Source organism: Crocodylus siamensis, chromosome 3 (genome assembly GCF_052110815.1).
Source record: "Crocodylus siamensis isolate JL-2025a chromosome 3, ASM5211081v1, whole genome shotgun sequence".
NCBI classification, from domain to species: Eukaryota; Metazoa; Chordata; order Crocodylia; family Crocodylidae; genus Crocodylus; species Crocodylus siamensis.
The window spans coordinates 35,018,848-35,090,936 of NC_143397.1; the positions used below are offsets into that span (position 1 = coordinate 35,018,848).

The following is a 72,089-nucleotide window of genomic DNA, read 5'->3' on the forward strand; positions in this document are numbered from 1 at the left end:
TAGATTAAGAGTGTCAAGATTCCTAAATTCAATTTCTAATTCTTTCACAGATTCACTCTGTAACCTTTTAACTTCTGTTAAACCTTCAAAGTGCAATCTCAAAAATGCAAAGTTTAAATCTTTAAGTTCATTGTGAACTGATACATTTAATGGCATGAACACACATAATAACACTTAGACTAGTTTTAAATGCAGTTTAACCCAGAAGCAGATAGACTTACAAACCTATTAAACTAGTTTAAAGCTTCCTGGAATGGCTTAGAAGCATACCTGGAAAATCAAGAAGTCTTTTGAATCCGTTCACTGTGACACCAGGCATTCTGTGACAGGGATCTGGTCGGTCCTCCAGGCATCCCACACCATGGCAAACTGGTGCCTCCTGAGTCAGGGGGGCCGAGCACCAGACTGCCAATGGCAGGGGGGTCCCCCAGCAGCCAATCACCAAGCCAGCGGCAAAACCAGGAGTGCCAGGAGTGCACTTCCAGTTTTGTGGCTGGCGCTTCCAGGGGATGCACTGCCGATCTCAGGAGGTGCACATGCACCTGCATGAACCCCCTATGCATCACCAGTGTCCCACACCTCATTGCTCCTCCTACCTACTGCAACTGACCACTCTGGTATTCAGTTAGAACTCTACTGCCTCCTTTTTTCCCCTCTTTTGTTGACCCTTTTTATTGATAAGCCCCTCTGCGCTGCTTCTTCAACAATAGCTATCTTTTTTTTACAAGCAACTTTGTCCTTATTCCTTACTTGACTGTGGCCTGGCATCATGCCTCTCTCCCCCCCAGCCCCTGGGACCCTAAAAACTTAGGTCCAATTACCCTCCTCTCCACCCCCAGGTCAGGGGAGCACAATGCAGACATTGGTTAATTGCAGGTTATTGAAGTTTATTGAACTCATGTTTAGGAGAGTCAAGGGAAAGCAGAAAAGTGAAAACACCCCCAGCCACAAGTTACCCACCCCTTGGGACTCCCAAAGCATGGATACAAGCAGCCCCCCAGCTCACCCACTGTGTGGCATGCTGGGCTGGGTGTGCTCACTTCCACTTCCTGGTGTCAGAGCCACAGCCCTTCACACAATTTTGAACTGGTTCCTACCAAGGACATTTAAGAATGGTTCAGTCATTGTTGTGTCCACACCCTAAGTGATCAGCAAAAGGTTAACATTCTGTACTTTATTGCTCTTGTTTATTTATTTTTTTAAAAAAATAAAAGTAAAATACTACTTGGCCTGGTGGAGCTACACTTTAATTAACATCTGAAAAAAAGTTGAGATCTTCAGATAAAAGGTGTTAAGTATGTAAGTGCTAAGTATTAGTATACTATGAAAATGGAAGAAAATAAAGAAAATTGTAGATTCTAAATTAGAATACACAGGCAGTAAATAAAGGAAAACAAAAACCCCTATTGAAAGAAAATTCCCTACTGCACACATTTCTCTCCCTGGGGAGACAATATGACAGATGTTAGTCACATCGCTTATTGCACTACTGTAAGGGGCTTAGAGACTAGATTGATAAGCACAATGACGACTGTTATAGGACAAAACAAATCAGAGCAGTCTGCACTTAAACATAGTCAAGAATTCCCAGGATCAGTTTTTGAGGCGTAGGAACTCTTTTCTACTTCCATGCTCTTGGAGCTATCAAAAGGTCACTATCACCTCCTATAGCAGATTTGGGGGAGGAGGTTTTCATAGTTTTTGAGGCAAAGAAGTTGGGTGGTATGTTTATAGAATCTGACCTCAGTTTCAGAATTCAAAGGCATTCCTCTCAGGCTGTGCATCAGAGAGATATTTCCTTTGAGTCAAAAGTTTTATCCTATAGCAACAGGACCTGCAAAGAATTGTTTTATTATTAGAAGGACAGGGAGCAAAAATAGGTGCTTTATTTAAGTAGCAAGCAGTTAGTTGCAGATAAGACAGACCCTTTCTTATCCATATTTTCAGCTAATGAATGAGCATGGGAAATTAGAGCAAGATCAAAGTTGCTTTATGACAAAATTGCTGACATTCTTGAAATAGCTCAGAGTTCCTCTATTCCTACTAAGTATGAATCAAGTTCACTGACATATAAAGAGAACCCACAATGAAACCTTCAATTCTATTGTTACCTTGATTCTCAGCTTCTTGCCCTGTTTGACCTTCACTTAAGCAGTTAAAAAATGATCGCTTCTTCATCCATTGTTCACTTCCCTATAAAGATGTCAGAGGTTAAGATGCATAATCACAAAAAGGCAAACATACAAACTGGACTTTACAATGCAAGTTACAATATTAAGTTTGCTGTCAATTGATATGTTTCAATGAAATCAAAAAAAACCTTGAAGACTTCCAAATTCCACGAGTCCTTTAGATTTCTAACATATGTTGACCATAAAGAAGAATGTTGTAAGGTTTTTCAGTGCTGAAATTGAATGCTGTTACTATTATTTTATATTACAGTGCTCTGTAAGGGTGCGCCTGTGTTTGCACAGGCATTTGTGCAGGGCGGGTGCACAGAAGGAGACAAGAAGGAGCACCCAGCAGGAGAGCAATGAGGACTTGTAACTCTGCAGCTAAGCTAAGCACAGGGTGCTGCTGCCAGGGACCCTGCCCTGATGGTGCCACCCACCCACGGCTCCTCAGAGGTCTCCACCCAAATGGAGCCCTGTCTGCTGGGCTGGCCTGGCAGGGACCCTGCCATCAGGGGAGAGGGGGAGCCCCCTCACCTGTCCCTCATGTGTCCACCTTTAGGCCTCGGAGGAGCAGGTGGGGGAACACCAGGAGGCAGTGAACAGGATGAGGGGGATCAGGGAGGATGAGGCTGTGATTGATGGGTATTTCCATTCCTTACAGCCCCTGATGCCTACGGGTGAAACCCCATGAGAGGAATCTGCAGCAGAGGAGTGGAAGACTGTCACCTCTGGACCCAGGCAGTAGGAGCCAGCGTCTGCTTTCCCATTGCGTCTGGGGAACAGATACGGGGCCCTGGCAGTGGAGGAACATTCTCCAGCAGGAGGATATAGAGGAGGTGGTCCCTGCAACCCCTGCTGGGCAGGCTGGGGGACCATTGCCCAGGCAGAAGAAGAAACTCCGAGTTATTGTGGTGGGCAACTCAATCCTGAGAGGCACGGAGGGGCCGATCTGCTAACCAGTTCCTATGGTGAGAAAGGTCTCCTGCATGCCTGGAGCAAAGATCAGTGACATCACTGAAAAGATTCCTGAACTCATCAAGCCCTCTGATGATTACCCCATGGTCCTTGTCCATGTGAGCACTAACGATGTGGCTGGGAGTAGTCCTGACCACATCGTGAAGGACTTCCATGAGCTGGGGGCTGGGCTCAGGAAGTCAGGGGCACAGGTGGTATTCTCCTCCATCCTTCCAGTTGGCAGCAGCCAGAGGCGCCAGGATGCCTGCATCAGGGTAGTCAACTGGCAGCTTCAGAGATGATGTCTTCAGTAGGGCTTTGGATTCTACAACCATGACCAGCACTTCCAGGGAGGAGGTTTCCTGGCACAGGACAATCTTCATCTCTCTCCTAGAGGTAAGCATCTGTTCTCCTTCAGGTTGGCTGATCACCTCTGAAGAGCTTTAATCTAGGTTTGATGGGGGATGGGGAACCAGTGGTCAATGAGAACCATGGGTTGGAAAGCCACAAACAAGGCCAGACATAACCAGGTAAGCATTAACACAAACAATCAAGGCAAAGGGGCACCAAGAGCACCCACTGGGGAGCTAAATTGTCTTTACATAAATGCCAGGAGTATGGAGAATAAGCAGGAGGAGCTCATACTCTTACTTGCTAGCACACAGTATGATTTAGTTGGCTTAACTGAAACATAGTGGGATTCTACACACGACTGGGCGGTAGGCATTGAGGGGTACAGGTTGTATAGGCGTGACAGAGTGGAAAAAAAGGCAGGGATGTCGCTCTCTATGTTAAGGAGCAGTACACATCTTCCATCATCAAGGTGGGGGTACAGGAGGGGAATACCAAGGCACTGTAGGTCAGGATCCAGGGGGGGCCAGGGGAAAAGGACTTGGTAGTGGGGGTCTACGATAGACCTCCTCACCAGGATGACGATCTAGATGAGATATTCTCTAGGCAGCTCTCAGATGCCATACAGGCAAGAGAGGCAGTGGTCAGGGGGATCTAAATTACCTGGATATTTGCCGGGAGGAACAAACAGCCAAAACAAGCTGCTCATGGAGGTTCTTACACTGTGTGCAGGATCTCCACCTAACCCAGTCTCACCGGGGTAGCGCCTTGCTAGACCTGGTCTTAGCAACAGGGGATGATCTCGTGGGGAACCTGCGAATACATAGTAACCTAGGAGATAGTGACCATCACTTGGTAGAGTTCACTATCCAGTGAAGGGTGAGAAAAATATCCAGTGAGGCTAAAGTGTTAGACTTCAGAAGGGCCAACTTTAGTTAACTTAGAAGGCTAGTTAGTGAGGTGGCAGAACTCAAGAGAATTGAGCAAATGGAGATCCAAAAGGGTTGGCTGAACAGGGAACTCCAGGAAAGACTGGGGGCAAAGAAAGAGATTTATAGGCAGTGGAAGCAGGGGCAGCCACCAAGGAGGCATACACCTCCCTGGTGTGCTATTGCAGGGAATCAGTTAGGCAGGCCAAGGCAGGACTGGAGCTTAGGCTGGCTACAACAATTAAGGACAATAAAAAGTCCTTCTACAGATACATAGCGAGCAAAAGGAAAGCGCAGAGTAACATAGGGCCCCTGCAGGACAAATCAGGACAGTTGGTGGTTGACGCAGGGAAAAAGGCAGAGCTCTTCAATGAGTTCTTTGCTTCAGTATTCCTAAGTACTGACCAAGACAATTTCCCCACCTTGAGCATAGACAGATGTCCAAAAGGCACCAGACTGCCAAAGGTTAGTGCTGACTTAGTTAAGGAGCACTTGGAAGGGCTGGATGGGTACAAGTCAGCAGGCCGGATGACCTCCATCCACGGGTGCTGAAGGAATTGGCCAGTGTCATAGCTGAGCCACTGGCATGGCTGTTTGAGCACTCATGGTGCTCCAGCCAGGTCCCTGAGGACTGGAAAAGGGCCAATGTGGTGCCCATTTTTAAGAAGGGGAGAAGGGATGAGCCGGGTAACTTTAGGCCAGTCAGTCTTACCTCTATCCCTGGGAAAATACTGGAAAAAATAATCAAAGAGTGCATTTGTGAAGGCCCAGCAGGGGAAATGATGCTGAAAGGAAACCAGCATGGGTTCATCACAGGTAGATCCTGCCTGACAAACCTTATAGCCTTTTATGACCAGGTAACACACTGCCTTGACACAGGAGCTGAGGCTGATGTCATCTACCTGGATTTTAGGAAGGCCTTCAACACAGTTTCACATCCTATTCTCATAGGAAGCTAGCAGGCTGTGGAGTGGATGCCTACACAGTCAGGTGGGTGGCCAACTGGCTTAGGGACTGCACCCAGAGAGTGGTGGTGGATGGGTTGTTCTTAGCCTGGAAGGAGGTGGGCAGTGGGGTCCCACAGGGTTCAGTCCTTGGACCGGTGTTATTTAATATCTTCATCAGCGATTTGGATGAGGGTGTGGAGAGCACCCTGTCCAAGTTTGCAGATGACACCAAGTTATGGGGCAAAGTTAACACACCAGAGGGCAGGGAGCAGATACAGGCCAATCTGGACAGGTTGGATCAATGGGCAGAATGAAATAGGATGCAATTCAACAAAGATAAATGTAAGGTACTCCACCTAGGAAGGAGGAATCCCCAGCACACCTATAGGTTGGGGGGATGACCTCCTCAGCAGCTCAGCAGCTGAAAGAGATCTTGGAGTCATAGTTGACTCCAAGATGAACATGAGCTGGCAGTGTAATGAGGCCATCAACAAGGCCAATCGCACCTTGTCATGTATTAGCAGATGCATGACCAACAGATCAAGGGAGGTGATGCTCCCCCTCTATGCGGCATTGGTCAGGCCACAGTTGGAGTACTGTGTCCAGTTTTGGGTGCTGCACTTCAAGAGGGACATGGAGAATCTGGAGAGGGTTCAGAGGAGGGCCACTCACATGATTAGTGGCCTCTGTGAAAGACCCTATGAGGGGAGGTTGAGAGATCTGGATCTCTTCAGCCTTCACAAGAGATGTCTGAGGGGAGACCTTGTAGCTGCCTATAAGTTTATCAAGGGAGGACAACAGGGAATTGGAGATGCGCTATTTACCAGAGCACCCCAGGGAGTAACTAGGAATAATGGGTGCAAACTAGTGGAGAGTAGATTTAGGTTAGACATTAGGAAGAAATTTTTTACAGTAAGGGTGGCCAGAATCTGGAATGGGCTTCCAAGAGAGGTGGTACTATCACCTAACTTGGAGTCTTCAAGAGGAGGCTTGATAGTCACCTGGCTGGGGTCATCTGACCTCGGTCCTCTTTCCTGCCAGGGGCAGGGGGTCGGACAGAATGATCCATTGTGGTCCCTTCTGACTTTACAATCTATGAACCTATGAACTTAAATAAACCCAGGTAAGTTGAGATAGCAATACCATAGATGTACACAGGCAACAATACAGGTAAGTACTGATAATAGGCAATAAACACATATAGGCAATGGAGACAGATAAACCTATATAAGCTCCCTTAAGGAGTACTCATAACTATATTAACCTCTATAGTATGAAACAAGAACAATCACAAATTATGGGAGTGCACTCAGCACCCCACGGGGTGGGCCCTGGAACCCCTCCCCTTTGAGGCCTTGGGATGTGGACATGCCCCCTTCCACAATGGAGGAGCCCGCCTCCCCTGCGGGACCCGCTTCCACAGCAACTCATGCTCTCACTCTGAAGCAGCCAAGGCTCGTCCCCTGGTGGCCAGTCCCACGAGGGCCTCTCTCTGGCAGTGCCTCCAGCTCCTCTAAATGGCCTGGTGCCCCATGCTGGGCACCCAGGGCACTCCCACGAGAGCTGAGCTTTTACTGGCTTTGGTTCCCCAGCCTCATGCCAGGGGTCCCTCCCTTTCCTGGGCCCTGTATGGGCACCAGGGCTCTTTTAGTTTAATGTGGAGCCACAGTGCAGAGCTCTGGTTACTCAGCCTAGAGCTGGGGCTAACCTGAGCAGCCTCAAGCTGCTCCCAGGGCCGGCTCTCTGTGCACCAGTCCATGCGTCACCTACCCAGCCACTTGCCAGGTTCACAGGCTCAAGCTGCCTTGAGAGGCTTCTAGATCCTGATCACTGTGTGCCAATCCACACACCGTCAAGGCTCAGGCAGGGCCCCAAGGACAGTTGTCTGCAGAGATTTTCTCTCCTTGCTGCCCCTTACTGAGTCTCTCTCCCCCCCAGCATGCTAAGCATGCTCTCCTTTTATATGCTTCAGGGGCTCCTCCCCCAAAGTTCTCCAGACCCGGCAGGATGCAGCCTTAAACCAGGTCCGGACTGCTCCTTGCCCCTTCCCTTTGGGGAAAGGGCGTGGCTTTGCTTACCCTGGCTTGCTTCTGATTGGTGGATGGGCTCCACCAATCAAAATTGCAGAATCTCAAGCCCAGGATTCAGCCTGAGCTCAAAAGGTAAGTCTGCTACAATAGTAAACATTTAAAACTATAGAGATTTTTAAAGATTGATTCTGTTTTCTGAAAAAATGGGAAAAAGAAATTCATGCCAGGAATTCATAGTGGCCTGGCTTTGGATTCTGATCTAGTCTATCCAAGAAGCTGATACATAGCACAGTTGAAGTACTGTCTTATATTACTCCACAGCAACTCATCTCTTACTTGCTCTGGTAAAATAAGAAGTTGTAAATAAATCCCAAAGGAGTCACCAGCTACAAAGATAATGGAAACAAGCAATGTGGCCAGTTCTCCTTTAATATTGCAGTAAATCAAGAATAACTCAAGAAAATCAATTGAGTGACACCGATGTTGAATTAGTATACATAAGACTAGAGTCTGGCTCAAAAACCTGGAAGGAAAAATAATAGCTGCTGGTGAGGAAGGCAACTGGAAATAGTTTGAACTCTGACAGGAATATGGAGAATCTTCACTACCAAACATAAGAGAATATTGAAAAATGCATGTAAACATCTTCTTTTCTGAGACCAAACTGTGTCATGTATCTGCCTCTTGTAGCAAGACCTCCTCCTCCTGAGCTGCCATGAAATCTACTCCTCCTGGCTTGAAGTGGGTTCATAATTTTATAAAGGGGGTTGGGAGAACAATGACCAGTGCTGCAGGGGTGGCTGCATCCCTGGCTCCTATCTTCCTCACTCCTCTTCCCCCCACTGGGGTGGGCAGACCTCACCATAGGACCAGCAGCTGGAAACTTTAAGTCCTGAAGGTAAACATTCCCTGCCTTCCTTCCCCTCCCTGCTCAGAGGCACATCTCTTCCCCTCCCACCCCTTTCCCCACCTCTACTACCAATATCCTCACTATCAGCATTGGCCAGGGAGAAGAGCTCGACCAGGAATTCTTAGGTCAGCTCACAGAGGCAGTGAGGGCTAAGGATGTGGTCATCATGGGGGACCTGAACTTCCCAGACATCTGCTGGGAGGAGCAGTCAGCCAAGTCTGATCGCTCACGTCGGTTCTTAGCCAGAGTGCAGGACCTCCATCTAACCCAGGAGGTGCACAGTCCCACCAGGGGAGACGCCTTGTTGGACCTGGTGCTGGCCACGGGTGATGACCTGGTGAGGGGGCTGCGGGTGATGGGCCACCTGGGAGACAGTGATCATCGCTTGCTGGAATTCACCATCCAGCGTAAGGTGGCAAAGGGCTGCAGCAAGGCAACAGCCCTAGACTTTAGGAGGGCTGACTTCAACAAGCTAAGGAGGATTGTTGGGGAAGCGCTGAGGACCCAGAGGGGAAGGGAATCAGATGTCGAAGGGGAGTGGTTGCTCCTTAAGGAGACGATCCTCCATGCCCAAAGGGAGGTAATCCCAACAAGGGTCAAAGGGAGCAGGAGGGCACATAAACCCCCATGGCTCACTAAGAGCATCCGGGAATGTCTCCTTGCTAAAAGGGAGGCATACACCCAATGGAGAGATGGGGTCATCACCAAGAAGGACTATGTTACAGTCGCCCGAGGATGTAGGGGGGCAGTCAGGAGGGCCAAGGCAGAGATGGAGATAGGACTAGCTTCCCGGATTGGGGACAATAAGAAGTCCTTCTTCAAATACATAGGGGGTAAAAAGAGGGTCCCGGGTAATGTGGGGCCCCTGCAGGACACGATGGGCAACTTAGTCATCACGCCAGATGACAAAGCTAACATATTTAACGATTTCTTTGCCTCTGTCTTCCTAAGTAGGGACCAGTTCAGCCACCTCCCTGCTGGGCGCCCCTCGGGCCCCGGGAGAGACACGCCTGGGCCAGGGGTTAGCGAGGAGTTAGTTAGGGTACTTCTGGAGAGGCTGGATGTGTTCAAGTCCGCTGGTCCGGACGATCTTCACCCTAGGGTTCTACAGGAACTGGCCGAGGTCATTGCGGGACCCCTGGCGCGGCTCTATGAGCACTCGTGGTGCTCTGGTGAGGTGCCGGAGGACTGGAAGAGGGCCAATGTGGTCCCTATCTTCAAAAAGGGAAAAAAAGAGGACCCGGGAAATTACAGGCCAGTTAGTCTTACCTCAATCCCGGGTAAGCTCTTTGAAAAAATTATCCTGGCACACATCCAGGAGGGCCTTGCGGGGGAATGCATGCTCAGGGGCAACCAACATGGGTTCATCCGTGGCAGGTCTTGTCAGACCAACCTGGTGGCCTTTTACGATCAGGTCACCAAATCATTAGACGCAGGGGTTGCTGTGGATGTAGTCTTTCTGGACTTCCGGAAGGCTTTCGACACTGTCTCTCACCCTGTCCTCATCAAAAAGCTGGGAGACTGTGGTGTCGATGCCCACACGGTCAAATGGGTCGCCAACTGGTTGGAGGGCCGCACCCAGAGGGTGGTAGTGGATGGGTTCTTCTCGACCTGGAAGGACGTGGGCAGTGGGGTTCCGCAGGGCTCGGTCCTCGGGCCCGCACTGTTCAACATCTTCATCAGTGACTTGGATGACGGGGTAGAAAGCACCCTGTTCAAGTTTGCTGATGACACTAAGATGTGGGGGGATGTGGGTGCACTAGAAGGGTGCAATAGGCTACAAGCTGACCTTGACAGGTTGCAACGGTGGGCGGAGGAGAATAGGATGGGGTTTAACACTGATAAGTGCAAGGTGTTGCACATGGGGAGGAAGAACCGGCACCACACTTACAGGTTGGGGAACTCCCCTCTTGCCAGCACGGAGACGGAAAAGGATCTTGGAGTCGTCATTGACTCCACGATGAACATGGGCCGGCAGTGTGGGGAGGCAGTCAAGAAGGCCAACCGTACCCTGTCATGCATCCACAGATGCATCTCGAGCCGGTCCAGGGAGGTGATCCTCCCCCTCTATGCGGCACTGGTCAGGCCGCAGCTGGAGTACTGCGTCCAGTTCTGGGCGCCACACTTCAAGAGGGATGTGGACGATATGGAAAGAGTCCAGAGGAGGGCCACTCGTATGATCAGGGGTCAGCAGGGCAGGCCTTATGAGGAGAGGCTACGGGACCTGAACCTGTTTAGCCTCCACAAGAGAAGGTTAAGGGGGGACCTTGTGGCCTGCTACAAACTGGTCAGGGGGGATCAGCGGGTATTGGGGGAGTCCCTGTTCCCCTGTGCGCTGCCAGGAGTGACCAGGAATAACGGTCACAAGCTGGCGGAGGGTAAGTTTAGATTAGATATTAGGAGGCGCTACTTCACAGTCAGGGCGGCCAGGGCCTGGAACCGGCTTCCAGGGGAAGTGGTGCAGGCTCCTAGCCTGGGGGTTTTTAAAAGGATGTTAGATAAGCACCTTGCCGGGGTCATCTGACCCCGGTGCTCTTTCCTGCCAAGGCAGTGGGTCGGACTAGATGATCTACCTAGGTCCCTTCCGACTCTAGCCACTATGATACTATAAGGGAAATCCCTGTTCCACTCCAGCTGGGTTGCACAGGGATTGGGCTCAGCCTGGGATGGCAGTGGTGGTGGTGATGGGAGAACAGGTTCCTCTTCCTCATTCCTACACTCAGGGGGAGCAGGCATGGAAGAGAAACCCCTTCCCACCTGTTGTCCCTACTACAGGTGTCCAAGGCGGAGCCCAGCCCCCGCACAGCCTGGCTGGCATGGAATAGGAGCTGCCCTGATGCCCAGAAACAGCAATGGCAGTGGCAGGTGGAGCAGGGGAGAAGGGTGGAGAAGTGGGGGACATGTTTCTGAGCACAGCAGGGAGGGAGAGGTGAATATTTACATTTTTCAGGCTGCTGCTTCTGCTGCATGGTCAGAGAAAGGGACACAGTCATGCCATTGCACCCTCTCTGGATCCATCTCTGCTTCTGTGGCCACAAAATCTGTCCTGACCAAGAGGAAAGGAGAAGGAGAAAAATCACACTTAACAGATTCAGCACACTCTCCTTTGCTCGCGGATGATTGCTCAGGAGATTCATTCCATGCAGCTAAAATGGGTCTTTCTTCCTGGATTAATTACTGCACATCTAGTAGCTTGGAAGAATAAATTATAATTACTGTTTTTGCTTTGAAGAGTTTCAGTCTGGCCTCAGAAACGAGCATGGACTAGTAGGAGAGGATTGTGCTTAAAAACTGAGATGATTGGGAGTGGCTGCAGACCCTCAGGTTAACAAGAGATGCTTTCCTCAGGATGTGCCTGATGCTTGCCAAGAGACATAAAGGCAGCATACCAGTTTGAGAGTTTTCTTATTGATTTGGATACATTCATTCATTGACAGCTGGAAGCACACCATGCTCAGTTACTCAGGTAGTACACTAATTTTGTGTGAGTTGGTCAGTTGAGCTGGGAAGGTTACTCATGGCTTTACATACATGAGTCATGCCAGTCTTTCATTGGTCCACTGGATGGAATCCATCTTCCCACAAACGCTGAATACATACGTATGGGCCCGATGGCCCTAGCCGCCTCAGGAAGAAGATAGGGTAACCACCCATCCCTAATTGGGCATGACAGTCCCATCAAGTTCTGGTCCCAGTCCCAGGCTACATGGCTCCAGGACAGCATTTGTCTTAGATTCCCATTATTGTGTACCCAGGCTTTCTGTTCACTGTGGAAAAACATGGGAAATGGCAGGTTTCCCTTTGCAGGCTAGCTGCAAGGAACTGTGGGGAGTGGGGCACAGGAGATGCCATGTGCATCCACATGGCCAAGAATACAGCCCCAGGCAGTGGTGGAGAGCAGCTCTCCCAGTTGCCTGCAGATAAATTTATGGAGTGGGGGGCAGATTAAGGCCTGTATGGTGAGGGGGGAGTGGGGCTGGGGGCACTTCCCAGCCAGAGCAGTACATAGGGCCTGGGGCTAGGGCAGCAAGTGGGACAGAGTCATAGGCAACTTGTCCAGGGGTGGGAGGAGGCAGCTCCCTTTCACAGTGCACACTCCTGGGGAGGGGATTGTGTGGGGTGCAAAACCCCCCCTCAGATTTGTGCATGGGGAAGGGATGGATATGGGATGCCTGCTGTGACCTCCGGGCTCCCCACCTTACTACTCTCCACCTGGGAGCCCACACTGCCATAGCAAGGCACCCCCTCCCCACCTTCCCCTCACCCCCGGCACCAGTGGGGGCAGCAGTATGGAGTTGTGTCCCCCTGCTTTTGCCAGGCAGGTAGGGGGTGCCTCGCCATGGTGACATGGCTGGTGAGGGGCTCCCAGGGTAAGGGCAGCAAGGTGGGGAGGGGCTCCCAGGCCGTGAGGCCCCAGCTTGCCTTCATGCCTGACCTGCCTTGGGCTCTGCTCAGCTCTGCTCTGGCCATATTGCTGGAGGGGGCAGGAAACAGTCATCATCTTAGGCCTCCCTCTCACCCCCAGCAAAAATTAAAGTCAGCACCTATGCATCTTCCTCTTCAATCAGGCTAGGGATTTCATAAGTAGAGGTCTATATATACAAAAAAAGGGTACTTCTGCAGTGCTTGGTTGACTGTTATGGCTTAGTTGACTATTATGGATGATTCAGGCTGGGGGTGGGTCTTGAAAAATTGATGATAGCTGTATTTTCAGAAACTCTCACCTGTTTTGTCATATTAAAAGAAACGGTGATATGCCAGTGCAGTTAACATAGACATTCAGCATATCAGTGTTCCTCCTTTTACCCCTGAAGACCACTGGGATTGGCAAAGCCTTTCATTGGGCATCTGGATCACAGAAAAGAACTGTTTAATGGTTGCTTAGGCAGTTGAGGGATTTAGCTTGACACAACAGGAGGTAGGTGTTAAGTGGAAGGCTTGAGGTACCTGAGCATTACCTGCCTCACGTTCAAACCTGCCTGCTGTGTGTGGGACAACATCAGGGACAGACAGGGAGGGGGGAGCTTGCCATGGACTAAATGATAAGTCCCAGAGCCACCCTATCTGAAGTACCTGTTAAACCTTTTTGAGGAAAAGGCCTTTAGGGTTTGATATGCTAATTGTAGGTTTCCGACTCTGGAGTGCTGCTCTTCCACGTCCTGGTTGTCTTCATGCAGTACCTGTCAGTCAGCTGTGAGGTGGTTTCTGCGTGACAGACTTGTGGTGTCTGTTGGGCATGCCTGCTGTGCTTTCATGAATTTTAAAAATTGCGTATCTTAAACTCTTAGCACATGGTCTACATGAATGCTTGGGCCTGCAGGTCTAGGCAGGCCTGTTGTCTACATGCAGGGTCTGTTACACACTGTGGCAGGACAGCCCCTAGGGGTGCTGTGACCTCCCCTAGTGTCCTTGCCTACCATGCCAAGCCTGGGTCTTTAACACATCCTCCATCTCGCCCACCACGTCTTTGATCTTAGTATTGTCAGTGGAGGAGGCTGCCTTCCTACCCTTCTTGGCACGGGGCCGGTCTTACGATGCCGGACTTTTCTCCGAGTCCCGGTGCTGGTCCTCTCCCCGGGCCAACTCAATACATGCGCCCCCTCCCGGGCTTCATATCTCACAGGCAGCACCCCACTTGGGACTGCCTCCCTTATATTCCGCAGCCACTCGCGTCCTGACCTGCGCCCCGCGCTCCCCATGCCCGCACTCGAGCCTGTGGTCACCTCTCAAGCTCCACTGCCCGCACTCGGGCCTTCTATGCCCACTCTGGGGCCCTACGCCGCGCCTCTCGTGCCCGCTGCCCACTCTGGGGCCCTACGCCGCGCCTCTCGTGCCCGCTGCCCACTCTGGGGCCCTACGCCGCGCCTCTCGTGCCCGCTGCCCACTCTGGGGCCCGTCTATGCCCAACTTGGGCCTGTGGCCACGCCTCGTGTGCTCCCCACCCGCACTCGGGCCCATCTACGCCCAACTTGGGCCTATGCCCCACGCCTCGTGTGCTCCCCGCCCGCACTCGGGCCCATCTACGCCCAACTTGGGCCTATGCCCCACGCCTCGTGTGCTCCCCGCCCGCACTCGGGCCCATCTACGCCCAACTTGGGCCTACGCCCCACGCCTCGTGTGCTCCCCGCCCGCACTCGGGCCCGTCTATGCCCAACTTGGGCCTACACCCCACTAGGGCTCTTCCCAGTTGTGGCTTCCAATTGGGGCCTGTCCCGGTAATGGCCACGCTGGGCTGGGGTCAGGACCCCCCACTACACAGACCCACCTTCCTGGGCCCACACCCTACTGGGCTTCCGCCTCTACCCGGCTCTTCCCGAAGTTGCCCCAGTGGGCTGGGGTCGGGACAACCCCACAACGTGTCACCCTCCACGGTGCCAGGAACTCCCCCACCTTACTGGGGAGCTCCTGCTGAGGCCTCCTCTACCCCTACAGCCTCACCTGGTCCTTCGGTGTAATAATCACAACTGACCACAACTATAAGCCAGCCGGCTCTAATGCATCATAAGCTCCCAAGCTTGATACCAACTCCACTTTGTGCTGGCTCTCTCTCACCCCCATCAGGGTTCTCTCTCCCCTGCATCATTGCAGCCGGTCAGACTACAACCATTGACTCAGCTGCTCAGCTCTCCCCCAGCCAGAGCCCCAGGAAAACTATCTGGCCTCAGCCTTCCCTTCCTTATGAAGGCCAAGCCTGGGCCCCTGGCAGTCAGCTGATCTAATCAGCTCCCAACAACTAACACCTGCTGCCTGACTAACTGGCAGCTAAGCCATTCCCTATCTTCAGTAGCAGGCGCTCAATAGCCCTGCTACACACACTTAACAAACAACAGATGCTTGGCTGGCATGACAGGAGAAAATAAAACTCCTTTATAAGAAAACATGGCTTTACCACCTATAATATGTACTCACAGCAAAGAGTAGCAAAAATGCAAAACATGAACAACTTATTCCTTTTTCTCCCAGCACAGTTACCTGCGTGTAAACATTTTGAGCTGTTAAAACATTTTGAGCTGTGCAAACAGCAAGGTATTGAAAAGAATAACTCCAATTTAGTATCAACATTTGTAAGGGAAGACTATCTGCCATAGGAAGTAGGCATTTCTGCTTTGGGGTTCCTCTCAAGGGTTAGAACAATAACCTAGCATTTGGGTTTAAGGGTTCAAAGGAACTGAATTCCCATAGGGAGCTTCTGTTCTTCTGCAAATCCTCTAATGGACATAGCCTGGGACTGGTGATCCTTGAAAATGCTGTGCACACTGTGTGGTACTGCATGTGTGGGGCTGGAGGTAGAATGTGAGCAAAAACTTTAGAGCATGCTATCATCCAACAGTAATGTTTGCCTGTTCATGATTACTGTGAGCTACTGTATTTCCATTTGCAGCAGTTAGGATCCACTCATTCCCTGAGAGATCCTTATCTACCTGGGCAAAAACATAACTACACAGTGTCAGCTACACAGTGCCTGGACCATTTCCACTTCCTACTTTTCCAGTCCTTTTCCTTGTTTTCTCTGTTTTCTTTACCTTTCCTCAGCAACTCCCTCCATTCTTGAGCCAAGCTCTCAGGATTTGCAAGGGTGGCCTTGACCTGCCTTTTCATTCTCTTTATCATAGGCCTGGAGTTCACTAGCTGTTAGGTAGTGATTAACCCTGGCGTCTCTGACAGTCTGAACATTGCAGGTAACAGTGCTGCAAAGAAAGGGAAGAAGTTGAAAAGGATTTTGATGAAGACTTGGGCTCCATAGGCAATCCTACTGGTAGAGGATGTGTCCTAATACATGAAACTAGATAGCAGGCAAAGAAATAACCTATTTCTGAAGGCAAAGGAGAATACTGCAAGATGCGTGTTCACCAACATGGTGCTTCCAGGAGTTTGGCATGACTAGAAAGGCATGGCCATCTATTGAGAAAGCAGGGAAAAGGCACCTTTTGTCTCAAAACTTTCATTTCATATCCCCTGAAGATACACTTATAGTTCACTTTGTCAGTAGTGCTGTTTTGCAGTGGGGTGTGGGAGGTGGTGGTATAACATGACCCTGTAATTCATGCTCTTTGGTACATTGCCCGCTTATGCTATGGATATCGCTACTATACACCTCAGTAAATTTAGGAATTTTATTGATAAGAATTTAGTTTTTAAAAAAGGGTTTAAGAGTTATGGCTCTGTGGAAATCTTTCTAAGATTAATATTGATAGGGGAAAAAAATCCCTTTTAAGCTTTGTTGGTATAAAAATCCTCAAAAGATTTTAGTGGGAAAATGTGCCAAACTTGCTATGAAGTTTTGTATTAAAATCCCACATGATCAAAATGTATCATGTACTTTTTAGAATAGTTGTACAAGGCTCAATTTTCAGTAAACACATTTTTACATTAAATTATTATTTTTTAATCTGGTGTAGTCAGGAGCTGATTCAGCATCATAGAGGGTAGGGAGCAGGACAGAAGCACAGCATGGGGATAGAGAGGCACCTAACTAAATGCAGATCATCGTGGACTCATGGTCTTGGGTGTGTGGCAGGAGGATGAAGATGGCTTCATTTAACTAACGACTTTCCTCTTTTTTCTCTGTCTGCTGTCACTGCTCTGTTTTCAGGTAGTTATTTATCCTGTTGGCTCCTCATCCTACTTCTTGTTCCATTACTACTACAGCTATTACTATTGCAACTCATACTTCTTCTGCTTCTGTCCTTATCATAAATTAAAAGTTGATAACAAGGTATTTAGCAGAATTTAGCAACTTCATTGGAAGCTGACAGGGGCTATGACATGAATGCCTTTGCTATGGACATTATGGTTTTTCCGCTGAAGAGGTGTGATCAGTGCATTCATCCCCCTAGAACCGGCCAGTATCAGCTAGCCAGTTGGGGTTGATAGGCAGTTGGGGTAAAATTAATGTGGTGCTATGACCACCTGAAAGGATTTGAAAACACACACCTCAGCCCCATTGTACTAGGTGTGGGACAATCCCAGTTGGGGTTTCTCAGAACTGTTGTAACACAGACCATCAACAAAAGAAGTAAGAATTTAGGGAAGGGAGGAGAAGTAGAAGGAGGACATTATCTTCCTCTTATTGACATAAAATGCTGCTTACTATGTGGCTGAAATGTTGAGAGTGCTACCATAATGATTTTATAAGTCATCATCCTGAAGCACTGTCATGTCAAAATAGAGAAAGGAAATCTGTTGTCAGTACACTGTCCCTTTAAAAAAATAAAAAAACAAGGGTGTTATAAGGAAATTCCCAGTCTGTGGAGCTTGAGTGGGATCATCTGCAATTTTCATTTTAGGATTTGGATGACATTAATTGCTTCAACACAGAATAGTTTTCTTAGCAACAAATGGAAAAAAAAACTTGAAAGAGATGTCGACTTGCAGCTTTGGGTTGTTAATATATTATAGTAGAAATTTTCTACAGTGAAATATGTAGTGGTGGAATGCAGACAGATCTGTTTGGAAGTGAGTCAGGACAGGAGACACTGCAATTAGGACATGATCCAAAAATGCATTCATGTCAATGGGAGTCCCTTCACTGAGTCTAGTGGGCTGTGGAGCAAGCTTTTATAAAATACACTGTGTATACGCATAATAAATGCTCAGTAATATAGCTAGGGCTATTAATTTCCTGGTATGGAGCTATTACTGGTAAATTGGAAATATTAGTCAGAAGATGATTTATGTGGTATGTATAAAAGTGTGAGCATTTTACATGCAATATAATCATAGTGGTTCTGGTGCCTCACTATGGCTCCAGAGGTAGATTAAGGAATTGTCTGCTCTGCTTCCATGCCACACTGGAAACCAGTGCCAAGATACATGCCTGCCCGCTCAGTGCACATCAAATCTGGGAAATGAGGCTGGATAGCCAGCTCAGAATGGCTCTGCATGTGTCCCCAGTGCTGCTCTTGGTCTCTTTCCCTCTCAGGCATTCTTATCAGAATGCACACAAGGCCCCTCTAAGGAAGTAACTCAATTTCATTTCCAGGATTTGGTATACAGTGAGTGGGAGTGAGTGGGCAGGCTGTGCTTCTTTGGAATGTCTCAGATATAGCATAGAGGTATCATGGCCATGTTCTAAATTATGACATGGAGTTGTGCCAAAGGTCTTCCCCTCCACCCCACCTTCCCATCTACCCTTCTGTAAATGGGCAACCGATCATTTAAGCTGAAGAGTCAGGGGGACAGATATGCCACATTACTCCTTTGTGTGGAGTTGGCCATGGAAACCAGCCTACCCTAACGATCTGGTAGGTTTCAGTGGATTTCTGCCCTTTGGAAACCATTGTGACTTTTCAATCACAAATTTCACGTAAGTGCATTTTTAATATAACTGAAGTATATGGTCATTTGAAATGCTGCTCATTTTTTCACAACTGTTATATTAAGATATAACTATTTTATTCCAGATTCAGGCCTTCAGTGCAATAGAACTGCTGCAGTCCTGATACCTCATGATCTTTTGTCCCATACCAGGATTTAGACTGGTATAGATCATGACTGCTCTACTACTGCTAGGTGGGACAGCAAACTACCATGTTTTGTGAGTAGTACTGTGCACAATGACTGCTTTTCAGGTTCTCCCTGCTATATTTATTTTAATGACTTGACCAACCACTGCTGAGGTTTGCAACAAATTATCATACTGTATTAAAAGAAATACAATACTGTCTTACAGTATATTTAAAAAGGTTTGTATTGCTTACAAATTTTCAGGTTAAAATATAATGAACATTTAATTCAGGGCCTGATCCAAAATCCATTATGGGCGGCGGAAAGATTTTAATTGTTCTGATTTCAATGAAGTTTGAACTAGCACCTATCTGGAGAGAGGAATTTTTGCCCTGATACGTCACTCAGCTGACAACTGTTTTTCATAACTGCTGGCTGGGGATTGTTTTTAATCCATGGGGATCTTTTTTAATTTTCCTTTCCAAATGTTATTCATTTGGCAAGGGTTCTTCATCTGCACTGGTAATTTGGATGGTTAGAAGAACTGCTCTGGATGTCCAGCTTCTCCTTGTTGACTCATGCTTCTGTCCTATAATCTGCTTTGCACAGGCAGATCTCTACCTGGATAAAGCTCTAGTGAAGATAGCCAGGGGTTCACCTGCATAGAACAGGGGGCAAATCCAAGTGCAAGGCTCCAGGTTTCTGCAGGTCCAGTTGAAGTACCAGGGCATGACCTTACACATATCAGTTATCCTATTGAGCTTAATGACATGCAAACTCTCATGCAAAATCTTGTGTAGGAGTGGGGTATAAGTCCTTGATCCTACATATTGCTCTTCGTGGGCAGAGCTGTGATGGCTTCAGGGTGCAAACAGAAGAGCAGCTTCCTCCTGTAACTCAGGAAACATTCTAAGATGCAACAATCCCCCCGACCAACCAGAAGTTCACTTTGAGCTGGGGGGAGGTGGGGGTTCCTACCCATCTTTGGATGGTAGGGTGGGTGGATAGGAGCCCCCCGCTGTGCACGCACGCATGCACGTGCGCGCACACACACACACACGTGCACGCTTTCTCCCTCTCTCTCCTCCAGCACCGGCTGAAAAAACCCTAGACCAGACTCCCTCTGCTGCCTTTCTCCCCTCCCATTCTGCAAATAGCTTGAGGCTAGGAGGGAGGCAGACACAAGTTACTGAAGGCACAATGTTTCGAAATGTCTACATCTGAACGCTCATGCAATGAGGGTTCAGATTTTAACAGGATTGGGCCCTTTTCAAGTGCTTTGGAAGTGTGCACTTCTGTTTGGTCATGACTGCAGCGAGCTCTCAGGGGCCAGATCAGGCAAAAATTGTCACTTCTGTCCACACCCTCAGTGTAAACAATAAGGCTCTTCCTATATGGCAAAGGCTATAGAATGTGGGGCCTTAGATTATGGGCTGTTGTGTTTGCAGAGAGCTTAGCACAATAGGTCTGGGATCCTAAGACTTTCAGAAATAATATCATATAAATCATTATTCATTATTATTATAGTGAAGTGCAAAGCAGGCAATTAGTGCCTGCAAGGAAGTTTATTTAAATCTGAATGGCAGGGACTGATTGCTGAACACTCAGTGTTACTGTTTATTTCCAAATGCAAAGTTCCACATCTAGAAACAACAAATGGAGGTGACACAGGATAGCGGTGGCTATATCTTGGAAAAACTCTGAAAAAGATTCAATAGCATGGGTGGCATGGTGTGGGGTAGGGAGAGGGGTAGTCAGCTGAATATTTCCTCCTGCTGTGATGCCGTGACTGACAGCAATTGCAGTTGTTAGATGTACGAGCAAGGTAATATTGAATATGAGTAGGGTTGTGATTTTACCTCTGAATAAGGCATTAATGAGAATCACTGGAATACTGTGACAAATTGGAAATGGTCCAGAAAAGAATAATCTGAAGTCTGGCCAGCCTGCTTTGTAATGAAAAATTTAGGAAACTGTTTAGCTTGTCAATGAGAAGGTTAAGATGTGACTTGATCACCGTATACAAGTAGCTACCTGGAGAAACAATTTTCTGATAGGAGAGGACCCTTTAATCTAGCAGACAAAGACATAACAAGATATGCCTGGAAACTGAAGCTAGATAAATTCAGAGAGGTAACCAGGATACCCATGAGGGCAGTTAGCTGCTGCTGGGACAATTTATCAAGGGATGGAGGTATTCTCCATTATTTGTAGTCTTTAAATCAAGACAAAATTGCTTTCTAAATAGTATGCACCAGCTTGTCTTCTAGCTCAGGGATTGATGCAGGAATTAATGGTAAAAAACACTGGCCCTTGTTAAACAGATGGTCAGGCTAGATAATGGTCCTTTCTGGCCTTACAGTCTATGAAACAGGAACTTAGTAAGAAGATTGTACCTTTCTCCCCTCTCAGAACATCTACCAATATGCTATAGTACAATGAGTTCCAATGCATCATGTGAATTCTCTTTTGCTTCTCTACACAGCTCCAGTAATGACCTAGTGAAACAACACATAATCCCTCACCAGCTAAGACACTGACATTTATTATTAGCTTACTTAGTGGAACTTGCAGGGAATTTTTCCTGCAGCTTCTTCCCAGTTTGCCCAATTATTAAACATAGTTTCTGGCAGCTTTAATGGCATTTCTCACAATTGTCTTTTCACTTGAGGCAAAAGCTGATAGCCCTCTTTTTCTTCTCTTGTGTGAGAGCTTAAAATGTTGAATGATATGGTATAAATTATATTTATATACCTGCCACAGGCTAGACAAGAAATTGGAAATGAATAATTTCTTTAATTTAGGATTAGAGTGACTGATTAAGATAAAATCTAAGAATTGATACAAACCTATTTTTAATGGCCAAAGTAAACCTTTCAAATGTTTATTGAGTGTTGAATAGTCTTGCTATTTTCCCCTCCCTGCCACGTCCCTTTTTTGTTTACATTTTCTTGCACATCTGCATTTCTGCCTTTCTTTTGATTATATCTGAATCTGCCAAAAAAGTACAAGAGTGTTGCTATGGTCAAAAACAGCTTTTGTGCAATTTCAGTCATTTATAAATGGTATGTGCTCCTCATTGTCAGAGCACCTTGTATCACTAAGTTTTTCCTCACAGGTGCTCTTGTCCCTGGCAATTCTGAATAATAGTGCTATAGAGACACCCCGCACACCCACTCCCACGTGTGCACCAAACCTGGAAAATGAGGTGGGGGAGCTATTCTGAAAACAACCCCCCTCCACACACACACACACACACACACACACACACACACACACACACACACACACACACACACACACACACTCTTGAGATCTCTCTAGTGAACTTGCAAACAGTAGCAGGGGATGCTTCTGGAGCTGCTCTCCTATGTCTTTTCCGGTTTTGGCATGTACAAGCAGGACTTGGGGAGCAGCTTGCACACAAAAGCAATAGTCTTTAGGAAGAGTTCCTAAGTGATTCGTTCCAGGAAATCTATGCTGGACTGTGGAACTGAGTCCAGTTCAGTGTCCTAGGCATTGGTTCATCCTTCTTTCTGCCCTTCTACTGCAGCCCACAAAGGCAAAACAAGCAGTTTCTGTACCCTGGCTACAGTGGTGACTGGGCCACCAGCAGTAGTAGTGGCTGTGGTAACCATTCTTGCACACCCTTTCCCCACCCTTCCAAAGCAGTGCCTGGGGCTGTTTCTCTACTTGCCCATGCCAACGTACCTCACTGGTAATATGGCAAAGAAAACAGTGCAGTGATCATGTCCTTTAAACAAAAACAAACCCTGGAAAAGGAGAAGAAAAGCAATGACTGCACTACTTTTCTCCTGACAGCACTAGGGGAACTAAATATCTCTGTCTGAAATAATGTTTTGATAGTTGTGTGTATTCAGCTGTGTCACCTGTCTCTATAGGAATGTCTGCAGAATGCAGGATTTTTGTCTCACTCATTGGAAGGTAACAACATATGTGCTTTGTTCTCCCACGAAACAACTTTATGCCCTTTTATCTCCTTTATCTTTTATCTCCAGGAGCAGTCATTAAGTAGAACAGGGCAATATTTGAAGTGTTATGGTTTAAATGCAAAGAATAATTCTGTCAAAACAGAAAAGGAAAATCTGAAAACACATAGCAAGCCAACCCACCAGAAGGCCATACCTCACAGTGGACATTAGAGTGCCATGTAATAGTGTTAGCATCACACAGATTTAATGTCACCCTGGAACGGCTGTAAAACATCATCTCGTAAAACTGTTTTTTTTCCATTTCTACAGCATGTTAGAGATCTTAAAACTCAAATAGCCATTGATTTGCATTGTCAGAAGAACTGGATGTCTTACTCAAGGTGGTCTGGCCTTGAATTTCAGAATTGCTGAAGTTTGGCAGGTATCTACTGGAACTGGTTGCTATGTTAAATAGAGACTCATGCTATCCAATACTAAACAATTAGAATTGAGACACTGAATGAAGCAAAGCTCTGTCAGACTCCTAGATTCTGAATGACCACAGAACCATCCATGGTACAAGGAGTTATAGGAACCAAGCAAATCTCCTGAATATCGGAACAGTTAAAAACTCCATCAGAGTTCAACCCCTTCGATCAAAAAGTAGCTTTACTAGACAGTAGCTGCTTCTGAGGAATTTAGGGCAGAATTCTGTTTCACCTGAGTGTAATTTCCACCCCCCAAAGTCCCTAATTTTTCCAGCATTGTTGTCCTCCATAAAATTAAAAACTGAAGAACACATTGGAAGACATTCCATTAATTTTTTCCTTCCAGCTATGCAGGATCACTGATATTTAAACTATTTCAAGACCTTTCCCATGCATAAAATATTCCACTGTTTTAACTATAACTTATTTCCTCTCACAAGACAAAATTGGCACTAGGCAGCTCCTACTATTAGAAATTCAGAGACTGAATGTCAACTTTCCAATAGAGAATCCCCAGAATAATAAAACAGGGTTGGTTGTGATCTATGAAAACCAGGATTCTTCTTTCCACAGATAGCATTCCTTTCTTATTTCTTGTGCAGTAGCTACTGACAGATTTAATGTGCAGAATATACTGTATGTTTTTTTCTTCTATAAATATATAATATCCTTCAAATGTCCTTTTAAGTTGTATAAAAATATGTACTTGTGTACATCGACAAAAAGTGACTTGTCAACTTGTAACTTAAAGTCTTCTATAACCTGATTATCAACCAGATAAAGGCGATACTGGAAATCTTCATTGCTTTCCCAGAAACATATATAGAAAATTATTGTTTTTTCCTTATATAAGTTATCAGACATACAGCATTGCAGCAAATATTATGTTGCAATCAAGTTTGCATATGTGTATACAGAAGGGGAGGTTTAACTTAGGATTTTTGCTTATAATTGCTAGTCTTATTTTTTCTACTTTTTATTGAAAATGTACAGTTTGAAGCACAGCTGTGAAAATTATCTAGGAAGAGTGTTTTGAAAAGTTAATTCAGTTGCATTCATGTATTTTTTTGTCTGTTTTCAGTGACTTTTCTGACCAATTAATTAATACATTTACTGTCAGATATATTTGGCGAAATAACAAAATTTAAGCTAATTTTGAAGACTACAAAGAAACAATGCTGCTTCACACCAGAAGCTCTTAAAATAGATTTCCACTTACCTGATTAGAGCAGAGAGAAACTAACTCTGTTATCCAGCAAACATATTTTGAATCTTGAATTTTTATCACTAGTTGCGTACAATCTCTAGGCTAAGAAATGTCTGCAGAAATCATTTTGTTAGTTATTTCAAATACTGAATACATTCTTGAAGTCTGCAATCCTTTCAAAGACAGAAACATTTTAAAATTCATAATGTTTTATTTGCACAGCTCTAATTAGCAGAAACAACCACCTAAGTAATATACCAGTGTGTTTTACAAATGAAGATCAAGAATGCCAACATTTTTGTTAATGCTTTTTTTTCAATGTAAATAGCAACTTTTTATTATTGGGTGTGATAACAGACTTTCAAAAATATTGACACTTACCATCTTGGGCAATCTCTTGCTGGCAGTCATGACCTCCTCATCTGAGTTGACATCTGTTGAGGGAGAGCAGAAACTTTTCCCGGACACTAAGAATATTTTCTCTGCTTGTTTATGGTGTAGGAATACGTATCTTTTATCTGAACGATTCTGCAGGACCAGAGGAAGCCCCAGATAAACAGCTTGGAAGGGAAGCAGTTTTTGAAATGGAAGTGGAAAGGAAGATTTCCATAAACGGTTCAATATAGAGAAACCAAGATATGCATGTAACCCTTCTGTCAAGATATGCATGTAACTGGTCAGCAGCAAAAAGAGCCAGGTTCACATTTCTGGGTACCCCATAAATTATATCGGTGGCTCAAGCCCACCACCCAGAAATCTGGGAACGCTAAATTTGCTGTATAAACAAACCCCCCTCTTTGCAAGCAGTGTATACACAAACACATAAATTTATTGCAAGGCAAGGTCTATAGGTGGCACCCTCTTGGGGAGGCTTCACCCATGCCCAGGCAGTCTTGGACTTGGGGCGCCCAATGGGTAGTTCTGGGGGTCTGCATCCCCATACTTCAGCAATGGGCTGGAGAGGGGTCCCACACTGGAGAGTCGTATGAACTGCTCCCTGGGTTGACTGCCACAGGGAGCTGCTCGAAAGTGTGGGTTCTTCTGCATTGCAAGGGGCTCCATTGCTCCTGGAGAAGTGGTACAGTGCTGACTTCCACTTCCATGTGGTGGCTTTGAGGGGTTACCTGCAGATTTTGTCAGCATAATGCACCCCAAAATTCCTAGTCTCAACCCTAGTTCTGCTGGGAAGAAAACTACAAAAGAACTTGAAGGAGAGGTCAGGCCTATCTTGGTTGGGTCTGAACTGGACAGCAAAAGCTAGCCAGCTCTATACTGCACTCAAGCCTGGATCAACAACAAGAAGTGCCAAATCTCACCCTAGCTTAAACCATACTAGGCTTCACCCTGGCCTAAATCTGCCAGCCAGATATGTGGTTGGGGTTCATTCATGAAGCTAGACTGAAACTCAGTAGATATAAAACAGCAAAAAGGGCCCAGGCCTATGGCTGGAGTCTGCACATCCAGTCTCAGCTACACCACTATGCTGAGACACTAGAATTACAGAACAGAGGGGGCCAGGCCCATGTGGCCAGTAACTGCCAGGGCCCCATTCCTGCTCAGTCTGCCCCAGGGATTAATACCCCCATGGTATTATCCCTCTCAAAATAAAAAGGGAAAGAGGAAGGAAATAGGGGTCTCAAACTCCGAAACAGACTTTCCCTGTACCTGGGGCTTTCCTGTCACATAGCTTTCAATCACCTCTCCAGTGAAGAGTGAGGGAGACCCCCACATGGGGAGCAGGTTTTCTGACTCCCAATTCAGCTGTGCAGGTCTTAGCCGCCCCAGGAGAAAAGAGCAAACCTTAGTTGAGTTGTTCTTATATACCTGCTGTGACATCACCCAAGCCTTGTCCAATTAGGGGGTGCCATGCTCCAGTCTCTCTCTTACTCAGTCTGCCTGGAGAAACTTCTACTTCCTCTGGCCAATGAGGCCAGAAGATTTTACATATTTTCTCATATACAGGCCCCAGCGTTCCATGAACAGAGCAGATGACCAGACCAGCAAGGGCCATCTTGCCCACATAAAAACACCCCCATAAAAAAAAAACATGATACACAGCAACCAAAAGCACACACTACCATACACAACTCAAGTGTGTGTGGGTGCTACATGTACATTCAGAGTAAGAACAGATTTTTTTACTGGCATGCCAGGATTATGGGAGTACAGTAGCAGAGCAGTTGTAGAGTTTCACTATAGCTCTAGAGGCTCACTCTGGACTACTGTCGTGGGACACCCCTAATGGACCCAGCAGTCATTCAGGCTGGGGAGTTAAAAGCAGCAAGATGTGATGGTGGCCATATCGCGTCTTGTGTGCTTTTGGCTGTAGGTACTAGTCTGCCTTAAGCACACTAATAGGTCAGTAAACTCAGTAGACCTTGATCTTCTGCAGTCTTCTGCATCAGCTAAATAGGTGATTGACTCTAGCAACATATGTAAGGAAGCATACTGGCACTTTCTAGGAGTATGGCCTATACCTATTGAATCCCTCATTACTAAAACTCACAATGGAGAGCCATTCTTTGCATGCAAGTGAGCAATCTTTCTGAAGGAGGAAATAGTATGGATTGTGAATTAAGTGGGCTGCTGAGGAGAAGAGAAGGCAGGGTGACCATTGCAGGGGCACAGAATTCTATCTTTGTTTAGGACCGAATCCTCCTCAGATTCAGGCACAGAAGTGGATAACTTCAAAACCTGTAGTTTTAAATCAAAAGATGACACTATCACAGTTATTGAGTTAGCCATACTTCTATTTGTGACACAATCCCTTTAAGAAGGACTTCTTAGGCCTCTAGGTGTCAACTTTTGCAAGCAGAAATCTCATGGTTCTCTCCCACCAGACCAGACCCTGAGGTTTCAGATCTCTGTGAGCCCCTGTGACCACTATGACTGCCTCAGCCAGCCTGTCTTCAGTTCAGTACCTGCAGGCCTGTTCTTCCAGGGGCAATGATGAAGTTAGCAAGCCAGCTCTTATAAAACAATTGTTATCTATTCATAGTAGGAGCATTTCAGAGAGATATTTGAATAATAAACAGCTGATATGAATGCCTAACTCCTCAGGTGGCACCTGTCTTCCACATGGAGACCCCAGTAGGTCAAAAAAACCCCAGTAGGTCAAAAAAACTTCGAGTCTTCTCACAAGACAATTTTTTTCACAGTCTCATGCCTGTCTGTTCTTGGATGCACATGCTTGCATACTCTCTCTTTCTTTCTCTTTATATATAATGTAGTTTCAATTCCTTTGTCCTGTTAGAGCTTATGAAGCCGGTTCAACCCATCTGTAAGACTTGTACCAGCACTATTTCAATTTTGAGGATTTCCATAATTAGTCATATGGATATTGAGGATTTGCATACCTGATAATACTTAGAAAGTTGCTCCAGGAAGCATCCTTTAATTTAACTACCGTATTTTTCGGACCATAAGACGCACCTGACCATAAGACGCACCCAGTTTTTAGAGCAGGAAAACAAGAAAAAAAATATTCTGAACCAAATAGTACCGGTATACTAAAATATTTATTAAAATAAAGCAAAATACGGTAATATTTAACAGCGTAAACTCAACAGTGGTGTTAAGAACCATCATCACTTCCATTAACAAATGAGGAAAGACTTAGAGGCTCAAGCACTTTTCTAGTTTTCTGGAAACCCTAAAAACTCATCATCACTAGTGTCAGAATTTATGAAGCTCTGTTGCTCACAATCATTTTCTTCGCTATGAAGTGATAAGAAAGTGAAGAAAGTGATATGAGAGACATATTACCACACACATCAGTACTGTAATTTGACTCATACCGCTTGGTATTACTATTAAAGGGCACCAACCAACCTGACAGGCAAGGCTTTGCATGGCAGGAGAGACTATGTGTGTCTCTCCTGCCATGACGGGCTCCTTGCCTGCCTGTCAGGGCACTGTGCTGCATCACATAGTCCCGGCCGGGACGTTACCTGGTACCGTACCTAGCTGCCTCCTGTCTCAACGTTCTAATCCTGTCAGTCTGTCAGTGTCACACACACACACGCAGGGGAGGCGTGGGCTGTGCCGATCATGTGACCTGACTGACTGACTGACTGACATTGAGACTCCAGGAGGCGGGACTTCCCCCACACACACAGCAATCCACAGCATGGGAACGGCAGCAGACAGCGGACAGTAAGCGGGCGCATGGGACCGCAAACAAATGTTCTGGGGTATCACACCTTCGGACCATAAGACGCACCCTCGTTTTCCCCCCACTTTTGGGGGGGAAAAAAGTGCGTCTTATGGTCCGAAAAATACGGTATTTGGCCAGGACTAAAATCACTAAGAAACCCATCAAAATACAAATTATATTTACATAGTTTATTCTACAGTCTACATAGCATGTCAGATACCCAGTAAGAAGAAATCCCAAAGCATTCTCATTATCAATTAGCCAAAAAAAAGCCCTGAAAGTTGAAAATGTCTTCAGCAATGTTGCCTTATACCACAGGTCTGTAAAAAAAAGAACCGTGATAACCTTGAACACTTCAAGAATATTAACACTTTAAGACTCCCTATCTCCCCATTGCTGTTCTCTGTGCCCTTCAGTAGCTAGTTTTCTTCTGCGGTTTAGAGGGAACTGCATTTTATACAGATTGTTCAGTTTTCTGAGCCCTTCCAATTGTATTGCTTAAAGAATTGTAAATTATTAATAATACTAAATTCCCATATCAGTTAGTATTGTATTGTAATTATATTGTATAGTAATTGTATAATGCATTTTTCCTTATATCAGCCAGTATATTGCATAACCCAGATGTCCTGTACTCTTGGGGAGAAGAGCCTTTATAGGAAAGTGGAGAAAAGCAGTGTGCAGGTAATTAGAAAGTGCCATGAAGCAAGTCCAGAATTATGGCATTCCATAAAATGTTGAATGTTCCCACACCAGGGCTAGTGTAAAGCTAAAACCAGTACTTCTGGTTATTATGCAGGTGTGTGCAGGTTGATGACCGTATGTTTTGCTGCTGCAATGGGTCTTATTCTTTATTCAGGCCATGATCCTGTAACTGAATATCAGTTAATAACTTTTAATAATAATTCCACTTGTATCAACTTCTAGGTAAGAAAGGAAGCCAGGCACAAAGCTCCCTCTTTGTCATACCTCAGCTGTTCCCCTGAAACACCTGGAGAGAAAAGGGTTTCTGTAACAGACCTCAAGGTAATAACAACATCCTGAGTTCACTTATTGACATCTGCAGGTTCAAAAATGGAAGAGGCTAAGAGGTGGGTGCTATATTTTAAGAGTACTCTGTGTACAGTTTTAAAGACAAGCAAGCAAGAGGCTGAACATTCTACATTCTTTTTCAAAAGCTTTTCCTATGAGAACTGAGCAGGGAATCTGAGAAATGAAGTCTGAGCAGCACAGCCAATCACCGTTAGATTTCTTGCTGCATTGCTCTACTATGAAAATCGCAAAATATCTGGTAGTAGTAGTGGGTGCTGAGCGCCTGGTGGTAGGTTACATTTGTGTGGGTAGGAGGATGGGGGAAGTTATATATACAGATTTGGAGGGGGACAAGCATGTTGATATGATACGATATGGTAGGTAAATTGTTAATAGCAAGACTTTAGGAAGACTGTTCACACAGAATTAACCCCTTATACTATAGATTAGAGCACAGAGGATGATTTTTAACTTTTGGATTAACCTGGCCCCACCAGGTAATTTACTTTTCTTCCACCCCTGAAAATACTAAATAGAACATTTTATATTTTTTAGTAAAGAATAATAACAATAGATTAAATGCACGCCTAGTGTAACATAACTGAAGTCACTGAAATTATACAAGGGACCGATATGCTCTAGCATAATTATAAACCATTCTCTAAGCTCATATATCCTATTAACACTTTCCAATTTCAATACATCTCTGCTTTATTGCAATTGTTTGTAGGGTCCCCAGTGCATGTGTGTCAAATTATACTCCCAGTTTCACATTCCTCCCATAATTTGTACAATTTAAGGAATCTCAAGATTGCTGTTTACTGATGAAGCTCCAGTGTTGTGTGTGTTCTATTTTATAGTAATTTTATTCTTAGTAACATGTGTAATATAACACCTGACAGTCCATTTAACTCTAACGTTATCATGAGACAAGGGAGCATTTAGATGCTTAGGTGTCTCTATTTTGAAATTATTTTTATCTGATCAGCATTCTCCACATGTTGATTTGCATATGTTCATGTCTGATAGTTGTGCCTGAACTCTTGTTGTAGACCTAAATACGTATTTATAAACTGACTAAGTAAAGGAGGTCAAGAAGAACAACAGATTATCTGCATCCACCCCCTCACTTTAATAGAAAATGAGCACAAGAGTGACCTTCTCCATATGAGCTTGGTAATGGAAAATGGGACTTTGTGCCCATTGATTATCTTAATGAATGTACATTGTACTATTTTTGCAATTTCTAACATGTATATTATGATGATATCTTAATGAAAATGGAAAATGCATCTTAATGCAAGAAAAGAAAACAGTAAATGGAGAAGGCAGAAAAGAGCATTATAAAAGAAGGAATGAAACAATTGAGATTGTCTTACCCCTGTATTTTCATCTACACGATCAGATCCTTTGCATTACTCACAGACAGCAAAACTTCCAGTAAAGTCAAAGGCAGTTTTGTGTACATAATTTATTTATTAGATTTATATCCCACCCTGTCCAAAAAGCCACAGCACTGCATATCAGCATTTTCAAAAAGGAAGGTAAAATTTAAAACATAATGCCCCGAACCCATTTTGAATAGCTTCACATCTCCTGCAGACTAGAACCATCAATCCCCTCCAAAAAAAATTAACAATACTGCAGCTTAAACATTAACATTAAAAAGGTAGTTACCCATGTTTTTTTAAGTTAGAAGGCAGAGCAGGGTTGCACCTTATAGACTAATTCATTTAGAGAAGCATGAGCTTTCATAGGCCTATTGGCAGATGCTACACCACAGCATCTGATGATGTAGACAATAGCCTATGAAAGGTCATGCTTCTCTGAATAAATTAGTCTACAATGTGCCATCCTGTCCTGCCTATTAACATTAAGTAAATTATTCATAAAATTATTTGCAATCTCAAACTTTAAAGTAAATAGTAATTTCACATTTTAACCCCCACTTTTATCTCTGACTTTCAGAGGTACTAAGGATCCCAGCTCATAGTGCTGTCGGTGTCATAAACGTTGGAAAATAACAGTCTTTATCATTTGTACTGCAACACTCTGTAGTAGCTTCAGTTATTGACCAGGTCTAGTTTTGGTAGGCACTGAACAAAAGCATGCTCTTTACAATATAAAGATAGCATAGCCCCCAAATGCATTTTACATGACTGTCTAAATACAATGCTATGCCCTATGGCTGTGCAAAGCTTCAGGTGCTCATTCGATTCAGTGGAGATTCGGCCCAATACGATGGCTGAATCTCCAAATCTGAATCGAATCAGGGGACCAATAAGAAGGTCTGAATCGAATCGAAGCTCTCTGAATCTTTGGAAAAGATTTGGAGAGCTTCAATGATTCAGGCAGACCCTGCCCGCTGCAGTGGGGAGCTGCAGCCAGACTCCGAGCTGGTAAGTAGGGGTGGCAGATGGGGACCATGGGGGGGGACCCTGCCAGGCCCCATCCCCTGCCTGCTCCTCCAGCCCAGACAAGAGGGTCAAAACCCTTTTTATTATATGAAAACTGATATTTTCAAATAATAACAGAATGTCTGTAAATGGGTGTAATTAAATCATAAGGGCTGGCAACTGTGAACTGACTAATATTTCGAAGTCCCAAAGCCAGGACTACACTAGAAACTTTGTGCTGATAGAATAATGTCAGTTAGAGATGTGATCTTATAAAACCATATTTCTATACCACATTAAACCCTAATGTAGATATAAATGTCATATTTCTCATATATAAGATGCTCCTAAATATAACACAGCCTTAGTTTTGGGAGGCCCCAAGAAGGAAAGTTGGAGTATGAATCAGAGATCTGGGGGTCTCTGGGCTTGGAAGCTATGTCTTGTTACTGGGAGCTGTGTATTTGAAGCCCAATCCAGCACACCACACTGGGACCACCTGGCAGGGACCAATCTGGCATGCTGCACTGGGGCTGTGTATTAAGTCCAACTCTGCACACTGGCTCCAGGGACATACACCAGCTCTGGGACCATGTGTTGGGTTACACCTAGTATGCTGGGTCCATTCACTGACCGTGAGCTGCCATGTCCAGCACATTGTTGGGGAGGGGGGTGCTCTGCACAGGAATGTGGGGGTGGAGAGGGTGAAGAAGGTAGGGAGAAGTGGCAGCATTAATCTCTGTGGTTCTCAGAGCCTTGGCAATTAATGCTACCACTGCTCTACTCCTGAACCCCCTCCACAAAATGTCCAGACCTGTGGGAAGCTCTTTTCCTCCCATACAATGCAGATCCCAGTTTTCCTCAGCTGGTTTTTGGGAAAGCTACAGGTTATATGTGAGAAAATACAGCGTATTCGTATTGCTGCTATTTCTTGCTTTATTTGTATTGCATACCTTGCAATTATACCAGTAAAATCACTTTTTGCCATGATAAGGTTTGTTGACACTGGCTTTTTCAGTAATCACTTAGCGCCAAAGAATCTGGTAGGCATCCTTCATTTAGCATATGAGTTCTAGACCAGACATGAGTCTTCTCACAACACAAACTACCAGTTTTACCTGAGAGGCTTCCTGCATAAAACAAGAAAGTTTTCCAATACCCTTATATATGAAAATCCTTTCTAAAGTAAAATCTTTGGGCTAAGACTCCAAAGAGATATCCATTGGAGTAACTCAATGCCCATTGGTAGTCCAGTAGAAGTTAGTGAACTTATTCTTGTACATTAACATATTCCCATGAAACAGTGTTTGTAGGATCTGGGTGTTAATTTCATATGCCTCTTTTTTTTTTAAAGGTGTTAAGGCCATGGACATCCGGAAGTCTTGGTTTAGCTGATGATGAAACAATCCTAAGCATTTTTTTTTTTAAGATCATTGGGCTTTTTAATGGCACAAATCTGTATTGTCTTAGCTGAAAGAGTTTTGCAACAATACAGAAATATTAGTTTGGTGAGATAACATTGTAAGTTTGTTTTCTGTCAGAAGGTGGGTCCTTATTCAATTCACCTACAGCTGAGTCTGTCTGCATAGTAAGTATTTTTTAGCTGTAATCCTATAAACTGTATTGATTTTAAACTTAGCAGCTAAACTCTGATCTGTAACTACTGGTAAAAAGATTATCTGCAAAGATTTTAGTTCAATGCTTCTAATTCAGACAAGTAATCCAAGACCTTTTGCATTTTTACAATTAGAACTATTTTCCAGTGATTAAGATATGTGACTTAAGCAGTGTACACACATTCAGAGGATCTGGGAGAGTTCTCCCAGGTTTGTTGTCCTGGTAGAAAAAAAATACCTAGAGATGTCTGAACAGACTTTTGAACACTGAGCCCTTGAAGAGAGGAGAGCTTACTGTGCTGATGCTCCACAGGAAGAGGGCCATGCATTTTAGGAGCTCTGCAAGATCCCTCAACCTGCCCAGAAATAGAATGGCATCAGGGCACAGAGTAGCCCTAAGTCCCTGATCCAGACTACTCAGAGTCAGTCTGTGTCTCACTGAAGCACAATGTGGAACTGTGAGGGGGTGTGTTTTGCTGTCTGCTCAGCTGGAGCAGCAGACTCCCCTGGGAGTCACAGTAAGTGACCCCCGGGACAGGGGGTGGGAGCAAAACATCCCACGATGCTGTGCTGTGGTTTCTCTCAAAAGACAGTGTATATAAATGTAGCAGGCTCACCTTTCAGAGCTTGGGTTGAGTCCCAGGTTGAGATACTGCTGTTTTGATTGGTGGAGCCCATCCACCAATAAGGAGGTCGCAAGAGAAATAAAGTCATGCCCCTTTCCTGAGGGGAAGTGGAGAAGATCTCCCTCGGACCTGATTGAAGACTGCAAACTGTCAGGTCCGGAAGACTTCAGGGGCAGAGCCCTGGAGCGTATAAAAGGAGCTGCGTGCCCAGCACGGGGGGGCAGATGCAGTTTCATAGTTTCATAGTTTGTAGGGTCAGAAGAGACCTGAGCAGATCATTAAGTCCAACCCCCTGCCTTGGCAGGAAAAAGTACTGGGGTCAAACAACCCCAGCAAGGTGTTCATCTAGCCTCCTCTTAAAGACCCCCAGGGTAGGAGCCTGCACCACTTCTCTTGGAAGTTGGTTCCAGATCCTAGCCGCCCACACAGTAAAGTAGCACCTCCTGATGTCTAGTCTGAATCTACCCTCTGCCAGCTTGTGGCTGTTATTTCTAGTCACACCTGGTAGTGCTCGGAGGAACAGGGACTTCTCCAGTGCCTGCTGGTCCCCTCTGACTAGTTTGTAACAGGCCAATAGATCCCCCCTCAGCCTTCTCTTGTGGAGGCTGAACAGGTTCAGGTCCCTTAGCCTCTCCTCGTAGGGCCTGCCCTGTTGTCCCCGATCATGCGAGTGGCCCTCCTCTGGACCCTCTCCATGTTGTCGACATCCCTCTTAAAGTGTGGCACCCAGAACTGGATGCAGTACTCCAGCTGCGGCCTGACCAGTGCCGCATAGAGGGGGAGGATCACCTCCTTGGCCCTGCTCGAGATGCATCTGTGGATACACGACAAGGTGCGGTTGGCCTTCCTGACTGCATCCCCACACTGCCGGCCCATGTTCATCCTGGCATCAATGATGATTCCAAGATCCTTTTCTGCCTCTGTACTGATGAGAAGGGAGTTCCCCAGCCTATAGGTATGCTGCTGGTTCTTCCTCCTCAGGTGCATCACCTTGCACTTCTCAGTGTTGAAAACATCCTGTTCTCATCCGCCCACCCCTGTAACTGATTACAGCCTATTCCTCCCATCTAGTGTGCCCACATCCCCTCACATCTTAGTGTCGTCAGCAAATTTGAACAGGGTGCTTTTTACCCCCTCCTCCAAGTCACTGATGAAGATGTTGAACAGTGCGGGCCCAAGGACCGAGCCCCGCGGAACCCCACTGCCCACATCCCTCCAGGTCGAAAATGACCCATCTACCACCACTCTCTGGGTTAGCGACCCATTTGACTGTGTAGGTGTCAACACCACAGTCCCCCAGTTTTTTAATGAGAATGGGGTGAGAGACAGTGTCAAATGTCTTCCTAAAGCCCAGAAAGACTACGTCTACTGCTACCCCTGCGTCTAAGGATTTTGTGACCTGGTCATAGAAGGCCACCAGGTTGGTCTGACACGACCTACCTCTAATGAACACATGTTGGTTGCCCCTAAGCATAAGCTCCCCGACTGGCCCCTCGTGAACATGTGCCAAGATAATTCTCTCAAAAAGCTTACCCAGGATCGAGGTAAGACTAACTGGCCTATAGTTTCCTGGGTCTTCCTTCCTCCCTTTTTTGAAGATGGGAACCACGTTGGTCCTCTTCCATAGTTTCATAGTTTCTAAGGTTGGAAGGGACCTGAGCAGATCATCTAGTCCGACCCCCTGCCATGGCAGGAAAGAATACTGGAGTCAAACGACCCCAGCAAGATGTTCATCTAACCTCCTCTTAAAAACCCCCAGGGTAGGAGCCTGCACCACTTCTCTTGGAAGCTGGTTCCAGACCCTAGCCGCCCTGACCGTGAAGTAGCGCCTCCTGATATCTAACCTAAACCTACCCTCTGCCAGCTTGTGACCGTTATTGCTGGTCACTCCTGGCGGTGCTCAGGGGAACAGGGACTCCCCCAATGCCTGCTGATCCACCCCATTAGTTTATAACAGGCCACAAGATCCCCCCTCAGCCTTCTCTTTTGGAGGCTGAACAGGTTCAGGTCCCATAGCCTCTCCTTATAGGGCCTGCCCTGTTGTCCCCTGATCATACGAATGGCCCTCCTCTGGACCCTCTCCATGCTGTCGACATCCCTCTTGAAGTGTGGCACCCGGAACTGGATGCAGTACTCCAACTGCAGCCTGACCAGTGCCACATAGAGGGGGAGGATCACCTCTTTGGACCTGCTTGAGATGCATCTGTGGATGCATGACAAAGTAAGGTTGGCCTTCCTAACTGCCTCTCCACAGTGCCAGCCCATGTTCATCTTGGAGTCAAGATCCTTTTCCACCTCCGTGCTGACAAGAGGGGAGTTCCCTAACCTGTAGGTATAGTGCCGGTTGTTCCTCCAGAGGTGCATCACCTTGCACTTGTCAGTGTTGAAACCCATCCTATTCTCATCCGCCCACCCTTGTAACCTGTCTAGGTCTGATTGTAGCCTGTTGCATCCTTCCAGTGTGCCCACGTCCCCCCATATCTTAGTGTCATCAGCAAATTTGAACAGGGTGCTTTTTACCCCCTCGTCCAAATCACTGATGAAGATGTTGAACAGTGCGGGCCCGAGGACCGAGCCCTGCAGAACTCCACTGCCCACGTCCTTCCAGGTTGAGAAGGACCCATCCACTACACCCTCTGGGTGCGGCTCTCCAGCCAGTTGGCGACACATTTGACTGTGTGGGTGTCTACACCACAGCCCCCCAGTTTCTTAATGAGAACGGGGTGAGAGACAGTGTCAAAAGCCTTCCGGAAGTCCAGGAAGACTATATCCACTGCTACCCCTGCATCTAATGATCTGGTGATCTGATCGTAAAAGGCCACCAGGTTGGTCTGACAGGACCTGCCACTGATGAACCCATGTTGGATGCCCCTAAGCATGCAGTCCCCTGCTGGCCCCTCGTGGATGTGTGCCAGCATAATTTTCTCAAACAGCTTGCCTAGGATCAAGGTGAGACTAACCGGTCTATAGTTTCCCAGGTCCTCCTTCCTGCCTTTTTTGAAGATGGGAACCACGTTGGCCCTCTTCCAGTCCTCCGGTACCTCACCAGAGCACCACGAGTGCTCGTAAAGCCGTGCCAGGAGACTTGCAATGAACTTGGCCAGTTCCTTTAGAACTCTAGGGTGGAGATCTTCCGGACCGGCTGGCTTGAATACGTCCAACCCCTCCAGAAGCTCCCTAACTAAATCCTCACTAACCCGTGGCCCAGGTGTGCCTCCCCTGGGGCCCGAGGGGGGCCCAGCAGGGAGGTGGCTATTCTGGTCCCTACTTAGGAAGACGGAGGCAAAGAAATCATTAAACATGTTAGCTTTGTCATCTGGTGTGATGACCAAATTTCCTAACGCGTCCTGCAAGGGCCCCACATTACCCGGGACCTTCTTTTTACCCCCTATGTATTTGAAAAAGGACTTCTTATTGTCCTTAATCTGGGAAGCTAGTCCCAGTTCCATCTCTGCCTTGGCCTTCCTAACTACCCCCCTACATCCCCGAGCAACAACAGAATAGTCCTCCCTGGTGATGACTCTTTCTTTCCATTGGGTGTAAGCCTCCTTTTTAGCAAGGAGACATTCCTGGATGCTTTTGGTGAGCCATGGAGGCTTGTGTGCTCTCCTGCTCCCTTTGATCCTCATTGGGATTACCTTCCTTTGGGCTTGGAGAATCGTCTCCTTAAGGAGCGACCACTCTCCTTGGACACCTGGCTCCCCTCCCCTCCGGGACCTCAGCACTTCTCCAACTATCCTCCTTAGCTCATTGAAGTTTTCCCTCCTAAAATATAGGGCCGCTGCCTTACTGCATGCCTTTGCCACCTTGCGCTGGATGGTGAATTCCAGCAGGTGATGTTCGCTGTTGCCCAGGTAGTCGAGCACCCGCAGCCCCCCTCACCAGGTCATCACCCGTGCCCAGCACTAGGTCCAACAAGGCGTCTCCCCTGGTGGGGCTGTGCACCTCCTGGGTTAGATGGAGGTTCTGCGCTCTGTCCAAGAACCTATGTGAGCGTTCAGACCTGACTGACTACTCTTCCCAGCAGATGTCCGGGAAGTTCAGGTCCCCCATGACTACCACATCCTTAGCCTTCACTACCTCTGTGAGCTGACCCAAGAATTCCTGGTCAAGCTCTTCTCCCTGGTTGGAAGGTCCTCTGGCACCACACGAAACACCATGAGTGCTCATAAAGTTGTGCCAGGGGTCCTGCAACAACCTCAGCTAATTCCCTCAGCACTCTGAGGGAGGGACTCAAGAAGAGCAGAGCCAAGAAAAGCTGGGGAGCTCTACCCCAGTGGGAAATAGGCCCAAGGCTCCTGAAGCTGCCACTGGAGGAGCAGCCTTGGGAGCAGTGCGAGATCACTCAGGCTGTTGATGGCGCACAGGGACGGTGTGCGGAGACCCAGCCCTGGGAGCGGTGTGAGACTGCTTGGGCCCATCACGGTGCATGGTTTGGTGCATGGAGCCCAGGCTTTGGGAGACACAAGCGGCAGCTCGAGCCTGCAACTCTGGCAGGGCCAGCAGGCCACATAGTGCGCAGAGCAGTGCATGGGGCAAAGGCCTTGGGGCTGCAGTGAGGCAGCTCAGGCCCCATCTCCTGGGAAGCGGCCAGGTCCCACGGTGCACAAGGTGGCACCTGCGCCCGAGCCTTGGGAGCCAGGAGCAGCAGAAGCTGCTTGGGTTAGCCACCCGGCATAAGGACGGCTGGCCGGAGCCTAAAGGGCCTGGCCTGTGCTAAAAGAGCCCTCAGTGCCAAAGCCAGGGCACAGGGAAATAGTAGTGCTGCAGAATGAGGCCCAGCACCCAGAAGCCAGCAGCGGTGGTGCAGCAGCCAAGAGGAGCTGAGAGGAGCAGGGCACAGGGTGGGGAGGAACCCAGCAACAGTGGTTGCCAATGGGAGGGGGGCAATCCCAGCTGCCCCGCTCTGCCGTGAGCCCTGATCACCACTGTTGCAGCCAGTGAATGAGGGACTTTAAAAAAAAAATGTGCCTGAATGATGGGGCTGGGCAGGACAGCCATGAAGTCTTCTCCCACAGCTCTCCCACCCAGGGAGAGGCAGGCACAGGGGGACACATGTGCTCCCCTGTGCTCCCCGTCATTTGTCACCTTTCATCCTGCAAGATGTGCCTTGCATCCCTAGACATCCTGCAAGATGCTGTGACTGTTTCCATTAAACTAGGACACATGGTTACTTACCATGCATTAGGACAACAGGTCAAAAATATTTCAAAAAAACCAAGTTTCATCAAATAAAGTATACATTTATTTGATTAAATTAAATGATTTCGTCAAATAAATTATACATGAAAATGCTTAGTTTCCAAAATCTCAAGTTTGATTATACTTTACTGATTTAGCCCAAAACCAGGATTAAACCCCAACATTTCCTGGGAATGCAAATATTGGTTTTCAGCCACCTGTAATCAGCACAGTAGGAGGTATGCTACACTCTGGTGATTTGGGACTTAGCTACTATGGCAGTGGTAACTTGTAGAGAGTAGATATCTATGTTAGTCTGAAATCAGGCAGAAGGCAGGGTAGGTTTGTACCTTATAGACAAATTAAATCAGAGCTATGTAAGCTTCTGTAAGCAGCAGCACACTGTGTCAGATGCTATGAAGGGAGCAATCTGATGAAGTAAACTTCTGTTTATGGAAGCTTATGCATCTCTGATTTAGTGCAAATCTACCTGGCCTGTTGTAACTTCTGTCAAAGACTGAATTGTTCTCCAAGAAGTGGGGGAAAAAGACCTTTTCTTTTTGTTAAGGGACCGGAACTCCCCAACCAAGTTTCGGGACTGACTCAGGAGAGACTCCGCCAGGCCTAGGGTCAGGGAGGACCAAATTAGAGAACTTCTGGAGGGGCAGGTCCAGATGCTCTCCACCCCAGGGTGTTGAGGGAATTGGCAGAGGTTATCGCAGGGACCCTGGCATGGCTTTACTAGCACTCATGGTGCTCTGGCCAGGTGCCGGATGACTGGAAGAGGGCCAATGTAGTCCCCATCTTCAAAAAAGGAAAGAGGGAGGACCTGGGCAACTATAGGCCCATTAGTCTTACTTTGATCCTGGGGAAGCTCTTTGAGAAGATTATCCAGGAGCACATCTGGGAAGGACCAGCAGAGGGGATGATGCTCAGGGTCAACCAGCATGGGTTCATTAGGGCAGGTCCTGTCAGACCAGCCTGATTGCCTTTTACAATCAGGTCACAAAATCATTGGACGCAGGTGTCACAGTAGATGTAGTCTTTCTGGACTTCAGGAAGGTCTTTTACAGTGTCTCCCACCCTATTCTCATTAAAAAGCTAGGCAACTGTGGCACTGATGCCTACACAGTCAGATGGATAGCAAATTGGGTGAGGGGCCACACTCAGAGAGTGGTGGTGGATGGGTCATATTTGACCTGGAGGGATGTGAACAGTGGAGTCCCCCAGGACTTGGTCCTTGGGCCCGCACTGCTTAATTTCTTTATTAGTGACTTGGACGAGGGGTGAAAAGCACCCTGTTTAAACTCACGGATGACACCAAGATTTGGGGTGAGATGAGCACGCTAGAAGGAAGGGACAGGATACAGCTGGACCTGGACAGGTTACAGGGGTGGCTGAATGAGAATAGGATGGGATTCAGTACTGACAAGTGCAGGGTACTGTACCTGGGCAGTAAGAACCAGCAGCATACCTATAGGCTGGGGAACTCTCTTCTTGAAAGCACAGTGACAGAAAGAGATCTTGGAGTCATTATCGATTCCAAGATGAACATGGGCTGCCAATGCAAGGACATGGTCAGTAGGCTAACTGCACCTTGTTGTGCATCCACAGATGCATCACAAGCAGGGCCAAGGAGGTGATCCTCCCACTCTGTGCAACGTTGGTCAGGCCACAGTTGGAGTACTGCATCCAGTTCTGGGCACTGCACTTCAGGAGGGATGCAGACAGCATTGAGAGGGTCCAAAGGAGGGCCACTTGCATGATCCGGGGACAGCAGGGCAGACCCTACGAGGAGAGGCTACGGGACCGTAACCTGTTCAGCCTTCACAAGAGAAGGTGCTGGCTCCTACCTTGGGGGTCTTTAAGAGGAGGCTTGGCGATTACCTAGCTGGGGTCATTTGAGCCCAGTTTTCTCTCCTGCCCATAGCAGGGGGTCAGACTAGAAGATCTGGAAGGTCCCTTCCAACCCTACATCTATGAATCTATGAATCTGCATGAGTTTGTAGAACTGATGCCACCAAGAATCAGTCCCCAAAGTTACATGACTATTTGTATACCAAAGACACGGGAGGAATTTAGGACAGTGTCCTAAGCGAGGGTCCTCTCCCCTGCTCTTAAAATGCATTCTGGAAGCTAGTATTTGGGAACTTCTGTAGATATAGACTTAATAAAAGGTGGCTGCCTTGGCCGGGTGGTTTGGGCCTTTACATCTGATTCTTTTTTCATATTGGTATATCAGGACTGGCTTTATTGAAGTTAATGTGGTTACAATAGTACTGTAAGGGAACCGTCTTGTGTTATTTAGCATAGATGACAGTCGCCACCTGAGGACCTTGCACCATACTGAGATGGTAAAGTTGTTCCATGTTGGACTGTTCAAAAGCTGAATGTTCTTTTTTTGCAAGCTGCCTCGATTGTACATAAGGGCTTTATTACACACCTTGGTTTGTTTGATTTCTGCCACTGAAAACGGTTTGAATTAGTGTTCCTCAATATAGATTCAATTTAGATTTAATAAGCTGGTGCTTGTCTGTTAATAAAATAAAAATAATTAAAAACATATATCTTGCCATTCAATGCTGCACAAGCAATATGTTTCTCTGCACAGTTGCTGAGCCTTTTGAAATATGTTTTTAATGATCAGCTTTATGTTTGCAATGATCAGAATCACTTTTATGCAGAAAACTGTTTTTAATATGTGTAAATTAACTGTGCATTTGTCAACATTAATTTTATAAGAGAAGAGGGAATGAACAGCCCCCACAAAAGACAAACACAAATAGCAAGATACAAAGGGATTAAAATCTCAAATGCAAGAAGAGTGCTAAATAACTCACAGTGAGGAAATGTTATTTTTCTCCATTTGGCTAATTTTTCAGTATGTTTAATTGCTTTTGCAATTACCGATGTTATGTTAGCTCATTTAGACTTCTAAAAGATTTCTTCAAAGGCCCCTTGTCCTTGGCATAGCTGGTTCCATTTATTCTCATGGTTCTTAGTCTAGAGGCTCGTCAAAGGCCTGGCCTGGGAGGGGGAATCTTGCTGACACACACTGGAAATGGTGTAGCCTGAGTTGGCAACGTATGACCCATTGGCTGAATCCAGCCTATAAAGGGTTTGGATGTGGCCTGTGAAGGTTTGACCTGGCCCAGGGCAGCATGGGGGATCAGGCAGCATGCAGCTGTGTTGAGCCACCTGTCCCCTCCTTGCTGCTCTTTTGTGCCTGTACTTACCCTTGCTGCAAAAGAGTCAAAGATTGGCAGCAAGGGTGAGAGCAGGTGGCTTGGGCACTCTAGACTGTGTGCGGAGATTTGCAGCATATAGCAGGGAACTGGGTCGCAAGCTTCAGCCTACAGTGGCAAAAAGTTGCTGATTCCTTGTTTAGCTGAATCAAACCCTGAGTCTGTTCTAGGCTGCCTTTGCCCTGATCAGTGGTCCAGCTAACCAAAATGTAGCAGGGCACTAAGGTGCCTGCTACTGGAAAAGCAGTAGTATGGGCTCAGGTGCTGGTTGCTAGGGGCAACCAGGAGGAGCTAAGGGCCCACACCTGGTGAGTCAGCTGACCGGAAGTAGCAGGGCTGACCACTATAAGACCCAGACAGGAGTCTGTGAGTGCTTGCGCTCGCTCTTGCAACTGGCAGCCAGAAAGAAGGAGCACTGCTTGACTGAGGAAGGAGCTCAGCCCTGAATGTAGGAAAGAGGAAAAAGACCTGGATGTATAAGCCTCTAGTTACACGGGTGAGAGATGTGGCGTGATTTGGAGAACGTTTAGCCAGGAGGTTTAACTTTGTGTTATAGCCCGGAGGCTTGTATTATTGTTTTGTTGTTGTTGTTACACTGGAGGACTGAGTGAGTCTATCAGGGGTTGGAGGAGGCCACATAGGGGCTCCACGGTAGTGTGGGGACCTCAGTGCCAGGGAGGGCACAACATTCAGGGGTGCACTGACCCCAGCCCTGAGAAGGGGAGCAGAGGATTGGGAGGGGGCCAGGTAAGACCGAGGCCGACCCAGTGTGGGCGTAGGCTGTGAGACGAGCCAGAGAGCGCCCATGGTGCATGGAGAGTGAAATCAACCAAACAATGTCCAGTACATCTGTGAGGCTTGGGGCGTGGTACAGGGGTGGTTGGAGCCATGCATAGCCCATAAGGCTGGGGTGCACCGAGTCATCCAAGATAGAACTAAGACTGGGATACATCAGGGCACCGTGTCAGAGAGGACTAAGGGCAGCCTCCCTTAAACATTGTTAACTTCAAAGACGTGGCGGGTGATCTGGTGAGGGTGCTTTAACACTGACTCGCCATGGTAGGAGGTGCTAGGGGAGATCACGGCCACCCCTAGGACCCTGCAGTGTTGCACAAAAGATCAAGGAGCAGTGAGGAGTATTAAAAGGTAGTATACCAGTTACACCCCTCTCTGCCCAATGATTACCTTTAAATCTACATGGGGCTCACCCATAGCTAAGGACTAAGACCTTATGTTATAGATAGTTTAAAAGCAATATGAAATTATGAGTATATTAAGCTATGTACTTGCAAGAAAACTTTGCCACAGCAATTTTCTTTGGAAATCAAAGGATACACAAAATACTTTTATTTATAAATCACTTATGTTCTTTAATCCACTGGGGACTCTTACAATATAAAAGAAAACCAACCCTCTGCTTTGTCCTTTCCATGACACTTTGCATAAAAGTGGATGTGAGGCAAGTTCATAAAAGTTACTCACATTATAGAAATAAAAAGTCATTGTATTGTGAATCCCAACACCATAAAGCTACAAACACAGTTAGAATTGTGAAAGTAACTTGATTGGGTTTTTTTGTAAAACCATTAGAAGGCTCTGGGTTGTAATCTTCTCACATAAAAAGTGCAAAATATGTAAGTCATTTTATTTCTTTTGTCTAAATCACATTTTTTTAAATGTAAGCCAATTCCTTTTTTTTCAGGGTCATATGTCTAGGCTTTCCCCTAGTTTCTAAAATATCCATGCTTGTATTTTTAGTTACTGTTAAACTATGTCATTCTTCATTCACAAAAAACATGTTTTTTATTGCCGTCCATCTGCATTAATATAGTAGTAACAACAAAAATATAACTATAATAAAAATATAGTTTGAAAAATATTTGTAGTATGTTAAGAGCTTCTGTGTATGGATACTAGAGGTTATTTGACATACTACTACTAAAAGTTGAAGAATAAGTTCCTGAACTTCAAGTAAATGAATCTCTTTCTGGGCACTAGGGACAAGATACAAATTGACTTTGCAGGTGGATCTGTTTAAGTATTATAGCTTATGCACCTTGCCTCAGCATAGTGATCCAAATTGACAGGGGTTGGTGCTCAGGATCCATACCCACAGAATGGGAATACTTAGGCGTCTTCTGAGAACAACACAGAGAACCTAGGTGCAGAACAAGGAGGCACCTACCACAGGCCGTTAGCAAATGCTAATCTCATAGCTGCAACTGGAATCCTCCTTTTTCTCCTCCTCTTCTTCCTTGAAGTTTAGTTATCTGATTTAGGGTTGCAAGACAAACTCTCCCATAATCTTGGGACTACACCAGAACATAGGACTCCCCACAATTTGGGAGAATGCCCTCTTTACTAGAGTACAGAATTATTTACTAGAGTACAGCTTGCTTTCCTTCTGTTTTGTATATAGGTAGTGCCATTAAATTCAGTGGGAGTAAAGATATGCAAAGTTACTTGCATGCATAGCTTTTACGGAACCAGGATTCAGACCACAGTCTTTCAAATGGATCTGTGTGGATTTCTTTGGAAGACCGTATCCCTCGGCCCTGATCCTACTAACAGCTCCATGTGGTTGGACTCTTGGCTCTTTCATGAGAGCTTCAAGTCCAAAAATAGTTTTTTGGGGTTTTTTTGTTTTTGGTTTTTTTTAAATCCATTTCAGCAGCTCCTCTCCAGACATGTAACTTCTAGGGTCTGCTTCCTGAGTGACAGTGGAGCAGGAGCTGGGGCTGTCACACAGGGACATGGGTGACCGGGTCTGGGGCCACTCGGGGATCAAGATGCTGACCAGGATGGCAATTCAAGGGAAAAGTCTAAGAGCAGGCTGAGTCAAGAAGCTGGGAGACCAAGCAGAGTGCATAGTTGAGGAGCAAAGCTGTGTTGGTCAGGTTGAGCCCTGTTACTTGGACATTTCCTATTCTTGAGCAGGGGGTTACAAGGAACTGGAGATTCAGCTGAACCATGTCAGTGATAGGGAGCAGATGGAGCGTTAGGCCCTGCTCGAGGCTTCAGGACAGTTTGGATCAGGCTGGGTGATCACCCATGGGGTAGACTGTGGCCCTGGGTTCAAGCTGAGGTGGCACCAGCAGTGGCTGTTATGTTTGTGTTTCCCTCTTTGCCCTAGTTGCCACCCCACATTACACTCTTCTCATCCTGCAGTAACTGCAGAGCATTTCTGTTGGCTTAGGTCTAGATATCTGTTTAAATGTGCCCTGTGAGTTGGGATAAGTGAACAGGCTTCCTGAGGAGCTGTGTGGGAAGGAGGGTTCTCACTTACATGAGCCCCTTTCCCTCCCATTTGGCTCTGCATCCCATTCCCACAGACAGACTGGCTCCCTTCCATTGCAATCTGACTAATGGGACTTGATCTGATTCTTAGACTGGTCAGCCTGTTGTCTAGCTGGTTTATGGAGTAAGGGTCTTACACAGTATTATGAGGGCCTGAGAATATGACCCTTTATTGTTATTTTGGTATTTTATACCAACTCTTCTGCAGAGCAATATTTCTCTTTCAAGTCTAATTAGCACTGTGACCAAATGAAAGCCCATCCTACCAATTAATTTATGTTAAAAGTAATTTTAAACCATGAAATAAAAAGAAATAACAATTATTACCTCCTTGGAAAAAATGGGACTGGGTACAACATACTATCACACTTCTGTGTAATCAGGAAATGCCTGTCCATCAATGCTAATGGAATGAAGCAAAACAGGCTGACTTGACTTGTGGGGTTTTCAGTGTCTCAGATGTTTGGGTAATTAATGGCTCTGGGAATTACTGACATTCAGTTCTTGGGAGAATAACAATAAAAGGTGATGAGAAAAATAATAGTTCTTCAAAGGGTGTGGATGAGTTAACTTTGGAGATTCAAATGACTGCTGACAGGCAAGACTTCAGATACATCCAAACTTTCTTCCAGAACTCAGACCAAACATTTCTGAGATGTGAAAATGTTTGGACAACTATTTACTACATTAGGTTGTGTTCTCATTTGTAGAACGGTGCAGGGGATGTTCTGCAACCATAGGGAATCCCACTGAATTCTGAAGACATCCATGGGAGTTCAAGACTTTGTACTTGCATGTGCAGCATGTGATGTGTAACTTGGAGGATAGAAGCTTTGCTCTCTATTTTTGCACCTCTGTATTTATTTATACCTGCCAGGACTATAAATGGAACTGCTGAAATACCACATGTGAGTAGTTCCTAACATATCCTGTTAGTCTGTAAGCAAAAGTTACCAAGGATTTTAAGAGAAGCTTGCTCTCTAAGTGAAGTTTCCACTACTAAATAGTGAAGCAGAACAAAGGCTAGGACCCAGGTGTCCAGCCTGTTCCTATCCATTAAGCCACATTACATGCACACTTGTAGTCCCCCACACCCACAGCATCTCCAATTACATCATTCATAATTTGTCTTAGACACTTACCTAATTGAACATACTTTTCTTATCAAAGTTGTGTGCATCTCAGTCACTTTGTTTTCAGCTGTATTCCCAGACAAAGCTACCACCCACAAGGGAGGGATGCATTTCACATAAAAGCTAGCCATACGTACTATTTGAAGATAACCATAAACCAACATTGACTCCTTAGCAATCAGGGGTATTTTAATCCATTAACATTGCTTAAACAGAAACAAACAAGGCTGAGTATTTTCAGTCTTTAGTTTATACCCTGATCTGTATATACAGAATTTACTCTGTGGTTAATTTTTGGATTTTATAGTTAGTGAAATACAGTAAAAATGTATACTGAAATCCTTAGCAAGGACCACCTCCTATAAACTGTTCCTGACTTACATGACCACTTTAAAGTATCATAGTGGTTTCCAGAACAGTTTACTTTCCTATCTGGTTAAAGACCTACCTCTACCAGAAACTTATGTTTGATGGAGGTCTCACTGATCTTTGCTGGTCATCACAAATCTCTCTCTCCACCTTGAGGTTTATTACCAGCCCAATAATGAAGAGCCTATTTTATTTTCTTATAAGGTGCTAGGATAGCACAGTGCTTATACTGGGGAGGAGAGACAGATGATAAGAGAAAGAAAAATTGCTCTTTACATCTGGTCTAAATGTGTAATCACTTTTCTTAGATTTATGTCTAACCCCTATTTTTTTCCCCAGGACATTTTTTCCTTAGGCACAGGTCTATGTTTGGGTCCATATTTTGCAACACAGTTCTGAAAGTTTTGTGGATTCTTTGAACTGAGATTCTTGTTCAGCTCAAAAGAGAGGGTGGCCCTCAGCATAAAACTAAAATTTGCTTTAGGTTCAAACTATTCTCAAAATGTTGTGTGTAGAAGAGTGACATCATGCTTCTGTTCCAGACTAATTTCTAATGTTTTCCAGCTAATTGCCTATCGTGTTTTTCTGTAACAGAAAGCAATCAAATGGAGTTGTTTCCATATGTAAGTTATATCAAAGGTAAAATGGTATGGCTACAAGTGACCATCCAGCCTTGAGATATGGATTTTTCCATTTTAAGTCTGCCAGTATTCAGATTGACAACGCCGCTACAAATGCATCCATTAATTTTACCTCTTTTCCTTTTCTTTTTTCTCTTGTTTCTCACGTCCTATGATTGCTATACTACTCTTTGGTTTATTCTGGTCTTTCCTTTCTTATGTTCTTCCTTAGACTCTTCTTTCAAACTCCTAGGAGCTGGTTGGACACTTTAAGGAAGACTTATTTCCTGATGGCTAGGTTTTCTCAAAATGATTTTCAGCTCTGAGGAAGACCCCCATTTATCTGCTGTGATCAGCTTTCTTGTGAAGATTGTGTCCAGGCCATATTGTTTAATAGATCCATAGCCCTTATGGGGAAAAAAAGACCATTATGACCACCTAGTCTGACGTCTTGAAAAACACAGACCATAGAAACTCTTAATTACTGCATCAAGATGTTTACTTCTCTTTGAGCTAAAGCATACCTTTTAGAAATGCATCCCATTTTGATTAAGAGACTTCGAGTAATGGAGAATTTGCCACATCTCTACATAAGTGATTTCAAAGGTCAGTTATCTCTCTGCTAAAATGTATTGCCTTATCTCTAGGCTGAATTTGCCCACCTTCTGCTTTCAACCACCAAATCTTGTTATGCCGTTTTCTGCTGGATTAATGAGGCATTTATTATTGGCAATTTCTTCCATGTTTCTGTACTTGTTAACAGGTCACTTCTTAACTTCCTTTTTGGTAACATGAATCACATTTCTCATGAGCAGGTGTGTTTTCCAGCTCATCAGTTCTATTATTCTTATAGATACAATTTTCCCCCAGTTTTTCAACAGTTTTAGAGTGATGCTGGAGCTGTGATGATCCAGGAATTGTATGAGAGGCCGGGCTTTCTTAGGGTGATATCTTTTATTGGACAAACTGCATAGTTGGGATAGAATTAGACAAGCTTTGAATGCAAGACCTTCTTCTCCACAACACAAACACCTTTGAAAAAAAACAAAGAATATGAGTGTTTAGAAGAAAGTGACTTGAACAAGAATGTCTTGCATTCAAAAGCTTATCTAATTCTATCCCAACTGTGCAGTTAGTCCAATAAAAAATATCACCCTAAGAAATTCTTGCCTTGCATAGCTTTTCAACATCACTTCTGATGGGAAGACACAGGAACTGGACAGAATTTTATATTAGTCTATCAAATTATTGTTAGGTACATGTGAGAGAGAAGATCTGACTTCATTGCTTTTTCCTGTATTTATGCTTTACCTAATCAAGCTAAAGACCTAGGCTGATGCAATAAGACTGTTATTTGATTAACTTAATTATTTTACCAAGTGACCTATTTAAGCTCTGAACAGTTGTATAAATGAAAATATAGGCCAAAAGAAAAAAAAACATATTTTTTGCTTTAAAATGAGACATTACCACTGAAAGTGCTTTGCAATGTAGCCTGTTAAAACCACATGGCCTTTTTAACAATTACAGATCCACTACATGCTAGTATCTTACAACAAACATGGCTTTGAAAAAGCCCAGGAATATGAGTGTTTTAGTCTTTTCTACAAGTCAGCAAATCTCAAATGTTTTAGAACAAAGAGGGGAAGTGAGAACCATAGTTGCAGAATTTTCATAATGATCTCTCACTTTTTCCTCCTTTCTAGAAATATTTCCTCTTTGAAACTAACGGACAGTTACTCTAGGACTTACGCTAATGTAATGGCCTCAACATCCTGTGGGACAAGACTCATAATCAAAGTAGAGAAGGGAACTAACCAATCTAAAAGGATCACCAGATCTTCCCACGTAGGTAAGAGATGACCAACTAACATAAATCTTGAAATTGCTGCATCGCCCTGGAACCTGAGAAAAAGCTGACTGGACTAAATGAACTCCAAAGGCCTTAGTTACTGTCAGACTACCCCTTTGCATCTGGTCTCCTTCATCTTTTCCTGAAAAGGAAAGATGATAAATGCTGGGCTGGGTTTACTGACAGCATAAAGTGGATTTTGAGATGAGGCCTAACAAGTGCTTCCTCTCAAGATATTGACAAGCAGCCCTTCAAAAGGGAAGGAGTACTGACAGTCTTCACAAGACAGGGCCTATGTACTTTCAAGATACCTTCACTAGCCAGAAATTACACAGCTATATGTGGATGACCCATGGACGGCAGTGATTTTGATTTTGTGTAAGTAGCTAGACAGGTGTTTGGATGTTGCAATGATAACTCTTATATAGATAGTTAGTCAGGCCATGTACCTGAGTAAAAGCATCTGTGCTGTCCATATTTGTAGATATTTTTTCATGGTTAAAAGAGAAGCTATTTATTTACTTAATATTCTAAGATATTATTATTATAATAAGATATGATATTTAGATGCAGTATTCCATTGCTGGTTGTGTCTCCACTTCATTTTCACTCAAACATGTACTCACTGTGACTAGGAACAAACAACCATATTGAATTGTCTACTAATGCCAGTATTCTATTGTGTACATGATTCTATTCACCCAGTGCCAAAAAAAATGTTTTTTGGCAACCAACACAGCCCAGTAAATCTGTGTCTTCCTACTTTTCATTGTTATGGCTTTTAAAAAAGTGGGTGGTAAAAGGAAGTCTGAATATGGAGCAGGTGTGTGTGTGTTACTTATCATCGTTACTGACCAGGGAATTTATAATATGTATTTATGTAAATTTGGCATACCTTACATAAGTCAAGCCAGAGAGTGGGGGAACCAGTTTTGACTCTTGACAAAGGCATACACCTGGTCTTGCACAATATATTAGTTGCATTTTCTGTCTGTCTTATTTCTACACACTGATGTCTTCTTCCTTATGGCTCTCCACATCGGAGAAGTGGTAAGTAGCAAAGACCCATGAGATCATACAATTTATCATGCTGTCAGTGTAGAATGATTCCCTACAGGATATTTTTCCTTATTTTACCTGCCTTTAAAAAAAACCAAAAAAACCAGAGGGTCAATTTTAACTTGTAATCTTTATGAGTCAGCACAAAACAACTATTTCCCCCACCTTATACCTATATGTGAAAATTCATTTCCCCTCAACCTTTATCTCTTTCAGTTTGATACTTGAAGATGCTCACGTATATTAAAAAATATCCAAGAAGACAAAGTCAAAGCAGTACTCATAGAGTTAATTAAGAAAATGTACGTGTAACAGAGGTTCACAAGAACATCTGTTATTTGATTTTGAGAAATGTCAAGTTTGCAAAATGAATGGTATCCTGGCAAGATTCCAGCCTGGGTAATTACATTTTTCCTACCTGAAATTTTTCCTAGAGTTTCAACTTGGATGCAACATTTTCCCCCCACTTCCTTTGCCAGTTTTTTTACATTTTTTCTCAGTTCTCTAATGCAGTTGCTATGTTTCACTCCAGCTGAATGAAGAGGTGGATGACTTTCAGTTATGACTGATACAAGGGCTTTGGTACCACCAGAGATAAATGAGCATACGTCTGGATTCAAGGTATACTTTTATACACAGAAATATAGGAGTGGAAGGGATGCGTGGGCCACTGCATGGAGTTCTCTGTGTTTGCCCATTAATTGTTTATACAATAGATCACCCAGTCATCACTTCCAACCCTCAAGGCACAATACCTAAAACACAAGCACCACTCTATAATATCCCATTGATAACAGCAGGGGAGATGAGGACATAGCCAATGCCCTGTCATTACAACAAAACAGTTAATGTATGCACAGAAGGTCCTAAGAAAAGGACTGCAGGAGGCAAAAACCTCTACAGCCCATGCTAATCTGACTGCAGGGTAAAATTCCTCCCTGACCCCAAATTTGACATCTTATGTCCTCTTATGCTTTTAAGACTGTGACATCAAAACATTCCCAGATTTGTTTTCCTTAGTTTTCCCATTGAAGGTGTGTGAAAAAATCTGAATCATTATCAGAACTAGTGAAAATATTTTTGTTGGGATTTTTAAAAGAAAACTTAGCTTTTGTGCTTAAACTTTCTATAATGTTAATAAAGCTTATCTTAATAAAATTTTAAAAATTCAGAACAAAACAACTTAAATGACTTGATTAAAGTTAGAGAAAAACATGATGGGAAGATCATCTGGTTTAACTTCCCACATCCTCATCTGAACCATCCCAAACAAATGTTTGCTTACAGTGATCTTAAATATTTCTAATTACGGATATCTCACAACTTTTCGAGGTAATCTGTTCCACCACTTAACCACCTCATAGTTAGAAAAATTCTAACTATCCAACCTAAAGCTTTCCTTATTGCAATTTTAATTCCATTACTTTTTGTCCTGCCCTCTTTGGACACAAAAATAGTTGATCACCTTCCTCTTGATAAAAATCCTTTCTGTATTGTTGAAAACCATTGTCAAATCTCCTTTAATCTTCTCTTTTCCAGACTAAACAGTACCAGTTCTTCCAACATTTCTTCATAGGTCTTGTTTTCTAAATCTCTAATAAATTCTGCAGCTCTTCTCTGGATCCTTCCTGTTTGTCCACATCTTCTTGAAGTGCGCCAAATGAGACACACTATTCCAGGTAAGGTCTCACCAGTGCTAAATATATTGGAAAAAAACAGTTCTTAATACTTCTATGCAATGCTTCTGTTAAAACATCCTAGTATGCTCTAGCTTTCTTTTCAACAATATTTACTATTAACTCATATTCAAGCTGCTGTCCATTATAAACCTGGGTCCTTTTCAGCAGTACTGAAACCTAACCAGCTGCTTTCCATTTTATATTGGTTCAGTCAGTTGTTCCACTCTAAGGACACATCTACACATTGCCCTATGGAAATGTAGCGGTGTGCTACATCACTGTACAACATGCCATGGTGACATAGCAATCATGTGTCTACATGTGATCACCAGCCACCTTGCTGTAGCAGCACACTCCCTGTGTATAGTGCGCCGCTAAGGTGATATAGCAGCAACATTTCACTGTGTGCATGGTGCAGTAACCACCCATACTTGAATAGACTTCCAGCAGGGATGGTGCAGACACCTACCCTGGAGCTCTTCAAAAGAAGACTGGATGCACACCTTGCCGGGACAGTGATACATGAGACGCAGGAGGCTGCTGGAGTGCGATAATTGCCATGCTTCAGCAGACTCAATTAATTGACTGACACACTGGAATTCCAGCGTGTTGGAGCAGCTCCACACTCACATACAGATGCCCTTAATGACTCCACCATAGGACAGTACTTGTCCCAGACATTACTATCCTACAGTGGAGTTAATTAATTTACTGTGCTCTAATAAAGATGCATGTGTAGATGGTGCTTTACTGTGGAGCAAACTATCAGTAAAACATGTATGTAGATGTATTCTGTGAGCTACTTTTATTGCATCCTCACAGTTAACAATGTGGGTAGGGAAGATACAAAGTGGTAGAAACTAAAAAAAATTCCTTGCACACAGAACATCTGTTTTCTTTGCTTTGCACCTTTACAGTCATTTTAATATGTTCAAATGGTTTGTGCCACATTCTGATTTGATATCATTTTACAATACAGTAAAAATAGTAAAAAATAAAAATAAGCATTTTTGAAATTCTAAAAAAAAAGTGTTTTTCCCTAAAAAGATCTTCCATTTAAGCTTCTTTTTCTTTCATTTTCCAAGTGAAATGTAGTCATTTCAAAATTTCCCCCTAAAGGAAATATCTTTTTTTTTTAAACATCAAAGTAAAATAAATATCTTTTTGAATATTTCAAAATAAAATTGAACCTGGGAGCCCAAGTTCCAAGGCTCCTTGCTCAGCCATGGCTCCCAAGACTTCTGTAGTTTACCAGTGCCTTATTAACCCTAGTATACTGACTTTTCTGTTGAAGGAAGCCTGGAATCTTAGGAGATGGGGTAGTTTACAGAACATGGAAACCTTGGAGCTATGCATTCCTGGCCTTCAGCTCCAAGGCAGCCTCTGCAGCTCCGTTCTACCAAAGATATGCTGCTTTTAGTGCCTGAATTTGCCTCGTGTCTCTACAGTACACGACGCTGTATACTTGGCATTGTGGATTCTGGACCCCTGGGCTCCCCAAAGACTCTTGGCTAAGCATGCAGGAAATCAGAAACCTTGCTTTGCTCCTCCATTAAAGCTGATATGTTTTTGATTTTCAATAATTTGGCATATTATGATGAAAACCTATTCTATCAGCTTTTACTTCTTCTTTGCATAGATGTAAAAGACTCAAGAAAATCCAAGAGAGTAGAGAACTGGATCTTTGACACTAGTGTAACTTGCTGGCAGGTACACATTTGTATATTTTGCTTAAATTACAGCAGGAGTAAAACCGGGCTCTACAAGCAGGAACCTTCATTGTAAAAATTCTCTCCTATAATATTTTTAAGCATTCCAAATATAGTGCCTATGACTAATTGGTACCTCCATTTGCAAGGTTACATGGAAAATTCTAGAGTCCAAAACTTTCAGCATTTGAACATTCAGTTTTTTTCAGTGAAATATTGAGATGTTCCCTGGAAAGCAGAAACGTTTTGTAAAAATGCTGCTTCAATGTAGACTCCATTTTCCTTTAAAAAGAAAAAAACAGATGTGATAGAGACACATTCATTCCTCTCATTACTATTGCATTACCTTTTTCTCTGTGATGTGCAAAATAAAAATACAGCTTGTTTCCCCCTTGTTTTATTGTTAGGGTAGAATATAATGATTATGAGGAAAATATTCCCTTCAGATTCCCATCCTCAAGATCAGAAACATCTAAATAAGGCAGAGTTGTTCCTAATCAGTCCTTAAACTAGGTTTATTTGCAGAAATCTAGATAAACCATGGGGAAATCAGGTCAGGTTTTGCTAGAGAAGATATGAGAAGGGTATAGTGGGAATCCTCAAAGAACTCAAATGAAGGATTACATCTCTAAAATAAGATGTCTTTTCTGCCAGGCATTCAGGAGTAGGGAATCTACACACAGACACAAAGAAGGCTAGATTTTTCAAAAGCACCCAAGACAGGGTTTGAGCCAAAATTTAGTTTTGGATTTGTGAAACTTTCGGAAATTTGGATTTTTCCATCCTAAGCTGGGATGGCAAATACGTGTGCAAGATGGGGAAACTATTTTCCACCCAGCTCTTAAATTTAGCCAATTAAAGATGCTTCTGGTGTATTGTGAGATTTTTCAAAAGCACTTAAGGTGGTTAGGTCCCTAACTCTTCTTAAAATCAATTAGTAGATACTTTTGAAAATCTAGTAGCTATCAATCCACCTCTTTAAATACCTTTTAACAATCTGATACTGCGCATCTAATGCTATGTCTATCCGGCAAACTTAGGGTGTTGTTACAGATTACCTTTAAACTATACAAAATCTGTGGAATGTTAGGCGGTGTTGAAATTAGACGAGTTTCAGAGCAGTAACAGGTTAAGGCTTAATGCTGTCCCTGAACTACATGACTATGACATTCCTGTAGAGGCTGTGGTCACGATCCAGGAGGCTACCCCTCTTCTGGGAGAGGAGACCTGAGGGTTAAGCAAAGTGAGAGAATGGACCCTGGGGCAACATCCTTCCCCAGATTCCATGATCTCACTGCCTGGTGGCTCTGCTCCCAGCAGAGAGCTGCTGCAGGCTAACCATAGTGATAGAATGGGCTCCAGCGAAGCATGCCTCTTCAAGCTCCATGCTTGGATTAGGTCTAATATGAGGTACTAAATAAATGCATATTAGGCTGCCCCAATGCACAGTATCAAAAGTGCATGCTTTCTAGGTGATGCTTAAAGTGCAGTAGCCTATTTTACTCACATTAGCATAATAGCATGGTTTTTTACATGATGCTTTTATTTGCAGTATAATTGGCTACTGTACATTAAAGCACAAGTGTAGACGTGTTCTTTATATTTGTGGAGCAGACTAACAATACCCCGCTCAAACAGGTAGAACAGCTTAAAGTTAACCCTCACCCAAAGTTACCTAACTTTTATTTCATAGATTTCATAGACATTTGGGCTGGAAGGGACCCCAGAGGATTGTTGAGTCCAGCCCCCCACGCCAGGGGCAGGAAGTCAGCAGGGATCATAGGATCCCAGCAAGATAAGCATCCAAAGATGCTTGGAGTGTACTTATCACGGTTTAACACTCTTTGGTGTGTGGATGCTCCCATTTAAACGTCTTTAGAATGGTTTAAAGATAACCTGTAACACCATCCTTACCATGCTAAAGAACGGTGCTGTAATACCAACCTTATCATTCTAAATATCCTTCCCTGCTCCAAACGTATTACCTCCACAATTGGGAGCAGTGTAACCATTTGTACATGGCATGGTATGTAGATTAATTAGAACTGCTAAGATTTAGGATTAATGCTAATTAGCTCTTCTGTACCACTGCACAAATGTGGACACTGTTTCTGGTAGCATGTGGCAAGTTTTTGTAACACTCATTGGCATAATATGTTTGTCACATAGATATGCAAAAATCTAGAATTCCTGGTTTAGAGATGATACCTTTTATTAGACCAACTGAAAAATTGCAAAAAAAAAAAAAAATTTTCTTGATGCAAGCTTTCAAGCTCACATGCCCTTCATCAGGTTCAGGGAAAGGTCAAGTAAAAAGTCTCCATATGTAGAGATTGAGCATGATTTTTGCCCAGAGGACGCTGAAGCTGGAAATCTGTCCCTCTGGGTCCATGAGAGTATCTTTTTGTTATATGGCTTCAAGGGATCTGAGGAAGGGTACTAGAAGCCTGAAAACTTGTCCAACAGCTCTCCAAACTATACATTTGGTCCAATAAAAGATATCACTAAGAATTCTCAGCTCATCTGGTTTTAATCATTGTTCAAAATGGGATTTAGGCACCTAAATGACTTACATTCTTGGAAAAGTTGTCCTTATGCTCTCTTTCCTTCTCAGCTGCTCACCTTCCAATCTCATTTTGTAGTGTTTCATCTTCCAGTCTCAGTTTCACTAGCCACCATGAAGCCTGCTAAGGTAGAGAAGATATGTTTCTAAGGGTGAGGAGAGACAACAAACTAATCTGTTTTGTAGATGCAATCTTTTTAGGCCATCTTTATACATCAGAAAGCATCAAAGAAGAGGACTAGTGCACTTTTTCCCCTTTGGAGGTCACCTCTAATGCAGCTCAGGTGTTCTGGATACAGAGCAATGATGGAAAGAATAATAGAAATACAGCTTCACAAAAAATACTGTTTACCAACACACACTTCTGTCTTAAAACCTATGTAATTTGAACAAGGAAGCATGAAAGTCAAGGTGGTTGCTCTTCAAATAAAGCTTTTAATACAGCAGCTGAAACAAGTGCAAATATACACATTCTTTTTTAGTTTCTAATGGAGAAGGAACCTTTGCAAATGCCTCTTTCAAAGAATGCTTTTTGTTTGTATTTTTCTCCTTCCCTATGTGAAAATGCGGATGTTAGAACAGTTGCTTTCCTTTACAGAATAAATCCAATTTGGCGAAGAGGGCACTGCCCTTTCAGGGCACGTCCACACATGCAAGCATGCGCTCTTGCAGCAGCTTAAATAAAAGCGGTACAAATTTGAGCTGGGGCTTTTTGCCTCAGCACATGTGCTGGGACGTGCACTTGATTGTGGAGCAAGTTGTGTCACATGGGGCAAAATAACCCTGCCTGGCTCCTCCCGGATCTGCAGCCAGGGGGAGCTAGAGCCCAGGGCCAGCACCTGTGCTGTCCCCAGCAGTATAAAAAGCTGCCCTGTCGTGGCCCCAGCAGTAAAAAGCTGCCTTGGCAAGTAACTCAGGGCTGCTCACTCTCAGGAGCTTCTGGGGCCCAGCCAATTGGTACCTGTGGATACTACCCCTTGTGCCAGCTGGACTACTGAAGCAGCCCTGAGAGTTCCCTGCACCCTCTACCCACTGCAGCAGTCTGGCAGTGGGGGCTGCTGCCTGGATGTGACCTGCTGTGCACCTGCCAGCCCTGGATGGGGACTGCACAGCCAGTAGAGGCTGGGCCAGCTGCTAGTGGACTATGGTTGCAGGGCTGGCCTTTGTGTGGCACTCCTGCCATGTGTGCCCCTGCCTGGCCATCTGAGCAGCTATCACCTGGAAGATGTTCTGGGTGTGGTGGCCTGTCAAGAATGCCCTCCTGGCCCCATTTGACCAGGACATCAGCCAGAGCCAGCTGGGTCCAAGATGCCAGCTCTGAGCAGGCAGGGTCCTGCCACTGGCCTCCCTAACAGGAATTCTGGTGACCCTTACTTGAAAACTGAAACATCCCTGATAAAAAAAAAATCCCAAAGCCACTCTGTAAAAAACCCCAAAATCCACGTTCCTTCTCAAGTAAAACAAAAGACCACTATATATAGAGATGGAGAGAGTGAGAAACAGAGATACAGCAATCAGTTGGGCATGTTTTCTTGATATATCTATAGTGTTAAAGTAATTTGGAAGCCTACTAGTGTCTCTATCGTCATAATAAAGTGAATTCTAAATATCTACATGTTTTGCTGCCCACCACAGGGGCTACAGCACCCTACCAGGGTTTACAGCCCCCCCCAACAGGGAATACAGCCCTCCCAACAGAGGCCAAATGGCCCCTGCAGGGGCTACTACCCCCCAGCCCCCTGATTGCTGCCCTGCCTAGCCCCATCCACCACCGGCTTCTGCAGCCTTCCTGATGGCTGCTCCACCCAGCCCCAGCCCCCGCTTGCACCACCAGCCCCCTGATGGCTTCCCTGCTCGGCCCTATCCCCCATTTGCACCCCCAGCCCCCTGATGGCTGCCCCCCCACCCCAGCCTCCAGCACTTTAAAAAAAACAAAAAACCTCTACTTACCCCAGGATCATAGATTTCATAGATGCTAGGGCTGGAAGGGACCCCAGAGGATCATCGAGTCCAGCCCCCTGCCCCAGGGGCAGGAAGTCATCAGGGATCATAGGATCCCAGAAAGATAAACATCCAAATGTCTCTTGAAGTTGTTCAAAGTGGGTGCTTGAACTACCTCTGGCAGCAGTCTATTCCAAACCTTGGGGGCTCAGACAGTAAAGAATTTCTTTTTTATGTCCAGCCTGAAACAGTCATGGAGGAGTTCGTGACCATTTGACCTTGTCATCCTTTGGGGTGCTCTGGTGAACAAATGTTCCCCCAGATCCTGGTGAGCACCCCTGATAATTTTGTAGGTGGGCACCAGATCACCCCCAAGCCTGCACTTTTCCAAGCTGAAGAGTCCCATGGCTCTCTCTCAGGAGCTGTGGAGGCTCTGGGGTCTCCTGGCAGAGCCCCCCCAGGCAGCACAGGGCAGCAGGGGGCAGCAGGGCCCCCCACCCCGCTGTGCGGGCAGGGCCCTAGTGACCCAGACAGGCAGCTAGAACTGTGGTGAGTGCCAGGGTTTTTGTTTGGAGGGGGTTAATTGTGGGATGCTGGGGGACAGTGATCGGGGGGCTTGGGGGGATGGGGCAGGGCAGGGATTGTGGGGTTTGAGGTACAGGCAGGGGGTGGAGATGGGTGAGGAAGGGATTGGGGGGCTGGGAGGGCAGGCAGGGGGTGGGGCTGGGTGGGGAAGGGAGCAGGGAGGCTTGGGGGAGTGGGCGGGGCCATTGGGGTCCCCCCCATGGTCCCCTCCCCTTTCCTCCAGCCCCCTGACCCCTTACTTATCTGAACTGGAGCCTAGGTCCAGCTTCCTGTGGCTGGCACGCTTCCTGCCTTGCATGGCAGGTAGCATGCTTCAGGACCAGGGCAAGGGCCACCCACAGAGACAGTCTGGCAGCCAGAGCATCTCTGTGGAGGACCCAGCCTCCGGTTGCCTCAGAGCATGGTCTGGGACCATGCCCTGCCCTGCTTTTTTCACTTCATTTTTTTTTTTGACCCGTGGATATCCAGGGTTCTAATTTTGCCCCTGTGCTGCAAACTTACAGCAGGGGGATCCTTTTCCCATTCCCACATGTGCCTCTTGCAGCAACTCAAAGGGTTTTGAGACACTGCAAGAGGCACGGGCGGGCTTGTCTGGATGCATCGTCAGAGTTCTGACCCGTTTTACAAGGTACCCTTATTGAAGGAATCAATTTTTTCTTCCCTTTATAATGTCATTTTGGCCATATAGGGCTGACAGAAGTGATATTTGTCATGTGATTGGCCCCTTGAAAGTGCTCTGCAGCCATGTCCTAACAGAAGTGCACAGCTGCAGAAACCTTTAAAAGTGCCTGATCACATGACAAATTAACCCTCATTTAATGAGGATGCAGATGAAGGCACTCCAAAGTGGAGCACCTTCATTAACTTTTGCTTGTCCCCGCACATGGGCTGATGCAGCCCTACCCCACTCCCAGTGCTCTCAGTAGAATGGAAGGGAGAGAAGGCAGGGGACAGAGCTCAGGTCTGGGGTTTGCCCCACCTGCACTGTGGGGTGGGTAGATTAGAGATTGGGCTCCAATCTACCCATCCCCCACCTCCAGGATAGTCTGGGCAAACCCAGACTGGAGCTCTGTCCCCTGCCTTCTCCCTTTCCCATTCTGCAGACAACACTGGAGCTGGTAGGGGAGGGAGAGGGGGAAGGCAGGGTTAGGGGAGAGAGGCTGCAGAGGCTGCAGACAGTTTAGCTTCAAAGTGGAATATGATTGGGTTGAACATCTGTTGGGTTGCAGGGAGTTGGGTGGTTACTATTATTCAAGGTGCTTTCTGTGAAGCGCCATGAGTTACAGCAGGGAGCTGCAGGTCTGTCAGTGCCCATAATGTGAATATTACAAAGAGCCATCCTTTTGTTACAGAAGAATTCATGCCTTTCAGCATCTTGCTGCATCCCAGAAAAGGTATGGCCAGTAGCATAACTAAGGGTGGTGAAAAGGCACTAGTCCTGGGCACTGAAAATGGTGGGGCAGCAACCCTGCACTGCCTAGCCATAGGATCCCCATGGCCCACAGTGTATGGGGGCAGGAAGAAAACAAGTGGGGCAAGTGGAATGGTGCTCTTCCCCAACCCCTGGGGAGTTTTGGTCACAGCAGGTGCAGTTCTGTGCTCAACAGCATAGCTGGGGTGAGGGGCACCAAGCACAGCTCCTGTGGCAGCAGTATCAGTTGGTTCTGAGAACCCAAGCAGGTAAGACTTTCCTTCGCCTCATCCCTTTTCCTACTTCTGTGGTCAGCATACCACTACCACCTCCTGCCCTGGCACCTAAATAATTTTACTAGGCCTCTGGGCACAGCCCTCTCGATTAGGCACCTAAATAAAAATAGCCTGCTTCTTTGGCAACCAATTTTGAAGACTTTGGTGATGCTGATGACATAAATAAATACTAATTAAAGGGGAAACTGTTACAAAGAATGCTGTGAATCAGAGACAGAGAGCTTCTTATAAACAAGCTATTTATAAATCCTCAACCCCCCACTCGTGACCAAACTTTCTTTGGAAAGTAGCTATAGTGTATTTATTGTTCTCATTTAGTTAGTTTCTTTATTATTTTATTATTTTATCTGTGTTTATGACTTTGTTATTGTATGGCACCTTGAGCCTTTGGGGGAGGACAACAAAATAAATAAATAAATACAGGCCTGATTCTCTCTTCCATTGGTGTAACTCCAAGGACTTGCTGGTGTACTTAAAGGTAGGATGGAATGTCTTGAATTTCTGTAACCATCAGCCTACTGGTCTGTTGCTTCTGCTGTCATCAGGCCTTCCCTGTGCACCAACTCTTTACAAGCTAGCATCCTGCCACCACCTTTTTCCTATGAACAACCCTTGCCCTGCTAATGTGGAGTGAGTATCCAGGTCAGTCACCTTTGCCTTGCTTCTGCTTCTCATTAAGACATCTGTTTTTCTTGTCTCGAGGAATGTCTGCATTGGTTAGAAAATCAAAGGTAAGCATGAGCTCCTATTTACCCTAAGGCCTGGGTAACATTTTTGCTAAGGACAGTGTTACCTCTCAGCTTTTGGGGAGCCCTGGCACAGTACAGAGCCTGTCCAACTCAGAAGGGACCCACCCCCTCCCTACCTCTGCCTGAACAAGAACTGATTAGAGGAAGGACTTACAAAAGACAATGAAGATGCAGTGGGAGATGCATCTAAAGCCCTCCAGACAAGGGTGATAAGAGTGAAGTAACTCCCCATGTCTCATTTGCATCTGAGATGGAACCAGATGACAACTCATTTAAATGGGAGATGGGACAGGAAAGCACCTCCATTACCATTCAGGATGTAGACCAGGGATTCCCAAGCAAGGACCACACTGAATTCTGGAACCAGAGAAGAAGGAGAGCACTGCATGATGGGGGATCCATGCTTCAAATGCTAATGAACCCATGTCTACACACACCCTGCTCAGCAGTTATTGGACCAATTCTAGTAATGACTCCTTTATTGATACCCAGAACACTGAATCTGCCTGTCTGTATTGTGACCTCCCTCAGAGTAATGCCACTCATAGTCAGGGGTGATCAGCTCCTATTATCCATAGATTTCATAGACATCAGGGCTGGAAGGGACCTCGGGAGATCATCGAGTCCAGCCCCCTGCCCAAAGGGCAGGAAGTCAGCTGGGGTTATAGGATCCCAGCAAGATAAGCATCCAATTTACTCTTGAAGGTGTTCAATGTAGGTGCTTGAACCACCTCCGCTGGCAGACTGTTCCAGACCTTGGGGGCTCGGACAGTAAAGAAATTCTTCCTTATGTCCAGCCTGAAATGGTCTTGCAGGAGTTTGTGACCGTTCGACCTCGTCATCCCTTGGGGCGCTCTGGTGAACAAATGTTCCCCCAGATCCTGGTGGTCACCCCTGATAAACTTATAGGTGGCCATCAGATCACCCCTGAGCCTACGCTTTTCCAGGCTAAAGAGTCCTATGGCTCTCAGCCTGTCATCGTAAGATCTGTTTTCCTGACCTCTGATCATGCGCGTGGCTCTCCTCGGGACTCTCTCAAGCTTCTCCACATCCTTTTTGAATTGTAGAGCCCAAAACTGGACGCAGTACTCCAGCTGCAGCCTCACCAAGGCCGAGTACAAGGGGAGAATGACATCCCGGGATTTGCTCGAGAAGCATCTATGGATGCAAGCCAGTGTTTCGGTCGCTTTACTAGCCGCAGCATCGCATTGGAGGCTCATGTTCATCTTGTGGTCAATGATGACCCCAAGTCTCTTTCTTCTGTAGTGCTATCCAACGTAGCACTGCCGCGACTATAAGGACGCTGCAGGTTTTTCCTCCCAAGGTGGAGAACCTTGCATTTTTCGGTGTTAAACACCATCAGGTTCTCGTCCGCCCATTTGCTGAGCTTGTCCAGGTCAGCCTGGATCACCCGCCTATCTTCTGGCGTGGATGCTTTGCCCCAAAGTTCGGTGTCATCGGCGAACTTGGCCAGTCCACTCCTGACTCCAATGTCCACATCATTAATGAAGATGTTGAACAGTATGGGTCCCAGGACAGAGCCTTGAGGGACCCCACTGGTCACAGGGCACCACGATGAGTGACTGCCATCAATTACAACCCTCTGGGTCCGACCACGGAGCCAGTTTCCCAGCCAGCGGATCGTGGTGGAGCCAAGGCCACAACTGGCCAGTTTGGCCAAGAGGTGATCGTGGGATACCAGATCAAAGGCTTTTTTGAAGTCAAGATATATGACATCAATCTCTTCTCCCTTGTCCAGGTGATAGGTCACCTGCTCATAGAAGGAAATGAGATTGGTCAAACAAGACCTACCCACAACAAACCCGTGCTGGCTATCCCTTAGGATGTTAGCCTGGGCCAGTCCCTCAAGGATGGCCTCCTTAATAAACTTTTCTAAGATCTTCCCCAGGATAGAAGTCAGGCTAATGGGCCTGTAGTTAGCCGGATCCACTCTCCTCCCTTTCTTGAAGATCGGCACCACATTGCCCTTCTTCCAGTCTTCAGGCACTACACCAGAGCACCAGGAGTTTTCAAAGATCCGTTCCAGGGGCTGGGCTATGACGCTCGCCAGCTCCTTGAGTACCCTGGGGTGCAGATTGTCAGGGCCAGCTGACTTGAAGGTATCCAGCTTCTCAAGGTGTTCCTTCACGAGATCAGCATTTATGGAGGGTAGGGGATCCCCATCACCCGCATCTCCCTGTCCCATAGGAGGCATGGGCGTCCATGGGACTGATGAAAGACTGACGCAAAGTACCTATTTAATAGGTTGACTTTTTCCTGGGTGTCAGTTGTCAGTTGCCCCATCTGGTTTAGCAGGGGTCCAACATTGCTCTTGCTTTTCCTCCGGCTCCCCACATATCTGAAAAAGGACTTTTTGTTGTCCTTGATGCTTGAAGCTAGTTGGAGTTCAGTTGCAGCCTTGGCTTTCCTGGTTTGCTCCCTGCAGGACCGGACCAGTGCAGAATAATCCTCCTTGGAGGTGAATCCCGTCCTCCATCCTTTGTAGGCTTTCCTTTTTAGCCGCAGGAGGTCCGCTAGGTCCCTAGCGAGCCAGGAGGGCTGCTGTGACTTCTTGCTGCCTTTCCTCCGTGTTGGAATAGATTTAGCTTGTGCATTGAGGATCGCTTCCTTGAGAAGCAACCACTCTTCTTGAACTCCCATCTCCCTGGGGTCATGGTCCCTGAGGGCCTGACCGACAAGCCTCTTGAGCTTGTCAAAGTCGGCTTTTCTGAAGTCAAGGACTTCTGTGTTGCTGACTGACTTGCCAGCTTTATGGCGGATGGTGAAGGTGATCAGCTCGTGGTCGCTGTCACCCAGCTTCCCATTGATCACTAGGTCGCCGATTAGGTCATCCCCCGTAGCCAGTACCAGGTGGAGCAGCGCTTTGCCTCTCGTTGGCCCATAGACTTCTTGAGTCAGGTAGAGGTCATCCACGCACAAGAGAAAGCTTTGCGACCGCTCGGATTTTGCTGAGTGATCTTCCCATGAGATCGCCGGGTAATTGAAGTCACCCATGACAACCAGGGTCCTGGAGCAAGCGGCCTCAGTCAGTTCCCGGGTGAACTCCTGGTCAAGCTCAGGACTTTGAGTGGGAGGACTGTAGTAGACTTCCACCGTTGTGTCCCCTGTGCCGTTTTTCCCACGAATTTTTACCCAGAGGGTCTCTAGCTGTCCATGCCGGTCGCCAACATCAGCTTGCAGGGACATGTAGCTTTCCTTCACATAGAGAGCTACACCCCCGCCCCTTCTGTCAACACGATCCCTCCTGTACAGGGTATAGCCCTCTATACCTGTGGTCCAGTCATGGGTGGAGTCCCATCAGGTCTCCGTTATCCCAATGATGTCATAATTCTTTGCATTGAGCAGGAGGACAAGCTCCTCCTGCTTGTTACCCAGGCTCCTGGCATTAGTGTACAGGCAGGCAAGTGTCCCCTTGGGGGCTCTTGCCTTGCCCACAGATTGTGCCAGGGCTGGGGCAGGGGTGGGCTCCCTTAAGTGCCTTGGTCTGCTGGCTTTGCAAGGGTCGCTCAGCGGGCCAGCAGTGGCAGTAGTCCCCCCATCCCCCAGCAGGCTTAGTTTAAAGCCCGGTGGAGCAGGTCAGCCAGCCTGGCTGAGAAGAGCCTCCTCCCCAGGGGGGAGAGGTGGAGGCCATCTCTTCCCAGCAGCTCGCTGCCTCTCTCGCCAAAGAGCGGGCTGTGGTCATAGAAGCCACAGCCTTCCTGATGACACCAGCTCCGCAGTCTTTGGTTCACTGCGTGGATCCTCCTCTCCCTCCTCAGCCCATAGCCCGAGACTGGGAGGATCGATGAAAACACCACCTGAGCTCCCAGACCGCTAAGCCCCGCTCCCAACTCCCTGTAGCGCCTCATGACCTGGCTGGGGGTGCTCCGAGCCGTGTCATTGGTGCCCACATGAATAAGGAGCATGGGGTAGTGGTCTGTGGGCCGGAGGAGCTGCAGGATCCTCTCCGCAATCTCTCAGATGCGGGCCCCCGGGAAGCAGCAGACTTCCTGGGCGAAGGGGTCGGGGCAGCAGATTGGCCCCTCAGTGCCCCGCAGGATGGAGTCTCCCACAACAAACACCTTTCGCTTTGACTTGGGGAGAGCGGGGCCAGTAGCTGTGGTTGAGCCTGGGTTGCCTGCGGGAGCTGGCAACTGAGCAGGCTCTGCTGGGGCTGCAAGAGGTGCGAACCTGTTGCTAAGCTCTGGCGAGGGAGGGGCCTTGGTGCGGCGGGCCTTGGGGCCCTTGATGACCTTGGTCCATGCCCCTGACTGGGCAGAGCGGGAGTTCCCAGAGTCCTCCTTAGTCGTGGAGGGAGACGGTGCTCTCCCCTGCGGCTCCCGGGGGAGAAGGGCCTGGCAGTAGGAGTCTATCTCCTGCTCGCAGTCCCTGATGGCACACAGTCTCTGGACTGTGGCCTGGAGCTCCTCCAGCCATTGTTTACCCAAAAACAAACCTAGTGTTCTCCCTTGAGCCATTGTTAGTTCTCTACAAAACCCCTACCCAAGCTCAAGTTTCTGTACTGGTGCTTGAATCCAAAAGCTGCACCAGCTCCGTTCCTTTTCTGCCTGGATCTCTCCATTGATCATGCTCAGAACTCTGCTTGTCTGCAAGCTTCAGCCAACACCTGGGAACCTCGACTGGTTCAAGCTTGGCTGAGTGGTGAGACCCCAATTCTATCTCTCTCTCTCTCTCTCTCTCCCTCTTTGAGTCCAGGAACCTGACTTTTGCTTTCTTACTCCAAGCACAGCTTTCTAAACCTGACTTTTACTTTCTACTCCAGGCACAGCTTTCTAAACCGGACTTCTGCTGATCACTCCCCCTCTTTAACTCTAGGAACCTGACTTTTATTCTTTTACTCTAGGCACAGCTCTGTAAACCTGACTTTTGCTAATCAAATTTGAGCTAGACTTCCCTAAATACCTAATTGAAACTGTAATACTGTAACTGTTTTATTTGTCTCTCTTGTATGGCTATTACTACTGGTATCATCATAAGTTCATATACGAGGCAATAAATAACTTTTATGGTCAAGCTGGTTGCTATACCCACTCTCTGAACCTCACTTACTCTTCCTTCCCCTTGAGCTACCCATTTGCTCTGCAGCAACGCTTTTTTTACCTAAGCCAAAGATCCTTGTAATGCCCAAAACTACAGTGGGGTCTGCTCATCAAGGGAGTTACTACTAGTACCATTGTGACAAGAGATTTGGATGTTCTGAGTTCAGAGGTGCATGAGGGTATCAGCTGAAAGTGCTGATTGGACCCAGCCTGCTCAGATGTACTCTGTTAATGCATATGTATGTGTGTCTAACTGTATGTATTATTGTCCTGCTGAAATAAGGGATGAACTGAGTTCAAGGTACATGAAGGTTTCAGCCTGTCAATACTGAATAGTCTGGCCTGGTTCAGATGCACTCTGTTAACCCATGTGCTTGTGTCTGATTGCATTTTATTGTTGCCCTGATGAACTGAGATCAAGGTATATGAGGGTGTTAACCTGTTAGTGCTAAATAACCCAGCCTGGCTCAGGCGTGTCCTGTTAATCTGTGTGTGTATGTGCGTATATGTGTTTGACTGATTCAGTGGTTGAAGGAACCCAGCCCCATTGAAACTGAGTCCTGCAAGATACCTCCACTGAGGGTGAGGACTTGCATAAGGGAGAGATACAGCTCCATATAGAAACACAAGTAACACAAGCAGCACACTGATAGAATTACAGAGACCCCAGAACTGTACCCCTAATAAATGATCACACCCCAAAGTGACAGGCAAATCTGGTAACAACGGCAAACAACTGCATCAGGATTAAGCAAAATAGTCAGATTCTCCCAACTGTGGAACTCATTTGCACGCTTCCAAGTCTACTCCTACAGATCTCTCCCTCTATCTGTGTTGTTTCTCCCTCTCACAGATAAACTCATAGGAGTGGAACTGAATCTTCAGATGATTCTCCTCATTGAGTTCTCTTCCTACCTACCCTGTTGAGGATTTATCTCCTATAGAAGTGCTTAAGGGGCCTGGGCCTGAATTGCTATAGACTTCCCCAGCATTCTTCGCCCTCACAGGTAATCACCAGGGACCCTGTGCTGTCTTCAGAAAGTTCTTGTGTCACACTGGCTGGTGTATGTTGTCACACCCTTATTCCTCAGAAAGCTAAATACAGCTCAGGGTTGTATTAAGTGCTGGAGCATCCGTCTGAACCACCCACTCTGTCCTGGCCTTTCCTCCTCTAACCTCCTCCGTCAACTGTCAGAGAGCCTTTTGTGGCATAGGGGTAAAAGAAGATCATATCTTGGATGCAGTTATTCTCATGGGAGAGGGAAACATATACCTGCATGTTTTCCCTCATAAGCTAATTTGAAGCCTCTAAAGTAGCATTTGAGTTTCACTAAGGAAGCTTTTCCGGGTCTTGGCTTTGTAACTGTCCTGTTTAGATTATGTAGGTCACTTTGGCATTACCTTTATTATCCTGTAGTTTCTAATCAAACATGCAGGAAGAGTACCAAGACTGACATACTATTTTCAGATGGATATTCCAGTTTACTCAGTATTTAAGGTAAATCCATATCTTTTGAATGGCAAGCTTTTCCCCATCATTGTTGGTTACATAAAAGATATTGGCTGCAAATTGTTCCCCCAAGAGAAAGGCAAAATATCTTGCTGCCATCTTTGGAAAATGTGTGTTTTAGTACGTCACTTGCTTTGGGTTGGATTAATTCTGAAGGGTTCTATAAAGAAATGCTGTTCAGGGGGGACAAGGTTCTTTGGGTAAATCTGATATCTTTTATTAGACCAACTAAGTAGTTGGAAATTATTTTCTTAGCAAGCTTTTGGGGTTAAAAACCCTTCATCAGGCTGAGGAAGTATCTGCCGGTAGTGTGTGCTCTTCCTGGATGGAATGAATAGTAAAGAAGCCAGAGGCTGGTATGCATGCAAGAAAGGCAGTCAGTGAAGCCTGCCTATGTCCTTAGACCAACATGGTTACAACCTGTACCCTGGCTCAGAGGGAAAACATGCTTTGGTATTCAGAGTTACATTACGACTGGGTCTGTGACCTTTTCAACTTGCCTAGGAATCTGCAGGAAAACAGCTGTGATGGTTTTGTCCTGAAATGTAAAAAGGAAACTCTTTGCCTTAATGTCCAGCTTTGTTAATATCCCTGTAGTAAACTTCTTGGATATTTTGTTGAATGCTCACTGTTGTTCTTTGACTGTGAAATGCTGATTTGTTTGTCATTTATAGAGGTTACCCCAGGGTGAGCCAACACAGTTTGGGTTTGAATTACTTGGGTCCTATAAAATTACTTAGGCCTATAAAATATTTTCAGACTCTTAAAAACAGAACAAGAAATGGATTACTTAGTCATATTTTACTCCCAGATGCTAAAGAATTGTATGCAGTTGCAATCTGCAGGTCAGAATCTGGGCTTTGTACTTTGCGGTCTCATTGTAGCACTGCTAAAATGTTTAGTAGAGTTGGTCATGGATGCATTAATGGGTTTGCTGGGATGTACCCACTCTTTTCAAATAATAAACATGAGGTACTGTCAGAGACTGAGATGCCAAAAGGAAAGTTGTTGAAAGAAATTGATAAATGAAGTAGCAACAGGTTAGAATATGCAATAGGTAGATTTTCCAAAATATTCAGTGATGGCTTGATTCTCCTTCCACTGAAATCAATAGGGGTTTGACTCCCACTGTTACTCTCCTGAAGAACAGAATAGATAGATATTAGGAAGCATTTTCTTACTAGGAGGGTAGTAAAACACTGGAACAGGTTACCCAGAGAGGTGGTGAAAGCTCCATCTTTGGGGGTTTTCAAAACCCAGATAAACAAAGCTTTGGCTGGGATGATCTAGTTGGGAAAGTTCCTGCTTTGAGCAGGGGGTTGGACTAAATGACCTCCTCAGGTCCCTTCCAACCCTCATTTTCTATGATTCTACGGCTGTGAAGAACTTGAGACTGCTGAGGTAGCTTGACACTGTATGTTTACAAATGTTGCCATGTATGTTGCAAGGGAATAATTTGAGCTACTCAGACAAATTATTTGATTCTAAATATTAACTGCTTAGAAAAAAAACTTGGTTGTCATAATAGACTTTCAGTAAAATCATCTGCCCAATGTTCATGGAAAATGAGAGGAAAATGTGATAACATAGCAGGAATAGGACAGAAAATAACGTTAAAAATAATATGTCATCATGTAAATCATTGATACATCACCTGTTCAGTTTTGGTCACCCCTCTCTCAAAAAGATGTGGCAGAAATAGCAGTGGTTCAAAAAAGGATGTGACAAAAATGTTTAAAAACATGGTTAAAGACAGAATGGGACATTTACATAAGGAGAGACTGAAAAGTTTAATGTTTTTTAAATAAGAAGGAAAACGAGTACAAGACGACATGGAAGAGCCATATAATTTTCTCATAAAACATCCCATAAAATTGGAAAACTGCACATTTAAAATGGATAAAGTGACACTTTTGTAATCATAATTCATGATTAAAGAACTAGATATGCTCATGACTGTCTACAGGTGTATTAGAAAGGTATAGAAATATACGGGAGATTATTGTAAATCCTTGTGCTTCATGGCATCGGCCAACTATAAACTGATAGTTAATAAAGTAAAATTAACTCCTGGGCAGGTTATACTATAGAATTCTATTACAGGGGTTCTAAACTCTTTCTGTGAAGTATCTGGTCACTCTTACAAGGAAGACATCAGAACAGACAGGCCACTGCTCTGACCCAGTGCAACAATAAATATGTTCAGGTTATGTCTATGCTGTAGTTCCGATGCAGCATGAAGCTACTCAAACTGGTTTTAAATGAACTAGCATGGAGCAGTGTAGCAAGGAGCTCCATCTGGCTTAACTTGCTGTTCCTTTAACAGTCCACTGTATAGAAATGTCCTGAGACATTTCATTGTTAACAGGGACAAACATTTTTAACAGATGTAATATAGCAAGTTCTTGTTAGATCTCACTTTACCAATTCTGACATCCTCATATAAACTATGCACAATTGTTTATGTTAAAAGCATAGAAGCATTTCTTCAGTATGTGCTGTAAAGCTATTCTGTTTAGCAAATACATGGAAAGGATGCATAGCTCTATTTTGCTTCCTGAGAGGAAGTTACACAGATGATTGGAAGTCCAACTGCTAATTAACTAGTTCCTTAAGGTACAAATTACTTTGATTAGAATATTTTTGTGACAATCATAATTTGGCAAGGCATTTCCATTAATGTCTATTCAGAGATTATTTTTGAGTGGTGCCACTATGCAGGGTTTTGGTTCCACCCACATTGGGATGATCTTTGTGATCTGGTGAAAAAATCTGTATTAAACAGAGCCAAGTGGGAACATGAACCTGGCAACTGAGCATGGTGTACTCAAGGTCAACTCAAATATTAACAATTTATGACTCAAATCAAACATAGTGGAGATGGCTTCTTTCTCCCTGGCCCACTTAATATTACTGTCTGACAGATCTCTAATTCTGAACTGCAACCTTTTAAAACAATATTTCAAGGAAGACATATACCAGGCACTTGAAATATTTAACTCTCCCTTTTTAAAACATTGGGAATCCCCTTTTAGCTGTAGGTTGAAATCCTGCCTCTACTGAAACCAATGAGAGTTCTGCCATTGATTTCACTGAGGTGAGGATTTCATCCCTGTACATCACATGTTTGCCTGTCCTTTTTAATACCATATTTGTTTTTCAATTTCTTTAGATACTTCCATCCTATTTTTAATTTTTGGAAAGGGACTTTTGAAATATTATCGACATTTATGTTACATGCAGAGAAAGAAGTTGAAGTCAAAAGGTCTACCTGGGTAGAAGCATCCATCAGACTACTGTGAGCCAGGGCAAATCCAGGATTTTGCCAAGGAGGGTGTAAGAACAGGAACCAGCACTACAAGGGGTAGCTGCACCTCTACCTCCCAGCCTCCTCCAACCCCACTGAAGCAGGCAGACCACCCTGAGGTGCCTCAAGGACTTTTTAAAGTCCCTAAAGCATGTGAAAATCCCCCTCTCTTCTTTCCTTCCCTTCCCCCTGCCCCCTTCCCTGCCTGCTGTTGTTGCTTCTCCCACTGTTCCAGGGGTCAGGGAAGCACCAGAGTTGCTCCTTTCCAGCCCAGCTGGGCTGCACTGGGGCTGGGCTTATCTAGGGATGGGGACAGTAGCAACAGCAGG

At 45.5% G+C, this 72,089-nt stretch overlaps 1 long non-coding RNA gene and 1 pseudogene across 1 annotated transcript; both read left to right on the forward strand.

Moving 5' to 3' along the window:
• Positions 1–2,841: 2,841 nt before the first annotated feature.
• On the forward strand, positions 2,842–24,994 carry LOC149868169 (uncharacterized; annotated as a pseudogene).
• A 22,938-nt stretch (positions 24,995–47,932) lies between these two features.
• Positions 47,933–61,862, forward strand: LOC149868170 (uncharacterized). The gene is made up of 6 exons (XR_016440951.1): positions 47,933–48,645; positions 49,746–49,891; positions 51,167–51,349; positions 51,483–51,571; positions 52,490–52,629; positions 61,837–61,862. It is a non-coding gene; the product is annotated as an uncharacterized LOC149868170 (long non-coding RNA).
• The last annotated feature ends 10,227 nt before the right edge of the window (positions 61,863–72,089 follow it).